Raw genomic sequence first — 72,089 nt, 5'->3', positions numbered from 1 at the left:
TTGTGTAAGAAGAGGAAGAGGAAGAGGAGGAGGGGAAGGGTTGTGGAAGAAAAGGAAGAGGAGGAAGAGGAAGAGGAAGAGGAGGAAGAGGAAGAGGAAGAGGAGGAAGGGCTGTGGAATAAGTGGAAGAGGAGGAGGAGGAAGAGGAAAGGGAAGAGGAGGAACAGGAAGAGGAGGAGGGGGAGGAGGAGGTGCTGTGGAAGGAGAGGAAGAGGAAGAGGAGGAAGTGGAGGAGAAGGAAGATGAGAAGGAGGAAGAGGAGGAGTAGGAAGGGAAGGAAGAGGAGGAGGAGGAAGAGGAGGAGGAAGGAAGCGGAAAGGACAGCAATTGCCTTAGGCAAGTTAAGGAAGTCAATCTTGGGAGAATGGAGAGACAATGGTCTGCTCCCCCCACCCCTAAGAGGGGAAAGAGAGGAGAGGGAAGAGAGGAAAGACAGGGAAGAGAGGACCACGGACTGGTCAGAAGACCTTGAAACGTGATTGTGTTCACCTTTCTCTCCACTATTGGGAACATCTCCATTATTGGGAATATATCCATTATTGGGAATCTCTCTATTATTGGGAATATCTTCATTATTGGGAATCTCTCTCCATTACTGGGGATCTCTCTCTATTATTGGGAATACCTTAATTAATGGTAAGTCCCTCCAATATTCGGAACGGAAAATCCCCGAAGATGAGAACGCGGCTTCTCGTTTACGGAATTTTCCGAATTTCAGAAATTCTCGTTCCGAATAATAATGACAATTTTCCGAGTTTGAGGACCTCCCAATAGAATAGATAAAGAGAAAGAAAGAGAGATAGATGAGTAGATAGAGAGAGAAAGAGAGAGAGAGAGTGAGAGACAAAGAGAGAGAGAGAGAGAGTTGTCTTTACATGTAGGTACTTCCTTGTCACTTCCTCCCTCCCAAACCGCCTTCCTAAAGGGCGCGACCGCCGCTCCTGGAGCATTGAAGGATTCGAACTGAGACGGAGCACTGCTGACCCACTCGGAGGATTCCTCCGGGGGGGGAGGGGGGGACCACACTACGACTGACTCCCCTGGGAAGGAGGGAGGGAGGGAAGGAGGGAAGGAGGGGAGGGGGAAGAAGGGAGTGGGAGGGAAGGAGGGAGTGGGAGGGAAGGAGGAAGTGGGAGGGAAGGAGGGAGGGGAGGGAAAGAGGGAGAGAAGGAGGGAGGGGAAGGGAAGGCAGGAAGGAGGGAAGGAGGGGAGGGGGAAGGGAAGGAAGGAAGGAAGGAAGGAAGGAGGGGGAAAGGAGGGAAGGAGGGAGGGGGAAGGAGAGAAGGAGAGGGGGAGGGAAGGAGTGAGGGAAGGAGTGAGGGAAGGAGGGAGGGAAGGAGGGAGGGGGTGGGAATGAAGGAAGGAAGGAAAGGAGGGAGGGGGAGGGAAGGAGGGAGGGGGTGGGGGTGGGAAGGAAGGAAGGGAGGGGAGGGGGGAAGGAGGGAAGGAGGAGAAGGAGACAGAAAGAAGAGGGAAGGAGGGAAGGGGGACAGAAGGGGGAGGGAAGGAGGTGAGGAAGGAAAGAAGGAAGGAGGGAGGAAGGAAGGGAAAAGGGGAAGGAGGCAGGAAGTGAGAAGGGAAGAAAGAAGGAAGGGAGGAAGGAGGAAGGGAAAGGAGGAAGGAGGGAAAGATGGTAGGAGGGGAGGAGGGGAGGGAAAAGGGGAGAATGAAGAGAAGAGCAGAGTGAGGAAAAGAAGTAGGAAGAGGAGGAGAAGGAGGAGGGGAAGAGGATGTGGAGTAAAAGGAAGTGCAAGGGAAAGAGGAGAACAAAGTGGAGAAAGAAAAAAAAAACAGAAATAGGGATAAAGAGGAAGAAGAGAAAAAAAGAGACGAGGAAGAACAAGAGAAGGAAGAGAGGAGGCGAATTAAGAGGAAGAAGAGAAGAATGAGGAAAGGGTAAAGGAAGTAGAACGAGGAGAGAGACGAGGGGAGGAGGAGGAAGAGGAGGAAGAGGAGGGGGAAACAGAGGAGGAGGCAGAGAAAAGAGCGAAAGAGGGTACTATAGTCAGCGCAACGAGAAGTGACCGCAAAGGCGGGGTTAGGAGATTTCCCGGTGTTGCCACATCTCCACAGATAACACGGCCCGCACGGCTCACACTGTATGCAGTGTGAGGGGGGCGGGGCCAGAGAATAGATGTAGTGGCAACGTCGCTCTCTCTTGCTCACATGCCATGTCTATGACTCGAGGAAACGAAACCTTTGTATAGAAAACATTGCTTTGATTTTTACCTCAGTGGTGGTGTGTGACAAAAAAATATAATATAATTATATGTGGCAACATTATAAAATTGTAAAATAAAATTATAAAATAAAATAGAATTATAAAATAATTATATGTGGCAACACAGGGGGACTCCCAGTGCTCCGCCTTAACGGCCATTTTTTGATGCAACGAGTATAAGAGGGAAATCAGGAAAAGAGAAGGAGAGGAAGGATGAGAACGAAGAGGGTAAGGAGAGGAAGGAAGAGAACGAGGAGGATATGGAGGAGGAGAAGAGGGAATATAAGGAGGAGTAGAGGGAGAAGAAAGAAGTTAAGGAGGAGGAGGAGGAGGAGGAGAAGAGGGAAGATTAGGAGGAGTAGAAGGAGAGGAAGGAGGAGAATGAGGAGGATAAGGAAGATAAAGAGGAGGAAGAGAAGGATAAGGAGGAGAACGACGAGGAGGAGGAACATAAGGAGGAGGATAAGGAGGAGAACGAGGAGGATGAGGAGCATAAGGGGGAGGATAAGAAGGAGGAGGAGGAGGAGGAGGATTGGGAGGAGGGGAGGAGGAAGAGGAGGGTGAGGAACATAAGGAGGAGGAAAAGGAGGATAAGGAGGAGAACGAGGAGGATGAGGAACACACGGGGGAGGATAAGAAGGAGGAGGATCGGGAGGAGGAGGAGGAGGAGGAAGAGGAGGATGAAAAGGAGGATAAGGAGGAGAACGAGGAGGATGAGGAACATAAGGGGGAGGATAAGAAGAAGGAGGAGGATTGGGAGGAGGAGGAGGAAGAGGAGGAGGAAGAGGAGGAGGAGGCTAATAGTCAGCAATGCAGTTGTTCGAGACAGATGGAGGCAGTGAGGATTGGGATGGGCGGAGGTGGGTGGACAGGAGAGGAGGGGGAGGGGAGTGAGGAACCCTTGGGAAGGAGAAGGGAGGAGGGGGAGGGCAGGGAGGGTAGAAACGCTGGGGGAGGGTAGGGGAGGGAGGAACCCTGGGGGAGGACAGGAGAGGAGGGGGAGGGCAGGGAGGGGAGGAACGCTGGGGGAGGATAGGGGAGGTAGGAACCCTGGGGGAGGACAGGAGAGGAGGGGGAGGGTAGAGCAGGGCAGGGAGGGAGGAACCCTGGGGGAGGGGAGGGGAGGGGAGGGGGGAACCCTGGGGGAGAGAAGGAAGGTGTGGACCTGAACCTTGTCTTGGTCTGGTAGGAACAGAAGCGCCCGTGCCGCCCATAGGCGTCAATCAGCAATTGTAGCGCTGCTGTCGACGACTTGGACATGGGGAGAGAGAGAAAGAGAAAGAGAGAGAGAGAGAGAGAGAGAGAGAGAGAGAGAGAGAGAGAGAGAGAGAGAGAGAGAGAGAGAGAGAGAGAGAGAGAGAGAGAGAGAGAGAGAGAGAGAGAGAGAGAGAGAGAGAGAGAGAGAGAGAGAGAGAGAGAGAGAGAGAGAGAGAGAGAGAGAGAGAGAGAGAGAGAGAGAGAGAGAGAGAGAGAGAGAGAGAGAGAGAGAGAGAGAGAGAGAGAGAGAGAGAGAGAGAGAGAGAGAGAGAAGAGCCCTGACCACGTGGAGCTGAGAACTCAGAAGCCAGACGTTGCCCAGAAGTTTCTTCCCACCCCCATCAGGAATGAGCCAAAATGGAGACATCTCCTCCTCCTCCAGGCCCGGAAATCCTTCCTCAGCCGATTAAAATCCTCTGGATCTCACCATAATAAAATCTCCAACTCCTTAGCGGTGACTTCAGAAGAAACAGAACCATCAGACGAGGAAGAAGATCTTTATTATTTTTGTGACGCCGGTCCGCTTGAGTTTTATCAAACGCACAGTTCTTGTCTCTGTTCGTCACTACCAAACGCTGTAGGCAAGAAACTATTTTTTAAATTACGAGGGTAAAGAAGGAATGCCAATGGCCGAAACGTCTTTCTATTTGAGTTTTGAGCAGGAGAGGGGACGGGTAGCCTCTCACAGAAGATTGTTAGCGACCTCGACGATAAAAGGTTATCACACTGGGCTTCCACGGGCTTCACCAGCGTCGACAGTTGAGAGTTCGTTTGAGTGAAAATGACTTCGGTTACAAAATATTATTTTCAAATCCCTAAATATCAAATTAATTGTCTCCCCGTCATCTATAGCGAAGCTGAATGATGATTTAAGAGATTGTAAGTCTATATGAATGTTAGACATACTGTTGAAATGTTTTTAGAGAAGTCTAGATTTCTGTAAACAAAGTTATATTCTAGTTATTCAAATGGAGGTTGTAGGTAGGTTGTGAGGAAGGGAGGGAAGAGAAGCCTAAGATGGAAAATATGTACTTGTACATTTTTGTCCACGTCTGCCCCTTCCTCCCCCTTTGTGGAGCCAACCTCAACTATTTCAACGACTTCGGGAAGACGAGGAGCTTAAGGTCACGTGACTGAGGAGTGTTGGAGGAAGGTGGTGGGGATGGGGAAGGCCACGAGAAAGATCTCCAACATTGGTAGTCCTGGAGATGACACGAATGTCAACAGACATCCTGCCTACCCTGTTTTTGTCTCCATTTATTGTTTTCAGTCTTGTAGGATCCACCGGATGCGAAAATGTATTTGACTTTTCTCACAAAAATATCTTATTCTTTACTGTTTTATTTCAAAATCCCGAAGTAATAAACAAACTGTATATATTTTCGAAAAATTACGGTTACATTCTAGTCTTGATTAATTGTCATTTCTTTCTTGATATACTGAACAGTTGATAACATTCAAAAAACTTGTGATGAATTGTACAACACTTTAGAAAGCTCTGTTCATTACTGTACTTCTTGACACTGTGACCAGAAAGTGCCACATACATACGTTAATTCTTCCATATAAGTTAAATAACGTAACATCTTGATTGTATATTATTTTTCTGATATTTTGGGTTTATTTACAAAACAATGTTCCTCAAATTCTATGTTTCACAAGCTCATCATCTTGATCAATTAAATTCCTCAACCATTTATTATTAATAAGAATACAGTTTACGATTTCATCACCGTCTTGTGTACATTACGTGATTTGATCTTATACACACAGGTCTCTATTTCTTAATTGTGCCTTCATCTTGTTATTAAAAATTCTCAATCTCTTTTTTTTTTCTTTTCCCCATTTTGTCTTTACCGTCAAAACTCACAGTCAAGTGACTGTAAGATTTCCACTTTGCTCATAGTGGGTTTTGCTATTTATGGCTTTCTTAGCTCCATTGGTCGGTTTTATTACTACTATGTTCTTTGCTTTTCTCCCTTCAGCTTGCTCGCATAGGTTTTAATTTGTCTATGTTATCTTTTTTTTAAATTTAGTTCATTATGTATCATTTGTTTAAGGGTTAAAATCTGATTGTCTAACTTACATTTTAGATCTTGTTGCCGTTCATGAAATACTTGAAAGATTAGCTCCATCGATTCCTGTATCTATCTATCGTCTCACCAAGTTGACTGAGATTCGTAATATGTGTCTGCCACATTTATGGCATAAGAATATAATGTTATCATTGTCAAGCATGACGTTATGTTTGTTTGGGATTCCTCCTTACAATGGTACCATTTATTCGAAGGATTTGAAGACACTGCATCTAGCTGGGCTGATTCTCCACGCATTTTGAATACCTCAGCACATTCTTTCGAATTACTGGCCTCTTTAATACAGCTATTTCTTCCTTGTTTAAGGTTTTAGATCATTTTTCTTTCGAGGAGTAAGTCTCGCTGCTGCATTTAAGATTTCTCCATATGTAAGTTTGAATGTTGACTTCTCAATGCTATCTTTGCTTAGCAGTTTACATATTTCATATTCTGTCGAAGGGCATGATTTTGCTATCTAAGCACTTTCAAGTACGTATTATTACCGACATCTTATCAGAATAATTAGATATTCTTAACAGTTTTCTTAACTGTTATCATCCACAATTCCCCAGTAATGTTTGAAAGTTGACAGTGAACATTCAATATTATATTTCGAAGACACTAAACGCCATAATTCTTTTAACACGAAGCATCTTAACGATGTCAACATATATTATGTATGTTGCTGTCACTTGCCGACAAATCTATGAATAGAAACGCTATATCAGAACGGAGCTTTCATTATTAGTGCGACGTTTCGTTTCTTACAGCTTTATCAAGTGCATGATGAAGCTCTTTCTAGTGAAACGACGTACAAAGGCTCCGTGCTCATATTGTGTTTGTTTTGATCAACTATCCTGGCCATCTTGATCAAACCCCATTTACACCACAGACAGCTTGCAAACAGTACCTAGTGATCTGGCTTATCAGCTCCCTATACAGAATCCCAATACCAGCCAACCGTCTATTTACCATAGTCAGCGCAACGAGAAGTGACCGCTAAGGCGGGGTTAGGAGATTTCCCGGTGTTGCCACATCTCCACAGATAACACGGCCCGCACGGCTCACACTGAATGCAGTATGAGGGGGGCGGGGCCAGAGAATAGATGTAGTGGCAACGTCGCTCTCTCTTGCTCACATGCCATGTCTATGACTCGAGGAAACGAAACCTTTGTATAGAAAACATTGCTTTGATTTTTACCTCAGTGGTGGTGTGTGACAAAAAATTATAATATAATTATATGTGGCAACATTATAAGATTGTAAAATAGAATCATAAAATAAAATAAAATTATAAAATAATTATATGTGGCAACACAGAGGGACTCCCAGTACTCCGCCTTATCGGCCATTTTTCGGTGCAACGAGTATAGTTAAGTGCATTTACCTTATCAGTTTATCTACAAAACCTACCCATATTTTCGTGACTGTAATTAACAAAGTTGATAGAATTCTTCTTTCTAATGGTCGAAGGTGATCGGCGGGGCTGGCCAAGGGGATTTCAGAGTTCGGCCCTCGTGAGTTCGACCTAATTCCAAGGCAAGTAAGAAGACCTCAGCCGACAACAGAGGCTCCCCACTTCGGAAGAACCTGAGACTTCGAGGACAAGCTTTAAGAGGTTCCCTCTTGAAGAACCCGATCTCAAAGGTCTTCCAGGCTCGCAGGGCGGCCTCAGTGTATCCACAATTATTCCGTGATTGGTCACTTCCAAAACTGAACACCCTACATGAGTCCACCTCATTTCTAGCAAGGCCATTCCTAGAATATCAGGACTAGCAATACAAATTCATGGCTCTAGAACCACGAACTAGCAGTCCTCTGTTTCCTAGACTCTAGAAAGTCTAGGAACCTTTGGTTATAAAAGTCCAGAGTTCTTTTAGAGTTCTGTGATCTCTTGGTACCTGTGAAGGGACTTCAAGTTACCCACGAGAACTCTACCTCACAACGAATTCCTTATTTCATTTGTTTATTTTTGTACTTATTTAATTATGTAGTTATTTAGTTATATAGTTATTTAGTTATGTAGTTATTAGTTATTTAGTCATTTAGTTAATTTGTTTATTTATTTAGTTTATTTTAGTTTTTACCCTCTTGTTTATTTATTATTTATTTCTCTATTCATTTTATTTATCTTTAATTGAAGTCTTGAATAGAAATAAATTGCTCATATTACAGATCACGACAAGAACAAAGAAGTACTAAGGTATTTGCAAACTACAGTAATTTTTTGTCTCGACTCTCGATACAGAATGATACATGTTGCCCTTCTAGGAAGGGTAACAAAACGGAGGGACAGAACAATTTAAAAGTGATCAGCATTTTTTCCATTAAAAATGAAACGCTGAGTAACTGTGGACCATAGAGATATCTCTAAATTTCCTAAAATAGTGACTTCATAAAGTTTATGCAGTCACTACTCCATCCGGGACATATATTCAGTCTTGTATCACAGAGTTGTGCTTCTTCATGTCACTGCCCTATCATATGCGTCTGAGAGTGCGCGCGCTCCAAGCGAATTCTACATCCGATGAAGGCAACGCTCTACGTGTACAGTATATGATTTCATTTTACTTCTTTTGAGTTGCATTTCACACCTATGGTCTATTGTTACTTTTTTCTAGATGTAATTGTTTCCAAACATAGTTTTCCCTTCATACTTAACATAAAACATAGAGGTAATTGGTAGGCTCCTTCGCTGCAGTGACGCTTTCTGGACTGAATGAAATCGCATGGGACTCTACCCACCGGATACAACCGGATGGAATAGAGTAGTAGACCATCGTAGCCTAAGGCGTTTGAGAGAGAGAGAGAGAGAGAGAGAGAGAGAGAGAGAGAGAGAGAGAGAGAGAGAGAGAGAGAGAGAGAGAGAGAGAGAGAGAGAGAGAGAGAGAGAGAGAGAGAGAGAGAGAGAGAGAGAGAGAGAGAGAGAGAGAGAGAGAGAGAGAGAGAGAGAGAGAGAGAGAGAGAGAGAGAGAGAGAGAGAGAGAGAGAGAGAGAGAAATGAGTGAGGGAGGGAGAAAGATAGGGGGAAAGAGAAGTGAGGGAGAAAGAGAAATGAGTGAGGTAGGGTGAAAGAGAGAGGGAAAGAGAAGTGAGGGAGAGAGCAAGAGAGTGGAATAAGAGTAGGGGTATACGAATATATATATATGTATATATATATATGTATATATGTATATATATATATACTGTATATATATATATATATATATATATATATATATATATATACACGTGTGTGTGTGTGTGTGTGTGTGTGTGTGTGTGTGTGTTTACCTAGTTGTATTTACCTAGTTGTATCTTACGGGAAGGGGAGCTATGCTCGTAGTGTCCCGTCTTTATATCTCGTAGTGTCTAGTTTGCTCTTAAATTCGTACATAGTTTTTACACACACTACTGTTTCGTTCAGTTTGTTCCAGATATCCACAACTTTGAGTGGAAAAGTTTTTTTCAGGTCTCTTCTATAACTATCCTTTTTGAGTTTTTTTTCGTGTCCTCTTGTGTTTCTCGTCCCAATTTAGCAAGTCCTATCAGCAGGTCGCCTCTCCCTCTTCTTTATTCCAAAGTCGGTAATTTCAATTTAGCCAGTCTCTCCTCATATGACAGGTCTGAAAGTGTTGGGGCCATTTTCGTGGCTGCTCTCTGGATTCATTAAATTTTCTTTATATTAATTTTGGTAGTGGGTGATCATAGAGAGAGAGAGAGAGAGAGAGAGAGAGTGTGTGTGTGTGTGTGTGTGTGTGTGTGTGTGTGTGTGTGTGTGTGTGATTCGCCATGCTCTTGGATCACGTGTTGGACTCGTGATCGACAGCTATTAACCTACCTGAAGAGAGCTCAGAGTTCATATTATATGACCGATCTATGGGTAATGCTGTGGCCTTACACGCACACACACACACACACCCAGCTCCCCCCCCACGAGAGTTGGAGTAACGACCCGCAGCGCGTGTATATATATATATATAATATATATATATATATATATATATATATAGAGAGAGAGAGAGAGAGAGAGAGAGACGCACACAAAAAAAAACACAAACACCCACACACACACACACACACACACACACACACACACACACACACACACACACACACACACACACACACACACACACACACACACACACACACACACACACACACGACTCGATAGCGCAGTTGGTAGAGTTTGCCCCGGTCACTACGGCGGTCCGGGTTCGAATCCCGCCCACGATTGAAATAATTTCAGTATGGCTGCACTGCTAGTCGTTACTCCAACTCTCGCGGGCGGGAAGTTGTGTGTGTGTGTGTGTGTGTGTGTGTGTGTGTGTGTGTGTGTGTGTGTGTGTGTGTGTGTGTCTGTGTGTGTGTGTGTGCGTGTAAGGTCACAACATTACCAATAGGTCGGTCATATATGAGCTCTGACCTCTCTTCCAAGAGGGAAATAGCTGTCGATCACGAGTCCAACACGTGATACAAGACCATGATGAATCACACACACATACACGCACTCGCACACACACACACACACACACACACACACACACACACACACACACACACACACACGCACGCACGCACGCACACACACGCACGCACACACGCACACACACACACACACACACACACACACACACACACACACACACACACACACACACACACACGCACACAGAAAATGAGAAGGACCTGGGAGTCATTATTATGAATAATATGTCCCCTGAGAAACATGTTAAAAAAATGAGAAACTTTTGATTTAATAAGAACAATCAAAGTAGCATTTACATACCTGGACGAAGAAATGGTGAAGAAAATGCTAGTCACTTTGATAAGGCCAAGATTGGAGTTTGCAGCGACGACGTGGTCACCAAGTACAAAAAAATGTATAACAAAACTTGAAAGAATACAAAGAGCAATTGCAAAATTGGCACCAACACTCTCAGAACTATCATATGAGGAGACATTGGCAAAATTTGAGCTACAGACATTGGAGTAAAGAAGAGAGAGAGGAGACTTGGTAACTATAGAATCATGAAAGGCATGGAAATTATTGATAGGGAGGATCTAATAAAATGTGATAGTAGAGATACAAGAGGACACGGAAAGAAAATAAAAAAGACAATTATAGAAGAGACCTGAAAAAGAACTGCTTTCCCCACAGGAAAATAGACGTTTGGAACAGGTTGGATGAAAATGTGGTGTGTGCAAAAACGATACATGAATTTTAAAACGGGGTAGATAAAACGAGATATGAAGACGGGACACTACGAGCATAGCTCCCCTTCCCGTAAAATACAACCAGGTAAATACTACGTAAACACACACACACACACATAAATTTGTGTGTTTGTGTGTGTGTATTTACAACTAGGTAAATACACACACACACACACACATTTATATATACAGTATATATATATATATATATATATATATATACATATATATATACATATATAGATATAGATATATATATATATATGTATACACTCGTATATATACATTGTGTGTGTAGATAGATACAGATACATAGAGTTTGTGTGTAGGTGTATGTTTATTTGACTTCACTGGTGTGCGTTATCATAAATGTCTTCCTAATCTCTCTAATGCGTCATATTGTAAATTAAGAAGTGATAGAATGAACTAAGAAAATTGATAATAAGTATCATAACGCGCCACGCCAAGCCTCAATAATAGCTTCGTTCAGTTTAGGGTTAAATATTTGGTCACTGGAATATCGAAAAAAGTTGTACAAATACGGGATTTTTTTTTTCTTTACAGAATCACAACTCAATTGGGTATTTCGAGTTTTCGAAAAGGCATACTGGTTTGATGGCAAAATAAACAATTATTCTATATGGACACTGTTCCACTAAACTTGCTGTTGAATGCTTTCAAGGACACACCTGTATCACATTTACTATTTTTCATGTCCGATGTTAATATTTGTGCGCAGTGTTAAATTAGATACATTCACTTTAAATTGCTCACATCTCAGCATACATACTCTGCTATAGGGATCAATATTTGTAAAGGAAATTTTCTAATTAGTTTTGTGCGCACAATTAGTAACTATTTCACATAATCAGAAAATATGGATGATAGTCAATCGCAAAAATAAACACTTATCGAAATTATCATAGAGTCGTCAAGTAAACATGTTTGCGTGATCATTCATTCATTGGCCGTCTAGACTCAGTGTCCGATTGTTTCTAATTTCCGTTAATTTGGTGAAAATAAACAAAAATATCTTATTGAGCGACTGGTTCTAGGTGATAGTATACCAATTTTACTCTGTAATATTACAACATACCTTCTTCATATAATTAACTGATAAAACAGTGCAGCTTTTCATAATCATACTGATACTTTCGAACAGGTTGGAGGTGTTCCAATACTTTATCGAATTTCTTATAAGATGTACACCACCTAGAATGCATTTATATATTATTTATTTGGATAAATAACGATAATTGAATGGTAGGAGGAAGGTCATCAACGTGCATTTAACTGTCTTGATTGTATTTATACATTTTACCCTATAAGTCTTAATTAGTTGCTCCCCATCCTGAACTCTTCAGAAAGTTATTCCAAACAGCTGAGTAAAAAGAAGTAGGTTCAGTCACAGAGTCTCGCATAGTCGTGCCAGAAAATTGAAATAATGTTGTCCTGGGTTCGAATAGCTTGAAGATGAAACTGCATCACTGATCCTACTCTTTACGTCATTTAGATCAACTGAGCAAACGTAAGTGACGGTTGTAAAATAAGACGATTAAAACAGGAACCTGTGGGGCAAGGAAGGAGTCAAGGAGTGATGCTTGCAAGGCCTACTCTGGCAGCAAAATTCTAGTGGTATTTTTGAGATGAAATTGACGAAATTATAATATCGTTTGTATGTGCCTCCTTAGGCCATAGGGAGCATGTTAAATGAAGCTTTTGGATGATTTTGGTAGAATAAAGCGGTGGAATTTGACGTCCAAGGTTGAGAATAGCCTTCAAGGCCAAGGATTATTGGGAGCTGTAGGATTCATTTAATCTTTAGGCATTGTCCTTTAAGCTCCTAGATTATTCATTTACCTTCATTTAGAGGTTACTACGAGTGAGACGAAGAATATTTAGCCCTATGCTGAATGTATGAAGTACTGCCAGTGAGTGTTTAGGGCATTGATTAAATGGTAAAGGTGAACTGGCAGTGCAGTGTAGGTATTTTATTTTTCAGTCTCTTGTGTGAAAGACATGATTTAAGGAGAGTATTTATTTGATTTTTGTTTCTTGGTATTTGTTCAGGAAATGTGAACTTAGAACCTTTAGACTGACGTGGTAGAGCAAGGATTAACTTCATACATGATATTGTGGTGATGTATTATGTAGAAGACTGTGATCTTTATATACCAGGAAGCTAGCAGGCTTATATATTTAGACGTATTAGTTTTAACTGTCAGTATGGATGAATCATCATAATCAAAATATAAATAATCTAGAATATTTCCTGCAACTGGTTATTGTTGTCTGCTGAAAATATTTTCACTTGCTCATGAATTTTTTATCATAAAATCTTATTGAACGAGTGGAGGTATGAACCCCATATTTATTCATGCTGTGGCTATTTCTTTTTTTTTTTTTTTATCCTGTGCTATAAAAAGTAGGCCTACTTGCTAATTTCACTTTAGATATAAAGTATCTATTTGTCAAATTCATGCTTGACTGTGAGGTTGACCTTATTAAGCTGACATGTGAATGAGTTGCCTACATTTTATGAAAAATACTATAGCTTGGTTTGATGGTTATTTGATATAAGCACATTTGTATGAATATTTCATCTTGGAAATGAAGATTTGCTTATTTCAAAAAATCATGACTTAACAGTTCATGTGTATACTCATTTAATTTTCAAGCAGGTTCCTCAGAAATCTGCTTCAGAATCAACATTTAGTTTGTAAATATGAAGTTCTCAGTATCACCAATATTGAAATGCCACAGTTCATTAATGTTCTTGTTCTGTTGAAGTTTTGTGGACATAAAGTTGTAACACATTGTATTTTTCCCAGTTACTTTCATTTCCGTAGTATTGGTGATATAGGGTCTTTCTTGAGGGTTATAGGGACCTTAGAGAGAAAGCTTCGGGACAAGTATAAAAGTAAGTGCTTCAGTGTCATGAATATCTTAGGATGTGTATTAATTATGTAACATGACCACATTAACTGATCATATAACTTGTACAAGGTGTCCATCTTGTGTTGCTATCTTCACTCGTTCAAGTCTAACCTGGAGCACAAAATACAGAAAAGAACATAAATCATAGCCTAAAGAGTGAGAGGAACTCAGGTAAATCATAAAGTGAATCTTGAGTGTCAAGAAAGTTGATAGGAAATTAGATAATTGATAAAAGGGAAGTAGGAGCAATAGGATAGATTCTAAGATTATGCTGAGGAACTCTACTTGATCATGGCTACTTTGATAAACTTACCACATGGAAGAGATAGCTTTCTTTAAATTGGAAACCGGTAGATGCAAATCCCATTTGCCAAGAGGAGAGATATTGGTGATCTGCAAAATTATGAATTGACACTCATGAGCTGCAGTGATTAAGAAGGATGCAGTAGAAGTCAAATTGTCAAGAAAGCAGTCTGTTGCCTTGTGTATCATGTAGGGAAAGTGTAGACTAGAACACATAAATGGCAAGCATTCAAGTGGCCTTTGATGAAGAAATGGTCAAAACACTGATAACTGTGTTATGCCAAATGTAGAATGTGCTGTGATAGTGTGGAACCCGTACACAAAAAAATACAATGAAACGTCAGAGACTACAGACATTATGCATCGAGGATACTAATCATACGTGGGGAGGGTAGGAGACTGGGCATACCATCATTGGAAGAAAGAAGGAAGAGAGGAGATATAATCACCCTGTGCAAATAGATTTCATAGGAAAAATTAGAGAAATATTACCCAATTTCAAACTAGAAGAAGGTGGAGAGGGAGTTGCTGTATAGCTTCCCAACCAGAACAGAATCTGTTGCTCCAGGTCCCTCTTGCACGAGACCATGGCTCCTCACAGAATATTCGAATTTTTTTTGTAAAAATTATATGTGACCTGACTATGAGGTGCTTCGAGAAAAGCTAAAGAACCTTAAAAAAGCATACACACAATTTACATAAATTACCCCACACCTGCACACACACTTTACATAAATACATACATACATATACCAAGGCTTTTTCCCCCTTACAAGGGAGGTAGCTAAAAAGGAAAAGGCATAAAATCATTCCCACCCATTCCAGCCCTGAATACACTCCACACCCCTCCACCCTCCCACTTATCTTAGCACCTCCTGGATGACGGGTCATCCCTGCACCTTGTCCACTGCCCTGGGTCAGAAGCAGTGTCGCAAGACGCAGCACATCCATAGCAAGGCCGCTTCATTAAATTGGCGACCCCCCCCTCTCCGTCCCCCCATGCATAAAAGGAAAAGACGGGGAGAAATCCTCTCGGGCTGCGTCAAATTTTGCTCACACATACTACCTCACCCCCTATCCCCCCACCCATCCCACCTCATGCATCACATCATCCATATACAACCATTCTCCATTCACCCCTATCTTCTGTCCTCTCTCGTCCTTCCTCAACAGACATTACCCTCTTCTCCAAAGCCCCCTTCACCCCATCCATTCACCTCATCCTAGGACGACCCCTCATGTTCACTCCCTCCACATCTGCCTTCCACACCTCTTTTACTAGTCTTTCTTCACTCATTCTTTCCATGTGTCCAAACCATCCTAATACTCTTTTATCAACCCTATCTCCCAACTCCTTTTCCACCCCTGTTCTCCTCCTCACCTCATTTCTCACTCTATCTAGCCTAGTAACCCCCATCATACTTCTCAGACACCTCATCTCAAACACATTCAAACTCCTTCTCTCTTCCTCTCTTATGTTCCATGTTTCTGCCCCATACAGTGCTGTTGGCACAATCACTCCTTCATACAGTCTCCTCTTAGCATCCATTCCCAAATGTCTATTCCTCATTACACTCTTCAATCCACCAAGGCATTTACTCGCTTCTCTCAATTTACATTCTACCTCCACTTTCACTCCACCTTCTCCCGCCACATTTGCACCCAAGTATCTAAAACTATCCACTTCCTCCAGTCGCTCTCCCTTAATGCTCACTTCCAGTCTACTGCCACTTTCACCCCTTGTACATCTCATCACCTTACTTTTACCCACATTTATCTTTAGCTTTCTTCTATCACATACTCTCCCAAACTCTGTCACCAACTTCCTCAATCCCTCCTCCGATCCTGCCACAAGCGCAGTGTCGTCAGCAAACAACAGCTGGCTCACCTCCCACTTTTCTCCATTTTCTTTAACCATCTCCAGTCCCTGACCCACTACCCTTGCATTTACCTCTCGCACTACCCCATCCATGTATAAGTTAAACAGCCAGGGCGACATAACGCATCCTTGACAAAGTCCCACCTTTACCTCGAACCACTCAGTCTCTCCATTTCTAATCCTGACACAAGCTCTACTACTCTCATAAAAACTCTTGACAGCTCCTAGAAGCTTTCCTCCTATCCCATATACAGTATCTGCATAACCTCCCACAGTGCCTTTCTGTCTACCCTATCATAAGCCTTTTCCAGATCCATAAAAGCCCAAAAAACATCCTTCCCCTTTCCTATAGCTTTCTCACATATTTGTCTTACCACAAAGATCTGATCTACACAACCTCTACCCGTCCTAAATCCACACTGTTCCTCACCAATTACTCCCTCTGTTCCTCTTCTATTCCTCTCAATCAAGATCCTCACATAAGCCTTCCCAACTACACTTAACAAGCTAATCCCTCTGAAACTACTACATTCACACTTGTCCCCTTTTCCCTTGTAAAGTGGAACTATACAGGCACTCCTCCAGTCCTCCGGCACTCTACCCTCTCTCCAGCAAACATTAAATAACCTCACCAGCCAGTCCACCATCACTGTACCTCCTTTTTTTAGACATTCTGCATGGCATCAATCCATCCTTTACATAAATAGTGATTCAAATGTGGCATGAGGTGTTCTTAAACATGAGTTACCTGGAGAGCTCAAGAGTTTAGCTGCCATTGTCATTCTTGATATGCACATACATATACCAAGGCTTTTTCCCCCTTACAAGGGAGGTAGCCAAAAAGGAAAAGGCATAAAATCATTCCCACCCATTCCATCCTTGAATACACTCCACACCCCTCCACCCTCCCTCTTATCTTAGCACCTCCTGGGATATTGGCTGCTTGTTATTGTGGCAAAGTAGCATGCAGTTGATACTTTAGGGTCTATATGGGACACCCCTATGGACCAGAGCCACACATCATTTTGTCTATGATAGAGGAAAACTCTTCATAGAGAAATGATGACACTTTTATACTATGACTGCCCCTCCGTTATGCTGTCCCCCAACCCCTTGCTGCTGTCCTGTACTATTTCTCTGAGTATTCATTTTCTGCTGCGGGGGAATTCCCTGTGGTGGGGGAAAAGAATACTGCCACCAAGTATTTCCACTTGGATCGTAAGAGGCGAGAAGAAAGGGACGGGTAGTGGGACTAAGCATCCTTCTCCTTGTAGCCCCACAGGGGACATTCCTAAACGAAAAAGTAAAAAAGTCATTTTTGATAAAAAAAATAAAATAAAATAAAAGAAATGGTGTTGTGTCATAGTGGTAAATACTATGATGAACTTTTCCTCCTGGTCTCCAGATCATATGGTCATAACAGTATGAGTACTGAATATGTTGCTTGCCACCCCTGTAATGATCCTTTTGTAGAAGCGGCAGTGCCAGAGTGTCAAAGGGATGGGGGTTTTGCTCGGAGGTAGGTACTGTCCACAGGAAAGAACAGTAATTGTGGCAGAAGACATAAACATAGTTTTTGGTACAGTTTCAATACATGTCTTGTCAAAAATGGTCATAGAGATTAACAACCACAACAGTGACAAGAAATGGCTAACTTCATAACTGCAAGAGCGGCAGATTGTTCTAGAAAAAATATATATATACCAAAAGATTGTATTATGGAGTCCCTCTAAGTGCAATACTATCACCCATTCTGATTTCTTCATGATTGACATCCCCACTCCAAATTCAAAGCATAATATCAAAGTTCACACCTGTGCAGATGACCTAGGAATCATAACTCAGCACAGCAACTACAAAACAGCTGCCCAAAACACTCAAACATACCAAGACAAGCTGGAGCAGTGATTGAGGCGAAACAGAATAGCAGTGTCCCCTCAGAAATCAATAATTACATCGCTGACCCTAGACAACCATGAATCAAGGAAACATCCAACAGTCAAATTGTATGGCCAACTTCTTTCATTGGGCAGAAGCTCAAAAATCTTAGGCCTTACTTTTAATTCACGCATCCTTCAGCCCACATATCAAGAACCTGAGGGTGAAAACTAGTAAGAAACTAAGAATACTAAGATTGATAGCAAGCATATGTTTTGGCCAGCAGGAAGAGGCACTAATCACAATATGCAAACAGCATGTGAAAACCAGACTACAATGTCTTTACAGCATGGTTCCATGTAATCAAGAAAACAAGGACATTCTAAAAACAACAAAGCTGTAAGAGTGATAACCAGATACACAAAAACTGCTCCAATAGGACATCTACAGTCAGAAATCAAAATTCTCCGTATTGATCACACATCCATACAAAACTGCATATATACACAGATCACAAAACAAGCACTCCAAGGCAGATCTTCCAACTTCATACTTCATTTTATCCCCCTGGACATCAGCCCAGCTGAGAAATCCCTTCTAAGACATAGAAGAACCACATTAGCATGACAGCATTCAGGCCACCACCCAGTACTGAAAAGGTACCAACACGGAATTGAATTGCCCCAGATGTATTCACTGCACAGAGGACACAGAACATCTCATTTTACACCGCCTTACTGTCACTTTACTCAGGCAACAAATATGTCTCTTCCTAGAGTAGATAGATAGATAGACTTTATTTGGCAATAAATCAATGTACATGAAGTGCAAATAATGACAAGAACACATAGTTCGAAATATTAAATGTAAATTGCCGAGGATAACACAAAAAGCATGAACGCTTATTTCCATTGTGGTCCTCATCAGGTAATTTTTCTACATTAAGTCACACGGACAAACATACATAGGGGGTTGAGGGGACCAGAGACACTCATGAGTAATACCAGTCAGTACACATATGACACGTAAACATTGTTATAGATTTGCTAATATTACTGAAATGTTTGTACACATAGGAACATTGAGTCCGAATATTTGAGCACCATCCAAAAGGAACCTTGCATTCAGCAAAGGGACAACAAAATAATGATGAACTGTAACAAAACAGTATGAGTGAGTACTATATCGGAGTAGTACCATTAATAATATATTGCATTTTTCTACATCTGTATCAACATGGATGAGTGAGTACTATATCAGAGTAGGACCATTACTGATATACTACAATATTCAACATCTGTAACAACATGTAGTTATAGTGAATCCTAATAGGGTTACCTATTATTTAAATCTAACATTTTACCTGAATCTCAGGACGGAGTGGGCAATTACTATGGGTAGTACATTATAACCTGAAGCACCAGAGGTAGGGTACAGGGGACCAGTACTCGAACGAGTAAAACAACAAGGAGAATGAGGAAAGAGGTCAGATCATAACTGTTCTCGGAACCTACCTGAGGCATATGCCATATTATGACTGGCAAAACAAGGGTGGAAACCAATTTGTAAACATCAATCAATGTTATGCTTAACTAAACTTCTGAAGAAAGGGAGTGACTTGTGGGCCAGTTCATTAGCCATTGCCAGTTACCTAGAAGCCATTGGTCTCCTTTAAGAGAGACCTGAGGCAATAGATTGATTGACTGATACTGACCATTCAGAGTGATTGCTAGGTGTTTTGTGGATTTGTGGATGTCAAAGGCAAGTAGTGCCCCTTGAAAGTTTAAGTATAAATGTCATCTCTGTTTTGTCTCAGCGACAGTTCCAGTTCACTGAGGTAGTTTTGTTTTCAAGTGTAATTTTTTACAACTTACTGTGAAGTTCCCTGACTAAGACTAGCAAAGCTTGTCCCACCTCTCAATCCATGTTTTCATCTGAGTACTTGCCTCCCAAGACTTTGAACAAAGTCCACCCACTGAAATAAAATCTGGAACTCCTCTTTTTCTTTAATGGTGTTCAGTATTCATTGCAATCTGGTGTTATCTTGAGTGGTGTAGGTAACTTTGTAAACCAATATTAGATACATCTAAGATATTGTAAATTGTAACAAATTTAAGGAGTATATGTAACTTCATTAAGGATGAACATGTTTTGTTTTTAACAAATTTGTATAGTACAATGGTGTCTTACTATTTTTCTGTTTGCAAATTTCAGATGGGTGAAACGGGCAGACCACAGAACATAGTCAAGGAGGGCTGGCTCTTCAAGAGAGGGGAACACATAAAGACATGGCGACAACGATATTTTTTACTCCTGGATGACGGAATGCTTTTGGGATTCAAGTCAAAACCAGAGCAGGCTCTCACTGATCCTCTTAATAAATTTACTGTCAAGGTAAGTCTCTTAATTTTCTTATTATAAGCAGTTATGTAAGAGTTTAAGCCCTTTGAAGGGAGGTTTTATAATTATTCAGCCCCTCCCACATATAAGGAGGAAAGGAATGGCCTTTAGAGAGAGTAGTGTGTGTGTGTGTATGTGCAGTATATATATATATATATATATATATATATATATATATATATATATATATATATATATATATATATATATATATATATATGTTCACTATAAACCCACTGTCGGAGAAATAATAACGGAAATAAACGGAAACTGTATATTTCAACTACTGTCTGTAGTCCTCTTCATTCTGCTGAAGAGGACTACAGACAGTAGTCGAAATATACAATTTCCCTTTATTTCCGTTATTATTTCTCCGATAGTGGGCTTATAGTGAACTTTTATAGATGTGTTATAACATACCAATTTCCATATATATATATATATATATATATATATATATATATATATGTATATATATATATATATATATATATATATATATATATATGTATATATATATATATATATATATATATATATATATATATATATATATATATATATATATATATATTCATATTCTCTGTAGCCCCAAAAGCAAAGGCATAAGACAGTCTGGGAGGAGTTTTCCAATCAGAGGCCTAAAGTTTGGGTCTTTTAATGTGGATGGATGTGGTATAGATGAGAGTATAAGGGAAGAGATAGGCAGTATGTTTGTGAGAAGAAAGATGGATGTGTTGGCATTGAGTGAAACTAAGTTGAAAGGGAGGGGTGAGTTTGAGTTTGGGAGTGTAGTTGGGAGGGTCTCAGGAGTGAAGAGAGGATGAGGGAGAGGAGGGGTGGCTACACTAGTAAGTGAAGAGATATGTAAACATGTAATGGAGTGGAAGGAGGTTTCTTGAAGGTTGATGTGGATGACGGTGAAACTGGGAAGGGAGATGTGGGTTTTTGTTAGTGTATATGGGCCTGTTAGTGAAAAGAATATAGAGGAAAGGGAGGCTTTTTGGATAGATTTAAATGAGCGCATTGAGGGTTTAGGGAGAAATGTTAATGTAGTGGTATTGGGAGACCTAAATGCTAGGGTAGGAAATGAACCAATAGATGGAGTGGTTGGGAAGTGTGGAATTCCAGGAAAAAAATTGTGGTGGAGAGTTGATGGTGGAAATGTGTCTAGAAAGAGATGAAAAGAAATACAGTGTTTAGGAAGAAAGTCAAGCATAAGTACACATGGGAGAGGGGGGTAGATAGGGTGTTAATGGACTATATGGTGGTAACCAGGAGTATAGTAGAAAGAGTTAAGGATGTACATGTTCTAAAGGGAGAGAGTTGGGGAATATCAGATAATTTTTTGGTGGAAGGTAAATTGAGAGTGGAGGATAGATGGAGAAGAAGAAAAGGACAGAAGGTAGTGAGGTGCCTAAAGTAAACTGCTTAAATGAGAAAGAAAAGGAGTACAAGAAGAAGCAGAGAGGAGTAAGAGGGAGTGAAGGATAGAGTAGAACTGGGAGTGGAGAAGAAATGGGGATGGTTCAAGGAGGGAGTCACAAGGTGTGTAAAGATGGTGTGTAGAACAAGGAGGATGGGAGGAAATAGATGGAAGGTTAGTGAGTGGTGGGATGAGGAAACAAAGAAGGTTGTAGAAGAGAAGAAGCGAGCATTTACAGATTGATTACAAAATAGGATGCGAGAATCATACGAGAGGTACAAAGAAAAGAGAAGATAAGTAAAGCATAAGATAAAGGAGGCAAAGAGGAGAGCAGATGTGAAATGAGGTAAGAGTAGTATAACAGAGAATTTTGAAAGTAATAAAAAGATATTTTGGAAGGAAATTAAGAAAGGAAAAGGAGGTGAGTCAAGTAGAGAAGAAAAGGTAAAAGGTGCAGATGGAGAGATGATAATGGAAGAGATGGCAGTAAGAGGAAGATGGGCAGATTATTTTAGGGAGTTGGTGAATGTGAAGGAGGGTAGGGAGGGAAAGGTAGTTGCAGTGGAAAACACTAAGAAAATGACCATGATGAGTGAGGAAAATGGAAGAGAAATAAGGAAAGATGAGGGAAAGGCAGTTGTTAAGATGATGAAAACAGTTAAGGTACCTGGGTTGGATGGGTGTCATATAGAATGTCTAAAAAAGGGAGGTACAGTGATGGTGGACTGCCTGGTGAAGTTATTTAACGTTTGTTTAAAAGAGGGTAGAGTGCTGGAAGACTGGAGGAGTGCCTGTATAGTTCCACTTTACAAGGGAAAAGGGGACAAGTGTGAGTGTAGTAGTTTCAGAGGGATCAATTTGTTAAGTGTAGTTGGGAAGGCTTATGGGAGGGTTTTGATAGAGAGGATTAGGAGAGAACAGAGGGAATAATTAGTGAGGAACAATGGGTTTAGAACAGATAGGGGTTGTGTAGATCAGATTTTTGTGGTAAGACATATGTGAGAAAGCTATAGGAAAAGATAAGGATGCTTTTTGGGCTTTTATGGATTATAAAAGGATTATGACAATGTAGACAGGAAGACACTGTGGGAGGTATTGCAGATATATGGGATAGAAGGAAAGCTGTTAAGAGAAGTCAAGAGTTTTTATGAGAGTAGTGGGCCCTGTATTAGAATCAGAAATAGAGTGAATAGTTTGAGTTAAAGGTGGGACTTTGCCAGGGATGCCTTGGTTGTTCAGTTTATACATGGATGGGGTGGTGTGAGAGGTAAACACAAGGGTAATGAGTCAGGTATTGGAGATAATTAAAGAAAATGGAGAAAAGTTGGAGATAAGCCAGTTGTTGTTTGTTGACAACACTGTACTTGTAGTAGGATCAGAGGAGGGATTGAGGGAGTTAGTGACAGAGTTTGGGGAGGTGTGTGAAAGAAGGAAATTGAAGATAAATGTGGGTAATAAAAGTAAGGTGATGAGATGTACAAGGGTAGAAAGTGGCAGGAGACTGGAAGTGAGTGTTAAGGGAGAGAGACTGGAGGAAGTGGATAGTTTTAGACACTTCGGTGCAAATGTGACGGGAAAGGGAGGAGTGGAGGTGAAGGTAAAATGTAGATTGAGAAAAGCAAGTAAATGCCCTGGGGAATTAAAAAAAGTAATGAGAAATAGACATTTGAGAATTGATGCTAAGAGGAGATTGTATGAAGGAGTGATTGTGCCAACAGCACTGTATGGGGCAGAAACATGGAACATGAGAGAGGAGGAGTTTGAATGTGTTTGAGATGAGGTGTCTGAGAAGTATGATGGGGGTTACTAGGCTGGATAGGTGAGAAATGAGGAGGTGAGGAGGAGAATGGGGGTGGAAAGGGAGTTGGGAGATAGAGTTGATGAAAGAGTATTGGGATGGTTTGGACATATGGAAAGAATGAATGAAGAAAGATTAGTGAAAAAGGTGTGGAAGGAGTGAACATGAGGGGGGCACAAAGGGTGAGATGGATGGATGGGGTAAAAGGGGTATTGGGAAAGAGGGGAATGTATATTGGGGAAGGAAGGGAGAAGACTGAAGATAAGGGTGACTTGAGAATGGTTGTGTATGAATGATGCTGTGGTGCATGAAAAGAAGTGGGTGGGGGATGGGGGGTGAGAGTGTATGTGTAAAAAATAATTTGATGCACCCCAAAAGGATTTCTCCCAATCTTCTCTATTTCTGCATGAGGGGACAGAGAGGGGGGGTCACAGATTAAATGAAGCAGCCTTGCTGTGGAAGTGCTGTGTCTTGCGACACTGCTTCTGACCCAGGGCAGTGGGTGAGATGCAGGGATGACCCATTATCCAGGAGGAGCCAAGATAAGAGGGAGGAGGGAGGGAGGGGGGTGAATGGGAGTGGAGTATGTAGGGATTAAATGGGTGGTAGTGGATTTTGTACCATTGTTTTTTGGCTACCTCCCTTGAGAGGGAGAAAAAACCTTTGGTATATGTATGTATTTACCTAGTTGTATTTACCTAGTTGTATTTTACGGGAAGGGGAGCTATGCTCGTGGGGTCCCGTCTTCATATCTCATTTTATCTAAACTATTTTTAAATTCATGTATTGTTTTTGCACACACCACTTTCTCATCTAACTTGTTCCAACTGTCTATTACTCTGTGAGGAAAGCTGTTCTTTTTCAAATCTCTTCTATAGCTGTCTTTTTTTATTTTCTTTCCGTGTCCTCTTGTATTTCTGTCATCCCATTTTATCAGATTCTCTCTATCAGTAATTTCTATGCCTTTCATGATTCTGTAAATAGCTATCAAATCTCCTCTCTCTCTTCTTTGCTCTAGTGTCTGTAGTTTAAGTTTTTGTAGTCTCTCTTCATATGATAGTTTTGAGAGTGTTGGTGCCAGTTTTGTGATTGCTCTTTGTATTCTTTCAAGTTTTTTTATACATTTTTTTGTACTTGGTGACCATATCGTTGCTGCATATTCCAATCTTGGTCTTATCAGGGTGATTAGGATTTTCCTCACCATTTCTTCATCCAGGTATGTAAATGCCACTTTGATTGTTCTTATTAAATTATAAGTTTCTCCAAAAATCTTATTTATATGTTTCTCAGGTGACATATTATTCATAACAATGACTCCCAGGTCCTTCTCATTTTCTACTTTTTTTATTCCTTCTTCTCCCAAATTATATGATCCTGTTATTCTGTTTTTGCTTTTTCCAAATTCCATTATACTACACTTTTTTGTATTGAACTCCATCTCCCACTTCCTACTCCATTCTTGTACTTTATTTAGATCTCTCTGTAGTGATTCACAATCTTCTTCAGTTTTCACTCTTTTCAGTAGTTTTGCATCATCTGCAAAGAAGCTCATATAGCTTTCAATTCCTTCATCCATATCATTAATATATATAGCAAACATTATTGGGGCCAGAACTGTTCCCTGCGGGACACCGCTTATTACTTCATTCCATTTTGAGTGCTGATCTCTTATCACTACTCTCATTTTTCTTTCTTGCAAAAAGTCTTCCATCCAATTTAGCAATTTACCTTGTATTCCTCCTTCATATTCTAATTTCTTAAGCAACTTCTTATGTGGTACTTTGTCAAAAGCTTTTTTTAGGTCTAGAAATGCACAATCAGCCCATCCATCTCTTTCTTGTATTATATCTATTAGCCTTGAATAGAAACATATTAAATTGGTGACGCATGATCGTCCTTGTCTGAATCCAAATTGCCTTGGATTTAGTACGTTGTTTTTTTCCAAGTATTTTACCCATCTACTTTTGATAATTCTTTCACAAATTTTTGCTATTGTACTTGTTAGAGAGACTGGTCTATAGTTGGTAGGTTCTTCTTTATTTCCTCCTTTATATATAGGTACTATATTTGCTTTTTTCCAATCTTCTGGAACTTTTCCTTCTTTTAAGGAACTGCTTATTATGCTATGTATTTTGTCTGCCAGTTCATTCCTGCATTCTTTCAGAATCCAGTTTGCTATTTCATCTGGCCCATGCGATTTTCTGACATCAAAATTACCCAAGTGTGTCAATATTTCATTCTTTGTTACTTCTATTTCTTCCATAGGGGGGACTTTTTCCTTCCACTCAATCTCTTCAGGTTGTATATTTTCCCTTGTAAACACTGATTTAAAATGTTTGTTCATAATTTCTGCCATTTCCATTTCCTCAGTGTATTCAACTCCTCCTTGTCTTAATTTCTCCAAGTCTTGTTTGTTTTTCAGTTTATTGTTTACAAATCTGTAGAATAGTTTTGGTTGATCTTTACACTTTTCTATAACATCTTTTTCATATTTTCTTTTTTCCTCTCTGCACTTTTGTACATATTCATTTCTATAACCAGTATATATTTTCCATTTTTCAGGTCTTCTGTCTTTTTTCCATCTGTTCCAGGCTTTGTCTCTTTTGTCTTTTAACTCCCTACAACTTTTGTTGTACCAGCATTTTACATATTCTTTTTCTTGTTTTTGTCTTGGGACATACTTTTCCACTCCTTTTTTGTAAATTTTTGTCAAAATATTCCATTTCTCTTCCACTGATGTTTCTTCTTTGTATATTTCTTCCCAGTTTTCTTGTTGGAAGAATTCTCTTATTTTATCAAAGTTTGTTTTTTCATACATCATTCTTCCTTTTCTATATTGTTCATTTCTTTTCATATATTTTTCTTCATTAAGTTCCAGTTCAATCAATATGTGGTCACTTTTACCTATTGGTGTTTTATATTCAATCGTGTCCACTATTCTAGGTTCAGATGTAATTATTAAATCTAGCCTCGATGGTTCTTCTTCATTTCTATACCTAGTGTTCTCTTGTATCCATTGTGTCATTGAATGGTCAGTAATCATCTCAAGTAGAGCATTTCCCCATGAGTCATCACCACTCTTTACTGTCATTTCTTCCCAGCAGATTTCTTTGCAATTAAAGTCGCCCATCATAACTATTCTTCCTCCGTCTTCCATTATTTTAGTTAATGCTATCTTTGTGTCCTCTAACATACTTTTATATTCACTCTCCTCCCATGAGGCTGTTTTCGGAGGCACATAATTGATCACAAATTTTCTGCTCTTCTTATCTCTGTCTTCCACTTCTATCATAATCATCTCTACTGTATTCTTTCCATATATGACACCTTTCACGTTTATATCCTTCTTAGTCAGGAACATAACTCCACCCCCTTGCTTTTTCTCTCTGTTTCTAATCCAATAATTGTATGCATCATGTCCTACACTGTTGGGTGGTAGTGGGCCTTTTAATTTTGTTTCTACAATTCCCATTATGTCCGGTTCTTTTTCTTTCAAATAATCATTCAGCTCATTCAATCCTGTTATTAATCCATCTATATTTGTGTAAGACACTCTTAGTTTTCTGCCACTTCCATTGTGTTCTCTGTTTCCCTTATGTTTTTCTTTTGTATGTCGAACTTCCTTAGTTTCATGTTCACTACTCTCCAATAGAATCTCTCTTTCTCTGACTCCGTTCTGTTCTCGTTTTTTGCCTTAGCTTCCAGTCTTTTCTGCTTTTCTTCCTCTCTTTCCTCTTTATTCATTTCTCTTTTTATCCATATCTTTTTGTATTGATCATTTGTTGCTAGTTTCCCTGTCTTGGATAGAATTTTCTCTGCTGTTGTTTGTGACTTGAATTTAATCTTAATTGGTCTGGTCTTGTCTGTGCTATACTTTCCGAGTCTAAATTTCTCTTCGATTTGTTTCATAATTTCTGGTTCATCTTCCTGAACTAATTCTAGTAAACTGCTTACTTTTTCATTTTCCTCATTGGTTCTTGAGGTTCTATCTGGGTTATGTTTCTCTTCCATTCCTAATATAATTATACATTTCTTTTTGTCTGCTAAATCCCTTACTATATTCTCCTTTTGTCTCATCACTTTAATAACTGAGTCTTCAGTATGTTCTTTCAATTGCTGTTTGACTATGTCAGTGAATGAAACCTTATTTCCTTCTTGGGTTTTCTTCCAATTTTTAATTTCTTAAGTATTTTCTCTATGTTTTCTTTACTATTCTTCTTCAATTCCTCATTCTCCACCTTTACCTCTCTTAACTGTCTTTTTAGGTCTTCTATTTCATCAGTTAAGTTTTTATTCGCCTTTTCCAGTTCTTCCAATCTTTCAATTCTTTTAAAAATGGAGTCTACGTTACCTAACTTACGCTCCAAGTCCTCGATCACCTTATCAACTCTCTCCTCCAGTCTTATCAGTTGGGGGGGGGGTTGTGTCCCCCCCACTCTCTTTAAATCCCTTGAAAATATTCTCATCACTTTCTACTGTATTGTTCCTATCTATACTTCTAATCTTTACATTTTTATTAGACATTCCGTCGTCCTCCAGCTCGTCTTGTGGTCGTTTGTTTACTTTACTGCGGTCTGGTTGGACCAAGTCTACTACTTCCTCATTACCTTCCATTTTCCCAGCAATCCCTCCCCTTTTCCTCTTTCCTTACTTTCCCACTACCCCACGAGCAATTTCCCCCCACCCTGTAAATACAAAAAGGCACTTCTCTTTGCGTTGGGATCCACAATCTGCACTTTTCTTCAGAGCGTTCTTCAAGCCGTCCGTTCGTTGAAAGTGTGTGTGTGTGTGTGTTTACCTAATTGTAGTTTACAGTAATGGAACAACACTTATTGGGTCCCATCTCCGATTCTCCAATATGTATTTTTCTTAGCCACAAATTTATGTACAGTTCCAACTTGATCTATATCCCTGATTTCCAGTTATTATATTTATATTTGAACTTGTGTATTGTTTGAGCTTGGGCTATATCACCACCTAACCTGTTCTACATGTTCACCTATATGGAAAACTATTTCTTCACATCCTTTAGACTTGTGGTCTTTCTTAATTCGTTTCCAGGACCTCTTAAATCTCTTCCATCTTTAATCAGATCTCTTCTGTCAATGCAATGTCTCCCATTTAGTGACCTGAATATTGTAATGTAATCATATCACCTCTTTCTCTTTGATCTTCCAAAGTTGGCAGACCCAGTGCTTTTAGTCTTTCCTCATATAGTTTATCTGCCAGGCTGGGGACCAGTTTGGTTGCTGCACTTTGTATTCTTTCAATCTTGCATATATCCTTCACTCTGTGTGGGGACCATACCACTGATACATATTCTAGTCTTGGACAGATCAGGTTTTTGATGATTTTTTTTCATCATCCGTTCATCCATATAGTGAAAAGACTAATCTTCTGTAGTAGTTTGTATGTCTCTCCCACAATCCTGATGATATGTCTGTCATGTGACAGGTTTTCATTTATCAACACTCCCAAATCATTTTCTTTTTTGCTTTTGTAATGTGTTCTCCTGCCAAGGAATAGTTCAAGGATGGTCTTTTGTCACTATTGCCCATTTCCAGCACTTTGCATTTTTTGGTACTGAACTTCATTTCCCATTCTTGGCCCTGTGCAAAAATAGTGTCTAGATCTTTTTGCAGTACTTTACAGTCCTTCGTTTTCACTCTTTTCAAGATTTTTGTGTCATATGCAAACATGTTGGTATAGTTTCTTGGTCCTTCCATCATGTCATTGACATAAACAAGAAACATTATTGGTGGAAGTATGTTACTGCTCTCCATCTTGACATCTTATCCTTTACTACTGTTCTCATGTATCTTTCCTTAAAAAAAGAAAATCTTTTGTCTATTCTAGCAGTTTGCCTCTCAGCCTTCCAACTTGCTCCAATTTGTAGATAAGTCGACTGAGGTATTCTACCAAATGCCTTCTTTAGGTCCAGGTACACACAGTCCACCCAACCCTCTCTCTCTTGGAGCACATCAGTCATTCTTGAGTAAAAGCTTAAAAGGTTCAACACACACAATCTTCCAGATCTGAAGCCAAACTGACTGTCAGAATGTTTGCATGTGTGAGCATGTGTGTGTGTGTATTTACCTAGTTGTATTTATCTAGTTGTATCTTATGGGAAGGGGGGCTGTGCTCTTTGTATCTTAAAGTGTCTAGTTTGCTCTTAAATTTGTGTATACTTTTTGCACACACTATTGTTTTATCCAGTTTATTCCGGATATTCACCACCCTGTGGAAAACAAACTTTTTTTTTCAGGTCTCTTCTATAATTACCCTTTTGTGAGTTTCTTATCATGTCCCCTTGTATTTCTCTTATCCCAATTTAGTAAGTCCTCTTTATCAAGGACTTCTGTGCCTTTCATGATTTTGTAAATGTGCAGCAGGTCACCTCTTTCTCTTTGTTCCAATTTCCTTTTAGCCAGTCTCTCCTCATATGAGACATTTGACAGTGTTGGGTCCATTTTCATGGCTGCTCTCTGGATTCATTAAATTTTCTTTATATTCTTTATATCCTTTTTGGTACTGGGTGATCATAGTGTCACAACATACTCTAGTCTAGGCCTTATTAGTGTGACTATTATTTTTTTTTTAACCATTTCTATGTCTAAATAGGTAAAAGCCACCTTTATTGATCTTAGCAAGTTGTAAGGTTTTCCAACAATTTTGTTTTCTTCCAGGTGTATTATCCATCTATTCTTGATCATTTTTTCACAAATTTTGGCTACAGTGCTTGTAAGGGAGACTGGTCTGTAATTTGTTGGTTCTTCTTTGTTTCCTCCTTTATATATTGGTACAATATTGGCATTTTTCCAGTCCTTTGGTATTTTTCCTTCTTTGAGTGAGCAACTTATTATGTTATATATTTTGTCCATTAATTCTTCTTTACATTCTTTTAGTATCCAATTTGCAATTCTGTCTGGGCTGTGTGATTTCCTGACATCAAGGTTCATTAGTTGATCCATTATTTCTTTTTGTGTTATTGTTATTTCCCTCATGGGGGCTGATTGCACTTCAATTCCTTTGTCCTGATGCTGTACTTTTTCTCTAGTGAAAACAGATTTGAAGTGATTGTTCATGACTTCAACCATTTCTAAATCTTTTGTTTATTCTATATTTCTGTGGTGTAGTTTCACCATTTCTTGTTTATTTTTAAGTTTACCATTCACATATCTATAGAATAGTTTGGGTTGATCTTTACATTTTTCTGTGATGTCCTTTTTGTAGTTTCTTTTTTCCTCTCTGTGCTATTTTACATAAAAATGTCTATGGTTGATATATATTTGCCACTTTACAGGTTTTTCATCTTTTTTCGGTACTTTCCAAGCTTTACCCCTTCTATCTTTTGCCTCACTGCATCTTTTGTTGAACCAGCACTTAATATACGCCTTGCCTTGTTTTTGTCTTGGTATGTATTTATCCATTCCTTCATTATAAATTTCCATCAGAATCATCCATTTCTCTTCCACTTGTGTCCCTTTGAAAAAGTTTTCCCAATTTGCATTTTGAAAGAATTTCTTAAGTTTCCCAATGTGTGTTTTGTTGTTCATCAGTCTTCATTTTCTGTATTTCTAGTTTCTCCCTATATATTTCCTCTTTTAGTTCAACCTCTATTAGTATGTGGTCAGTCTTTCCAAATGGTGTTTTGTATTCAATTTTATCCACAATTTTAGGTTCTGTTGTAAATATTAAATCTAGTCTCGAGAGTTCTTCATTACTTCTATATATGGTATTATTTTTTTACCCATCGTGTCATTGTATGGTCTATAGTCATGTCAAGTAATACATTTTCCCATAGATCCTCTCCATCTTTCACTGTCATCTCTTCTCAACAGATTTCCCTGCAGTTAAAATCTGTGTTTACCCAAAAGTATTTACCTAAAAGTAGTATACAAGATATGGAGTTATTCTTGTAGAGTCCTGTCTCTATTTTCAGTTATCAATCTTCTTAAATTCACTTGTACAGCTGGACTGCACTATATCCTTATCCAACTTATCCCACATATCCACAATCTGTACAAAAATCTGTATATTTATGTCCTTCAGACTTTTTTTTTTATTATCTTGTTTTGTCCTCTGGTTTCTCTAAAATCTTGGACTAGGAAGTCTTCTTTGTCTGTTTTGTACAATCCATCCATCATTCTGAAGATAGCAATCATTTCTCCTCTAGTTGTATTTTCAAATTTGGGCAGATTCATCTTCTGAAGTCTTTATATGATTTGTCTCTCAGGATGGGAACCATTTTTGTTGCTGCCCATTGGATTCTCACAATGTTCTTTATATCTTTCTTTTTATGTGGAGACCACACCTCTGCCACATACTCCAATTTGGGTCGTATTAGACCCTCAGTCAGTTTCTTCATCATAGCCCCATCCAAGCTATGAAAAGCCACTCATATTTTTCATTAACCTGAACATCTCTCCCATAATGTTGGTTATATGCTTTTCAGGTGATAAAGCTCATTATTTGAAGACCCAGATTCTTTTCTTGCTCCATCTTTGTGATAGGTTAATTTTCCATAGAATACAGTTTTGACAGCCTTCTTATACCTTTGCCATCTCCAAAACTTTACATTTTTATGCATTGAATTTCATATTCCATGTTTGGTTACATTCATAGATCTTATCCAGATCTTGCTGTAGAAGATCACAGTCTTCTTGTTTTATTCTCTTCATAATCTTTGCATCATCAGCGAAGAGGTTTGCATAACTCCTCTAATTGTCATATTGTTAATATGTACTAAAAACATTACTGGTGCCAGCACTGACCCCTGCAGAACTCTGCTGATCACCTTTCTCTATTCCAGTCTCTTTCCTTTAGCTAATGTTCTCATATGTCTATCGCTCAGAAAGTCTTCCACCCAGTCCAGGAGTTTGCTGTCAAGCCCTCCTATTATATGTTTCAGTTTCCACACTAGTCTCTTGTGTGGCACCTTATCATATGTCTTTTCCTAGTCTAAGTAGACACAATCTACCCATCCTTCCCTCTCCTGCACTTCATAAATCACACTAGAGTAAAAGCTTAACAAAATTTTTGTGTGTTTACTTTATTGCATCTACCAACTTAATCTATATCCTTGATTTCCATTTATCATATTTAGATTTGAACTCATGTATTGTTTGAGCTTGGGCTATATCACTTCCTAATCTATTCCATGTCAATGTAGTCTCTCCCTTTTAGTGACCTGAATACTGTAATCATGTCACCTCTTTCTCTTCAATCTTTCAAAGTTGGCAGACCCAGTGCTATTAGTCTTTCTTCATGTTTTATTTGCCAGGCTGGGGACCAGTTTGGTTGCTGCTCTTTGTATTCTCTCAATCTTGCCTATATCCTTCACTCTGTGTTGGGACCATACTACTGATGCATGTTTGTTTGTGTGTGCGAGTGTTTACCTAATTATATTAACTCAACTGTAATTTACAGGAAAGGAGGAACACTCATTCAATCCTGTCTCCTATTCCCCAATTTATCTGATCTAGCTTCAAATTCATATGTGGTTCCAACTTGGTTTATATCCTTATTTTCCAATTATCATTTTTAGATTTGAATCCATGTATTGTTCCAACTTGGGGTATATCTCCTAAACTGTTACAGGTATTCTTGAATTTATATGGAAAATGTGTGTGTGTGTGTTTATTTACCTAGTTGTATCTTATGGGAAGGGAAGTTATGCCTGAGGTGTCCCGTCTCTGTATCTCGTCATATCTAATTTGCTCTTAAATTCTTGTATTGTATTTGCACACACTATTGTTTCATCTAGTATATTCCATGCATCCACCACTCTCTGGGGGAAAGCTGTATTTTTTCAGGTCTCTTTTATAATTGTCCTTTTTGAGTTTCCTTTCATGTCCTCTTGTGTTTCTCTTATCCCAATTTAGTAAGTCATCTCCATCAAGGCTTTCCACACCTCTCATAATTTTGTAAATGGTCAACAAATCACCTCTTTTTCTTCTTTGTTCCAGAGTCAGTAGTTCTAGTTTTGACAATCTTTCTTCATATGACATTTTTGATAGTGTTGGGGCCATCTTTGTAGTTGGTCTCTGGGTTCTCTCAATATTCCTTATATTCTTTTTAGTACTGGATGACCATAGTATTGCTGCGAACTCTAATTTAGGCCTTATCAGTGTGACTAGTATTTTCTTTACCATTTCTTCATCCAAGTAAATAAAAGCCACTTTTATTGATCTTAGCAAGTTATAGGTTTTGCCAACAATTTGTTTATTGGTTTGTCAGGGGACATATCTTTTGTGATGATCACCCCCAGGTCTTTTTCAGATCCCACTTTCTTTACTTCCTTTCCACCAATTTTATATTGTCCTGATATTTATTTATTTTTCTTCAAATTCCATCATGCTACATTTCTTAATGTTGAATTCCACTTCCCACTTCTGACTCTATTCCCAGACCTTGTTCAGATCTCTCTGTAGTGAGTCACAGTCTGTTTCAGTACTCACTTTCTTGAACAATTTTGCATCATCTGCAAAGAAGCTCATGTAACATTCCACACCCTTGTTCATGTCATTCACAAAGCAAACATTATTGGCACCAATACTGATCCTTGTGGAACTCCACTAATTACCTCTTCCAAAGTAAAACTTAGTAATATCCTCTTAATAGTGATCATAGAAACACTTGTAAGGATGCTGACAGTAACCATGACAAGTTGTAATAGAATTTCAAGTTCTTTTGATAAGGGTACTGTACTGGTATTTGGAATGACTGTAAAGATATAAAGATATTTCCTTTAACTATCACTTGTATTACTGTACTCAAAGGATTCCATGTTAATCTTTGAGATAACTATATATAAATTACTGTTAGTTTAGTTGTGAAATGTTTGATTTTAATTTGTTTTGTATCTTTGTTCAGGGTTGCAAGATTCATTTTACGGACAGACCCAGGCCCAACACTTTCATCATCAGAGGTTTACACTGGACAACAGTCATAGAGCGAACGTTCAATGCACATTCTACGCAAGAAAGGTAATAATTTGAAGTACTTTGGGTGCATTTGTTGCTCGCTGGCTGAATGGGTTAGGGTGTTGTTACTTGCGGTGAAAGTCAAGGGTATGGAGGCTTGAACCCTGCCACTGGTGAGTTGAATTAAAGGGATGGTTCATTAAATTCCATGTTACAAAGTCCTCTGTAAGGGGCACCATCCTAGCCTCCTGATAGTGGCATTAAACCAAATTGTCATCATTATTACTTTGGGTGCATACCTAATGAAAAATAAAACTGTTCAGGTGTGGACTTAGGAACCAGGTATAGGTGTAATAGATTAAATTACTTAGTTTCCTGATTTGCATATGTACCACAAAGCACAACATAAACAAATGGGGGACTACTTTGTGACTGCTTCTTGTGTTCCCAGCCATACTGTAAATTGGATGTTACTTTATGGGTAAGATAATAATAAATTTTATTTATTTATTTATTTACTTATTTATTTATTTTTACTTGTAGAGAGGATTGGTCAAATGCAATTCAAGATGTAGATGCCAAATTGATGAAGATGTCAGACTCGGAGAGAGATTCTGAAAATGATAGTGGTAGCTTTCAAATGGATGACATGCCTGAACCCAATGTAGCTTTCTCCATCAACAAGAAGAAAAGGAAAATGACCTTAGATAATTTTGAGTTTTTGAAACTACTTGGAAAAGGAACATTTGGAAAAGTAATTCTCTGTCGTGAAAAGGTGAGACTACTTAGTGATGAGTTTTCTTCCTAACAGTATGATGTTTTATGTATAAATGCTCATAAGGTAAGCATTTTTTTTACCTGTAATGATGATACCAGAAACCATCTTACCATGACCTGTGTTATTGTATGCATAAAAATGATTTAACAAGTAATTGCAAAATGACTTTTGGGTTGTTCTTTATTAAGGGGATTAATTTGAAAATCTGACCATATTTGTAAAGAAATTACTATGCCATGTTTCAACAAAGCATTTGAAGAATGGGGAGTGATATATTGTATTTTTCCAAACTAATGTAATATGAGCTGTGTTGAAAAATAGCTTCTACAACTGTATTTAGATATATATATATATATATATGTACATGTATATTTTTTTTTAACAGGATACTAGCACTTTTTATGCCATAAAGATTCTACGTAAGGATGTCATAATCAAGCGTGATGAAGTTGAGCACACGCTTACCGAAAACAGAGTCTTGCAAACTGTCGACCATCCCTTCCTGACTGTAAGTCACTTGCATATGAAGTAAATTATTTTTAGTAAGACACATCCATCGACATTTTTTGATATTTATTTTTATTTATTTTTTATTTGGTATTGAATCAATATACATGAAATGCAGATAAAGAAAAGGACACATAGTTTGAAATAACAATTACAAATGCCGAGGATAACACAAAAAACATGTAAGTGGTCCATTGTGTAATAAGTGGTGAGTATTGTGTTCTGTTCTGTCATAAAGTTGCTTGAAGAATGATAGATAAAATATTTTTTATATATATATATTTTTTTATGTTGCAGAGCCTCAAGTATTCCTTCCAGACTCCTGATCGCCTATGTTTCGTCATGGAGTATGTCAATGGGGGGGAGCTCTTCTTTCATTTAAATCTTGAGAGGGTGTTTCCGGAAGAGCGAGCCAAATTCTATGGTGCTGAAATTTGTTCTGCATTAGGGTATCTTCATGAAAGAAATATAATCTATAGAGATCTCAAGGTGAGTTATAGATTTACTTTGGGAGCTGATGTAGGATAAAGTGTATTCCATGCCAAGTGAATTTCTTCCTTCTTCAAATTTGGCCAGTATTTCTTAAAAGTTGGGGTCACTGATGGGTAACTCCACCAGGCCCTGTACGATGAACACTCATTTTGTCCTCAAAGCCCATCAACATGTACAACTGTAAACCTTCAGGCACTGTTTTGGAATCACAACTAATCTTCATCTTTCTCACATTCTGCCAATTTTCCCTGATTATTATTATTATTATTATTATTATTATTTTTTTTTTTATCAGACCTGAAAAGTGCTGACTTTTCCACTCCTCATCTCTGTACCTGATGACATAGAAACGGTCTTGCACATTCACAGAGCAAAAGTCTGCGCAGGGATTTCTTTTTGGACTACCAAGCGAGATCAATGGGATATTGTAAGAACTGTTGCTAGCTGCAGTCTGGACACAGGTGTCTGGTCACAGAAACTTGAGGCATCAGTTGAATGAACCTTATTGTAATTTGAACCTAAAGTGTGGTTTCAGATTTTTTTCATTCTCTCCACATGCTGGACAGTGTCAGTCACCCGCATTTCAATCGAAGAGTCATCTTCATCAGTCTCAGTTGTTGCATGATGGTAACGTTCTTGACAAAATTGCTCCTATGTGGTACTTATTTATTATTTAAAAGAGGAGTAAGGAGGAACACACAAATTATAAATTCTTCTTCTTCCTCTTCCTTTTCTTTGTCATCTTCCTCAATACTCCTATGATAAAATATTTTGCACTAGAAATACCAATTCAGTTTGTTACACTAAGTGGACTTGTTACATGCTTTAAGTAATACTTAATTTCTTGTCATTATTTTTATCCTCTTCTAAGAGAAAAAATGGCCTGTATTTATTTATTTACTTCTGTATTTACATATTTATTTTGTTTATTTTTTTTTTTTTTTATTCAGTTTTGAAATGTGGAAGTTTCTTTTTGTTATTGGTATGTGAATGTAATTTGCAATTGTTTGTTTTGAAAGGCTACTTTATAGTGGAACAATTATCATACGTAGTTTACGTGAATATTAAACTTAAGTCTTTTGCAGATAACTCATTTGCTCTGACTAATTCTGCAACTTCCACTGTAGCTTGAGAATCTGCTCTTGGATGCCGATGGTCACATAAAAATTGCCGATTTTGGGCTCTGCAAAGAAGACATCATGTATGGAACGACAACAAGAACTTTTTGCGGAACTCCTGAGTACTTGGCCCCAGAGGTATGGATGAGAGACCCATTATTTTGCTCATGATCTTGATGTGAACTAAATAAAAGCTGCTATGAGTAAAGGATGATGTGGTCTGAAGGAACGTTCTTCTCATGTGTTCTGTAAAATTCGTAAGTGAACGAGAAGTTGCATGGAGGAGTCACCATATAATGAAGCAGTGCCGGCTAACGAATTTCAACTGACAAACCTTGCTGTGGAAGTGCTCTATCACACAGTAGTGCCTTAACCCCCAGCAGTGTGGAAGAGAACACCCACTGTGCTTCCAACTCAACCGTTCAAAAACCCGTTCAATGTTCCTCCCATCGTGGCTCCTCATGGTTAAATGGAGAGTCATCCCTGGCTTCCACCACACTGCTCGGGTCAGAAGTATACATACATATACATATACCAAAGGCTTTTTTTCCCCCTTACACGGGAGGTAGCCAAAAAGGAAAAGGCATAGAAACCATTCCCACCCTTTCCATCCCCTACATACTCCACTACCCTCCACCCTCTTCCCTCCCTCACATCTTGGCACCTCCTGGATGACGGGTCATCCGTGCATCCTGTCCACTGCCCTGGGTCAGAAGCAGTGTTGCAGGACACAGCACATCCACAGCAAGGCCACTTCATTAATTTGGCATCCCCCCCCCTCTCCGTCAGAAGTAATACAGCAAAATATGGCGCTTTGAGAACAGGGCCAGACAACTGAAGATGGTGTACTTCCCATCACTTCATAAAATGGTGACGCTCCATCCTCATCCACTGAGAACAGAAATGTATGATCAATAAATGTAAAATTCTCTTTATGTACAGGTACTCGTTGAGAACGACTATGGTCAAGCTGTAGACTGGTGGGGCTATGGTGTTTGCTTGTATGAAATGATGGTGGGAAGACTTCCATTTTATGACAGAGACCATGACAAGCTGTTTAAACTAATTGTTTCAGAAGATGTAAGTCTTACTGTGTATGTTGGAATATTTTTGTCTCATTATATGAGCTTAATGATTAGTAGTCATGAATGGATTTGAAAAGTAGACATTTAAAAAAGATATTTCCATATCTTTAACTGTTCCATCCTTGTAACTGCCCTCTTAAAATAATTTCTATATCTTTAACAGTTTCATCCTTGTAACTGCCCTCTTAACACAATAAATGGGTTTGGCAGTAACAATAAGATGTCTTGGGAATATCATGTCAGAGTGAGGGCATCTTGGTGAAGCAGCAAGATGTGGGTGTTAGGCAGAACAGATTCTGCGAATTATGTGACGTCCAATTTGAAAGGGTTTAAAGTTTATCAGGTCTTGTATAAAACTTAATTTCTCTCGGAACATGATAATTTTTTTTACTTTTAGAGTGGTTGTTGTTCATTCCATCTAGGTAAGATTTCCAAGAACAATATCTCAAGAAGCACGTGACATGCTAAAGGGACTCTTAGTGAAGGACCCTCTTCGACGGCTTGGGGGCGGACCAGGAGATGCTTGTGAGATTCAGTGTCATCCTTTCTATCTTACCATCAACTGGGACCATCTCGTGCAAAAAAAGGTGCTCTATGATAATAAGAGGTGCTCCATGAAATAAATTAAACACAAGAATGAAATTATTAAGTACACTGATATTTGGTTGTGATGTGTTTCCCCCTTTCCAAAACATGGGTGAAATTGTTAAGTTATTTTTGTGTTTATTTACCTTTCAGCTAACGCCACCTTTCAAGCCACAAGTGGTAGGTAAAACGGACACTCGATATTTCGACTCGGAGTTCACGGGCAAAAATGTCGAGCTAACGCCCCCGGAGCACATGGGCCCCTTAAATTCAATCGACGAAGTTGTGGAGGAACAGGTGAGGGAGGTGAGCAACTGAAACACTTTAATTCCGAACACGTTTATGCTTTTTCTCGCCTCCTTCAGCCGCAGCTAGACACATATTTACCTAAATAGACCTGCTTAAACATCAGGCAAGTCCTGTGTGGGGCAAGCTATAATTAGCAAACCCAAAGTAGAGTTTCACTACCCAATTAGAAATTGAGTACAAGGCTTTTGCTATAATTAGCAAGTTCAGAACAAAAGAATCTGTTTAATTCATTTTAATTTTCTGAAACAGTTTTGCTGCTGAATTATCAACTAGTCCAGAGTAGAACTAGTTCTTTTAATTAAAAGACCAGACTAAGAAGTAATAGTTTCCGTTGAGTTGATTTAATTAATCTTGATTTTTTTCAATATGGAATGATGTGCTTTAGTGAAAATAGCAATCTGGCTTTATCAAGATCTCTTGCATGGTTTAATTCATTTTGCTCCTTTTATAGTAAACAACATAATAGTTGGAGAAGTCTCTTAATAATGATGATTACATTTGTCATTTCCTGGAGGTCAACATTTCAGTTATAAACATTTCATATAATTTGAGTTGCAGTTAAAATTGAAGGGCAGGAAAAGTTATTAAAAGTTGGGAACTAAAGTGAAGTTGCTTATTCTTGTTTTGTTTTAGGTTAAGTTTTGTATTCCAGCATGTATCACTTTCCATTGCCCTTTACTACAATTTTGAGTTAAAAATATATAACATTGTTATTGTACTTATGTACTCGGACCCTTGGACTAACGGTGGGTACCCGCAATTTGTGATTCTGTGAAATGTACAACTATGAGAATCCTCTCCTTCTGCCTGTCTTCAAAACCTGTCAACAGCCTCATCTGTTTCAGGAAATACACTATGTCTTCAGACTGGGCCTAAGATCTCTCTTATCAATTTTAACCATACTTCCTCCACCTTCTTACATATGGGGACCTAACAGCTAGTGACTGCTCACCTCCTATTCCTATAACTTTTTGGTATAGAAACGGTCCCACATTATTACAATACATACAATAGTCCATCTCTTCCTAGAGGGATCTGCAGAAGGGTCAAGACAATTGCCATCCACTTTGGCCAACGAAACTTTAGGTATATATACATCATATAGGAACACATATACCAGAAGGCCTTTTTCCACTGGAAATGGAGATGACCAAGCCAAGATATACACCCACCCACCCTTCACCCATCTCACACCTATCCAATTCCAATATGTCATCTCTTTAATCCCTTCCTGTTTTCTGGAGTTGTGGAAAGATTAAATACGGAAAGAATGAGTGAAAAAAGACTAGAAAAAAAGGTATGGAAGGCAGAGGTGGATGGATTGTACTTGAAGGGAAGACTGAGAAGGGGATGGATGGGATGATGGGGGCCTTGGGTGCAAGGGGAATGTCTGTTGAGCAGGAAAGGGAGAGGGTAAGAGATAGGTGTGAGTGGAGAGTAGTTGTAAATGAATGATGAATTGACATAGCCTCAAGGGATTTCTTCTTGCCTGTTCTGTATTTTTGTGAATAGATGAGGGTGGAGGTTGCCATGTAATGAAGCAGTGGGGTAAACCCATTTTGGCTCTTGGGCCTTGCTGTGGAGATGCTGTGTCTAGCTACATTGCATCTGACCTGAGCAGTGAGTGAGGGACAGGAGTGGCCCTTCATCCAAGAGAAGCTAAGATGAAAGGGAAAACAAATGGTTGTGGGGATGGGTGGAGGGTGTGTATGCATTGGTTGGTCACCTTCCTTACAAAAGGGATAAAGACATTTTTGTGTATGTACATGTGGAATAAATGGGCTATATGATATTTATTCCCTCTGATTATTTATAACCTTGTTTTTGCTGTAAGCAGGGTCAGGGAATGTGCTGAAAAGGGCAAGGGTGTAAATTGGGTCGTGTATGTAGGGTTGTGTGCTGTGATTCAGCTACCCCAAAATATAGGGAGAGGACCTTTGGTATATAATTATATATTTTCAGTTTAACAGTCTATCTAAATATATATATATATATATATAAAAGTAATGTGGGTAAAAGTAAGGTGATGAGATGTACAAGGGGTGAAAGTGGCAGTAATCTGGAAGTGAGCATTAAGGGAGAGCAACTGGAGGAAGTGGATAGTTTTAGATACTTGGGTGCAAATGTGGCAGGAAAAGGTGGAGTAAAGGTGGAGGTAGAATGTAGATTGAGAGAAGCGAGTAAATGCCTTGGTGGATTAAAAAGTGTAATGAGGAATAGAAATTTGGGAATGGATGCTAAGAGGAGACTGTATGAAGGAGTGATTGTGCCAACAGCACTGTATGGAGCAGAAACATGGAACATAAGAGAAGAAGAGAGAAGGAGTTTGAATGTGTTTGAGATGAGGTGTCTGAGAAGTATGATGGGGGTTACTATGCTAGATAGAGTGAGAAATGAGGAGGTGAGGAGGAGAACAGGAGTGGAAAGGGAGTTGGGAGATAGGGTTGATGAAAGAGTATTAGGATGGTTTGGAAAGAATAAGTGAAGAAAGACTAGTAAAGGAGGTATGGAAGGCAGATGTGGAGGGAGTGAACATGAGGGGACATCCTAGGATGAGATGGATGGATGGGGTGAAGGGGGCTTTGGGGAAGAGGGGAATGTCTGTTGAGGAAGGACGGGAGAGGACAGAAGACGGGTGAATGGAGAATGGTTGTATATGGAAGATGTTGTGATGCATGAGGTGGAATGGACAGGGGGATGGGGGGTGAGGTAGTGTGTGTGAGCAAAATTTTGACGCAGCCCGAAGGGATTTCTCCCCGTCCTCTCATTTATATGGGGGGACGGAGAGTGGGGGTCGCCAATTTAATGAAGCGGCCTTGCTGTGGATGTGCTGTGTCTTGCGACACTGCTTATGACCCAGGGCAGTGGACAGGGTGCAGGGATGACCTGTCATCTAGGAGGTGCTAAGATGGGAGCGAGGGTGGAGGGGTGTGGAGTGTTTTCAGGGCTGGAATGGGTGGGAATGATTTTATGCCTTTTCCTTTTTGGCTACCTCCCCAGGAAGGGGGAAAAAGCCTTGGTATATGTATGTATATGTGTGTGTGTATATATATATATATATATATATATATATATATATATATACATACATACATACATACATATACCAAGGCTTTTTCCCCCTTTCAAGGGAGGTAGCCAAAAAGGGAAAGGCACAAAAACACCCCCACCCATTTCATCCCCAAATATACTCCACACCCCTCCCACCCTCCCTCTCATCTGATATATATATATATACATATATATATATATATATATGTATATATATGTACATATATGTGTATATATATATATATATATATGTACATACACATACATACATATACATATACCAAGGGCTTTTACCCCCCCTTACAAGAGAGGTAGCCAAAGTCAAAAAGCATAAATCCACTCCCACCCATTTCAGCCCCACATACTCAACTCCCATTCACCACCTCTCCTTCCCTCTTTTCTTGGCTCCTCCTGGGTGACGGGTCATCCCTGCATCTTGTCCACTCCTTTGGGTCAGAAGCAATGTAGCAAGACAGCACATCCACAGCAAGGCCACTTCATTTAATCAGCAACCCCCCTTCCCCCTCTCTGTCCCCTCAAGCAGAAAAAGAGATGGGGAGAAATCCCTTTGGGCTGCATCAAAATATTCACACATACTCCCTAACCCTCCATCCTATACCCTCGCCCTTCCATGCATCACAACATCATCCATATACAACCATTCTCCACTCACCTCTATCTTGTCTTCTCCCTTCCTTCCTCAACAGACATCTCTCTCTTTCACAGTACTCCATATATCCCATCCATCCCTCTCATTCTTGATCGCCACCTCACGTTCACTCCTTCCACCTCTGCCTTTCACACTTCTTTTACTAATATATCTTGACTCATTCTTTCCTTGTGTCCAAACCATCCCAACACTCATTAACCCTATCTCCCAACTCCCTTTCTACCCCTGCTCTCCTCCTCACCTCCTTGTTTCTCACTCTATCCAGCCTATTAACCCCTACCATAATTAGATATTTCATCTGAAACACATTTAAACTCTTCCTCTCTCATGTTCCATGTGTCTGCCCCACACAATGCTGTCAACACAATCAGTCCTTCATACAATCTCCTCTCAGCATCCATTCCCAAATGTCTATTTCTCATTACACTTTTCAATCCCCCAAGGCACCCACCCACTTCTCTCAATCTACATTCTACCTCCACCTCCACTCCTCCTACTCCTACCACATTTGCCCTTAAGTATTGAAAGCTACCCACCTCTCCCTTAATACTCACTTCCAATTTGCTGCCATCCTCTATATACCAAGGGCATTTTCACCCTTAGAAGGGAGGTAGTCAAAGTCATACACCCTCCCCCACTCATTCCACTCCCATCTACCACCCTTGTTTCCCTCTTATCATAGTTCTTCATGGATAAAGGGTCATTCTTGTCCCCTGCTCACTACTCAAATACAAAGCAAACCAGTAAGACACAAACACATCTTTTGGTATGTGCTGTGTATATGTATGTATATATATATATATATATATATATATATATATATATATATATATATATATTATATATATATATATATATATATATATATACATACATACATCCATACATACATATACACACACATACATATACCAATGGCTTTTTCCCCCCATACAAGGGAGGTAGCCATAATCAAAGGCATAAATCCATTCCCACCCACTGTATGTATACACAGTGTGTATTTTCAGGGGTGTGGAGTGTATTCAGGGATGGAATGGGTGGGAATGATTTTATGCCTTTTCCTTTTTGGCTGCCTCCCTTGTAAGGGGGAAAAAAACCTTGGTATATGTATGTATGTATGTATTCTCAGGTAAACACTAATGCCATGAAAAACATGTACCACTTACATTTCAGTGATCTTGAGTTGCATGAAAGGTTTCTTTGTTATGTACCTTAACATGAATAGACAAACAATCCATATATATCAGTACAATATTTCTACAAAGTGACCTATGGGCCTGCTAGCCATTGCTCTTACCTGGGGGTTGTGGATCTCCTGCTAGAGAGACCAGGGGAAACAAGACCTTTTTAGAATTTTGATAATACTGATTTGTTTTTATTTATTTGTGTATTTTTCATGCTGGTGAGTATAATAAATTTTATTGTTACATAACTGAACACAACCAAAATAGACTTGCAGGAATATGCTAAGCTGTTTTACTAGCTTACATGCTTCCTTTTTTGAAACCCTTTTAATGTTATCGCAATGCTTTCTTATTATAAGTTATGATGATATTACATTAATAACAGGTTGATTTCAGGTGAGTGGAAATATTTCCTTGTGGTTTGACATTAAGCAGGTGAATTACTGGTATTAGAGTGTCCCCTCCAGTGGAACTGCCTTGTTTGCATCAGCATACAATTTTTATTTACATAGATTTTTTACGAGGATAGTAGAGCCTGTGTTAGAATTAGAAATGGAGTGAGTGAGTGGTTTTAGGTAAAGGTGGGAATTTGCCAGGGATGTGTTATGTCGCCTTGGCTGTTCAATTTATACATGGATGGGTGGTGCGAGAGCAACATTCCCTCTAAGCTGTGAGCATGTGCAGAAGCACATATGTTTTACAACTAGCGCACATAAAGAAAAAATGTGCGCACACAAGGTTTTCAAATTATATTAAAATCATTCAATAAAGAAGTTCCGTCCAAACATTAGCTTATAAATTCACTAAAAATATGGTAACTTACCAACTGTCAAACCAATAATTGAAGGTAGTATGTAATACAAACTTACAAATTCGTGCTTGATGATCAGATTGTGACTTGCATGGGTGTGCACATACTTTTCAGAGTAGGCAAAATTTGCACTCGAGCAAATTTGTACATACACTCACAGCAAAAAACTAGAGGGAACATTGTGTGAGAGGTAAATGCAAAGGTATTGGGCCAGGGCTTGGAGATACATACATACATACATATACCAAGGATTTTTCCCCCTTTCAAGGGAGGAAGCCAAGAAGGGAAAGGCAAAACGTGGGCTTGGAGATAGTTAAAGAAAATGGAGAAAAATGGGAGATGAGCCAGTTGTTGTTTGCTGATGACACTGTACTTGTAGCAGGATCAGAGGAGGGATTAAGGAAGTAAATGACAGAGTTTAGGAAGGTGTGTGAAAGAAGGAAGTTGAAGATAAATGTGGGTAAAAGTAAGGTGATGAAATGTACAAGAGGAGAAAGTGACAGTAAATTGGGAGTATTAAGGGAGAGTGGAGGAAGTGGATAACTTTAGATACTTGGGTGTGAATGTGGCAGGAAAGGGAGGAGTGAAGGTGGAGGTAGAATGTAGATTGAGAGTAAATTCCTTGGGGGGAATAAAAAGTGTAATGAGAAATAGACATTTGAGAATTGATGCCAAGAGGAGATTGTATGAAGGAGTGATTGTACCAACAGCACTGTATGGGGCAGAAACATGGAACATAAGAGAGGAAGAGTTTAAATGTGTTTGAGATGAAATGCCTGAGAAGTATGATGGGGTTATTAGGCTGGATAGAATGAGAAACAAGGAGGTGAGGAGGAGAGTGGGGATGGAAAGGGAGTTGGGAGATTGGGTTGAAAAAGTATTGGGGTAGTTTGGACACATGGAAAGAATGAATGAAGAAAGATTAGTAAAAGAGGTGTGGAAGGCAGAGGTGGAAGGAGTGAACATGAGGTGGTGACCAAGGATGAGATGGATGGATGGGGTGAAAGGGGCATTGAGGAAGGATGGGAGAAGACAGAAGATGGGGGTGAGGGAAGAATGGTTGTGTATGGATGATGCTGTGATGCAGGGAAGGGAGTGGGTGGGGACGGAGAGGGGGTTGCCAATTAAATGAAGTCTTGCTATGTCTTGCTACATTGCTTCTGACCTAGGGCAGTGGGTGAGTTGTAGGGATGACCCGTCATCCAAGAAGATTCAAGATAAGAGGGAGGGAGAGGGTGAATGGGAGTGGAGTATATGGGGATGGAATGGGTGGGAGTGGATTTTATGCCTTTGTTTTTGGCTGTCTTCCTTGTAAAGAGGAAATAGCTATATATATATATATATATATATATGTATACATATATATGTATACTTTTTTCATTATTGTATACAAAATAAATTTGATTCTTATTAAATTTTATTTTATATCTAATGGAACCACAATCCTAGGAATATTTGTGTTGTAACTGATTTATGAAAGGCCATTCACATGAATAAAATGTGGCATAATTTTGTGAATGAAAAAAGTTATTTCTTTATAGCTTATGCAAATGCATGTATAAACTATTTTGTTAAGCAGATAGTTGCAGCATAGGAATTGTGTAAACTGGGTAAGTGTCTCTCTGTATGTGTTAAATTAAAAGATGCAGTCCATGAAACCAAATTCTGTTATGACTGATTGCTTTGCAGGTGTTTGACCACTTCTCATATCAGGATTCCTCCGCGTCCACCATTGGCAGCTCTTTGGCGACTAGCTTCAATGCTATGGAGATAAGGCCATGAAGATCCTTAGCAGGAGTGGTGAAAGGTTACTCCTGTGTCATCCCTGTGTTTGTTGTCTAGAGCACTCTTGTGGTGAAAGTGTCTAGAATCTAAAAAAGAGTACAGAAAATTGTTTCCTAACTAGTGAGTGAGGTGGGAATCTTGTAAAGTTATGAAAGTGTAGAATGTGATGGATAAAGAAGAAATGACATCTGTGGGAAATGTGTCTATAGTCACTTTGTGCTGACTCCTGAAACAGATTTATCACCAGCTTACTGATGAAAGTGAAGTTGGTCATTCTGTCTGATAACCACAGTGTTATGAAGAGCTTATTGGAAAATAGACGTGTGTGATGTGCCAGTTAACGTTTGTACGTTGGACTTGCCCAGCTGGAAATTCTAAAGGCAGTCTCACTTGTCTTCGTGTCAAACCTATTCGGAATTGAATGACAATGTGTACAAGAATTAACTGAAATTTGTAATTGCCTGTGTAGAGTAGCTAAGTTCGTCTGTATGCATCTGCTCAACTAAAGTATGGAGGGTACTGTGTATACAGATGTACGGATTGTATAGTATAAGAAAATGAGTTTGACTGAGATTGGAAGTAATGGATTGGAATGATGCTATATGTTTTTGAATGGGTGAAAAAGCTTAAACATGGTAAATCTGTGCTTGAATATTGTGAAGTGTTATATGTAGTGAAGTAGAGTGCAGTGGAATGTTGTGTGGAGCAGTGTGTTTGTTTGGCTGGAATGAATTCCTTCAATGCCTTACCTAGAAATGCAACCATGGCAGAATATTTGCCTTTGGTTGCATAATGTTCTTGTCATTGGTGTCCATTATCCTCACACAGACTGAAGTCTGCTTTTTCCAGGAGATAGAATATATGTGTTGTTGATCATTTTAATTATTAATGTTTAGAGATCAACACAAGCCTGGGCATTATGTGTTGTGTGCAAGGCCGATGGTAAGACTTGAGTTGCAAGACCCAAGTTGTCGTTGCAGGTCAGGCAACTCTTCCCACCTGTGCCCATTCTATGGCTTTACTGCTGCAATAGCTCAACACCATTTCCTCTTTTGTCATTATTTGTTATGCATAGTATGTTTAAAGCTTACTTATTTCCAATCAGTGCTTGTTTGAAATCTATGTTTCTTATGTTAAAGCCAATCATTGTTGTAGATGGAGTGGTTGGGAAGTGTGGAGTTTCAGGAAAAAATCGGAGTGGTGAGTTGATGGTGGAGATGTATTTAGAAAGATAGTTGATGATAACAAATACAGTGTTTAGGAAGAAAGTCAAGCATAAGTATACATGGGAGAGGGTGGTGGATGGAAGGGTGGTAGATGGGGCTTTAATGGACTATATAGTGTTAACTAGTAGAAGAGGAAGAATTTTGGATATACATGTTCTAAAGGGAGAGAATTGGGGAATATCAGATAATTTTTTGGTGGAATGTAAGTTGAGAGTGGAGGATAGATGGAGAAAGAGGAAAAGGACAGAAGGTAGGTAGGTGCTTAGAGTAAACTGTGTAAATGGTGAAGAAAAGGAGGAGTACTAGAAGCTGAGAGAGGAGTGGGAGGAAGTGAAGGATAAAATAGAACTAGGAGAGGAGGAGGAGGAATGGGGATGTTTCAAGGAGAGAGTTACAAGGTGTGCAAAGTTGGTGTATGGAACAAGGAGGATGGGAGGAATTAGAAGGAAGGGTAGTGAATGATGGGATGAGGAAGCAAAGAAGATTGTGGAAGAGAAGAAAGCATTGGTTACAAAATAGGATAAGAGAATCTTATAAGAGATACAAAAAAAAAAAAAAAAAGAGAAGTAAAGCATAAGATAAAGGAGGCAAGGAGGAGAGCAGATGTGAAATGGGGTATGAGTTTGACAGAAATTTTTGAAAGTAATAAAAAGATGTTTTGGAAGGAAATTAAGAGAGGAAAAGGAGGTGAATCAAGTAGAGAAGAAAAGGTAAAAGGTGCTGATGGAGAGATGATAATGGAAGAGACAGCAGTAAGAAGAAGATGGCAGATTAGAGTTGCTAAATGTGAAGGAGGATAGGGAGGTAAAGGTAGTTGTAGTGGGAAGTGGTAAGGAAATAACGGGTTGGATGGGTGTCATGTGGAGTGTCTAAAAAAAGGAGGTACAGTAATGGTGGACTGGCTGGCAAGGTTGTTTAATGTTCGTCTAAAAGAGGATAGAGTACTGGAGGAGTGCCTGTATAGTTCCACTTTACAAGTGAAAAGTGGACAAGTGTGTGTAGTAGTTTCAGAGGGATCAGTTTGTTTAGTGTAGTTGGGAAGTCTTATAGGAGGGTTTTGATTGAGAGGATTAGGAGAGGAATAGAGGGAATTGGTGGGGACAGGTAGAGGTTGTGTGGATCAGATTTTTTTTATAAGGCAGATATGTGAGAAAGCTTTAGGAAAAAATAAGGATGTTTTGGGGCCCTTATGGATTTGGAAAAGGCTTATGTTGCAGATATATGGGATAGGAGGAAAGCTGTTAAGAGCAGTCAAGAGTTTTTATGAGAATAGTGGGGCCTGTGTTAGAATTAGAAATGGAGAGAGTGAGTGGTTTGAGGTAAAGGTGGGACTTCACCAGGGATGTATTATGTCACCATGGCTGTTCAATTTATACATGGATGGGGTGGTGTGAGAGGTAAATGCAAGGGTAATGGGTCTGGGATTGGAGATGGTTAAAGAAAATGGAGAACAGTGGGTGATAAGCCAGTTGTTGTTTGCTGATGACACTGTGCTTGTAGCAGGATCAGAGAAAGGATTGAGGAAGTTAGTGACAGAGTTTAGGAAGGTGTGTGAGAGAAGGAAGTTGAAGATAAATGTGAGTAAAAATAAGGTGATGATATGTACAAGGGGAGAAAGTGGCAGCAAATTGGAAGTATTAAGGGAGAGAGATTGGAGGAAGTGGATAGGTTTAGATACTTGGGTGCGAATGTGGTGGGAAAGGGAAGAGTGATGGTGGAGGTAGAATGTAGATTGAGAGAAGCAAATGCCTTGGGAGATTAAAAAGTGTAAAGAAAAATAGACATTTAGGAATGGATGGTAAGAGGAGGTTGTATGAAGGAGTGATTGTGCCAACAGCATTGTATGGGGCAGAAACATGGAACAAAAGAGAGGAAGAATTTAAATGTGTTTGAGATGAAATGCCTGAGAAGTATGATAGGGGTTACTAGGGTGGATAGAGTGAGAAACGAGATGAGGACGAGAACGGGGGTGGAAAGAGAGTTGGGAGATTGGGTTGATGAAAGAGTATTGGGAAGGTTTGGATACATGGAAAAAATGAGTGAAGAAAGATTAGTAAAAGAGGTGTGGAAGACAGAATTGGAAGGAGTGAACATGAGGGCGTGACCAAGGATGAGATGGGTGGATGGGGGTAAAAGAGGGATTGGGAAAGAGAGGAGTGTCTATTGAGGAAAGATGAGAGTAGAAGATTGGGTGAGTGGAGAAGGGTTGTGTATGGATGATGCTGTGATGCATGGAAGGGACTGGATGGGGGATGGTGAGGGTGAGGGGGTATGTGTGATTGATATTTTGATGCAGCCTGAAGGGATTTCTCCCCATTTCTTTTTCTGCACGAGGGGGATGGAGAGGGGGGTCACCGATTAAATGAAGCAGCCTTGCTGTGGATGTCCTGTGTCTTGTTACATTGCTTCTGATCCAGGGCAGTGGACAAGATGCAGGGATGACCTGTCATCCAAGAGGAGCCAAGATAAGAGGGAGGGAGGGAGAGAGGGTGGTGAATGGGAGTGGAGTATGTGGGGATGGTATGGGTGGGAGTGGATTTTATGCCTTTGTTTTTGGCTCCCTTGTAAGGGGGAAATACGCATTGGTATATGTATGTATTGTTGTAATGGTTAGTCTCCTCCTTTGAACTTATGCTCTCTGTATTTTGTCTTCACTATCTTCCATGGGCTTTGTACATTAGTATAATGAATTGCTTATGTATGTGTACAGTTTCACATGAAGGGATTATACACAGCTGAAGTTTTAGATCTTTGTAGTGCAAGGTGATTTTTGTTTTCTGTCACCACCTCCAAACTCATGGAACCTTGAAATGAGCACAAGAATGAATTAACTTAGGGAATGATGATGTGTATCCTTTTGAGGTTATTTTTCCGGCAGAATCCAAAGCCAGAAGGCCAAGTGCGAGTGTTAGCTGACAAGTGAATGAAGGAATTGAATGGTTGTTCTTTGGTTGCCAAAAATAATATTGTCAAGGAATTTGTGATATTTTTTTTATTACCTATGATGGGAACCAAACACCAAATGACAAAATTTAACTTCATTACAGAAATTAAGATTGACATAAAACCAGATTTGATTTTAAAGCAGTATTTTCCAAATAGAATGAAAAATTAATAGTTGCTGTTTTAGAAATATATCAAAATTTTAAATGTAATGTAACATATAAAAGTTGACAGAACTTGTATATGAAATGTGACAAACTAGAAAATATGTACATGTGTACACCTAGGTCTTTTAATCCAACACCCGCCAACTACCACTTGTGTGGACATTTGGCCCCAGGACATGAACCCACTTGAGGAATTGGCCGAGGACACAAAACACTACCAATTCCTGAAGTGGGTTTATGTCTGGGCGGTTGGCAAGTGTCAGATTAAGAGACCAAAGTGTATATTTGATACATGGCTTGGTGTGGTGTGGGAAGAGGGGAGGCGAGTCCATTCCATCAAAGATTTACTAGAGAAAACACAGCTGGAGGTGTAAGACAATATTTTCTTTTTTTGTTTACATATATGGAAATGTAGAACCCTTTTTCCATAACAGGCATCAGAAGTAATGGGAGCTATTGCTGATTCCACTGCATATGCCTGACAATAAAAAGTAATATCATTCTGTGTTGACATGTGCACTCTCAGTGGGTTCTAGTGCATATTATTTTGGACACTTACTGTTATGCTCTTTTTAGGGGTAATGGTTACTCATGAAACATATTTTCTATGAAGCATTAGCTTCTTTGAAAATTGTAAAAAAAAAGTTGGATTATGTGTGCTGCGAAACATATTTAAGTTATGTAAATACTGCTGGACAGACGTGCTTTGACAATCTTGAATAAGCAAGTTTGAAAATGTATTTTAGTGAAACTTGTTTACAAAACCATTAGAACTATCAAAAAGTCTATATACCAAAAGATTTCTTTCCCCTTATAAGGGAGCTAGCCAGCCAAGGCATGCAATCACTCAAAAAGTAAAGAGGTATAATTGTTACACATATTTAATCAATAGTAAGCTGAAATTTTTTGAAGAGAAAGCCTGGTTGTCAAAGTATGGAAGACAGATGATCGGTAAAACAGAAATTAGTTGGAGTTTTGATTCCCTTCCCCAGAGGAAGTCCTGATAAGGATGAAATATAAGGGAATAAAAACTTCAACTGATCTCTGTGTTTACTTGACTATCCCTGCCACTCAGTAGTCTGGTATTGCTGTGTAGCAAGGTCTGTTAGCCACTCACTATAGCTGTTGTGCTGGTGATCATTGGCAACTATTGAATTAACAATGGCTCCCATTATAAATCATATATATATATCTAGAATTCTCATTACTTTCCAATGGCTCACTGAGAGACTGCTGAAAATTAAGATATTATTTCCCACAAAATTTCTAGTTCTACCTCTGTATATATAGAATAGTATGAATAATAAGTATGTGGGAGAGTGGGGATGGGTTATAGTATTCATGAACCTAGAAAGAGCACAAGATGGACTGGATTACTGTGGGGAACATTCATGTATGAGATGAAAGTAAAGATACTTTGGATAGCAAAGAGCAAGGATGAAGAAAGGCATGTATAAAGGCCTATTGGAAAGAAGCTGATTTTTTTTTTTTTTTTTTTTTTTAATCAAATTAACAGGAGGACCCTGAAGTGGAGCACAATTGTGGAAATAAACAGGAGAACTAAATAAAATTCTTTGTGTAGATGGGGAGATACCGGGAGTTATGTAAAAGGGTGTTTTCAACAGGGTAGATATAAATGGATAGAGGAATAATACTGAGTGTGGAACATTGATCAATGGACATAAATTAGGCAGCTAGAGCATTCAAGAATGTGGCAAGGAATGAAAATTTTATTAAATCACTGGTAGAGAACATAGTGGTTATAATAGTTGAGGTATCAAGAAGACGGGACTAATCCACCTTGGTCTTGTTTCTATTTTTTCTGTGTAAAGGTCAGAGGAAGCTGGGTGAGGTAGAAAGAAAAATAACTGTTCTGTAGGCTAATTGAATGCTCAAAGTTGCATCAAAATTTCTCGTATATTGCAAGCAGATGAGTGAACCTATGGATATAGCTCACCATTGCATCAGCTGATTTCTCTTCATTTTCTGGGTGTTCTATTTGTTAGCGGGAAGGAATTGTGGTTACTGGGATACCATATTAAAATAATGTGTTTTCAACCACAGGGCGCTCCTAAAACGTGTACTTGCTATGAAATGTTTAGTAATGTTGCTGAATCCATTGGTCCTCATTATCAGCTATGTCTAGAAAATGGTGGTCATCAGTTTAAAAATTTGTGAACATACAAGGGAGGTGGAAAAGACTTATTTTTTTTTTTTTTATATATTTTTTTTTTTTCAAACTGATGACGACCATTCGCTAGGCACAGCTGATAATGGACCAGTGGGTTTGACAAAAGGATGAAACATTTCAAAGAGTGAGTATATTTTATTGGAAAACCCGTAGAGCTAAAGAAGAAATTAGGATGAATATAGAAGAGATTAACTAAAATGAAATTATTGGAATATGGGGGAATGATTGGGGACAGGATGGCTAAGAGAATATAGGAATCAGGAATTTGAAGGATTGTCAGGTATAACTAACCTCAATTTGCAGCAGATATTTCACCATTGATAACTTTACAATTGAAAAATAAGGTAAAGATGATTTTGGTTTTGGTTTGATTTATTTATTTATTTAATTTTTGTTTTTATTTATTTATTTATTATTATTATTTTTTTTTAATTTTCAACCAAAAATGACTTTCACATTTTTTTGGTGATTGAACTTAATCTAGTTACTTCTAGAATTTAATGGAGTCATAGAGGGACCATTGTCCACCTTTTCTGAAAAAGTTTTATGTCATTTGATCCAATCATTTTGTCATAATGATGCTGACAAAGAAAGAAATAAAACTATCAAGGTGATACCTATTTGGTGAGGTAGAAATAGAATACTGTATAAGGGCTTGGATAAAAGAAATAAACAGACAGTCTGCAGAGAGGATTAAAGGACAGAAAGTACAGAAGAGAAAGAAAAATGCATTGGAATCAGGAAGAGGAGAATGGAAGGGTGGTTCTAAGGACGTGTGCCATAAAGGGAGGGATGAACTCCGTGGGTATGGAAAGCACAAGAGTAATTTGGTATGAACCATTTAAATAGATTATTTTATAAACTCTGCTCTCTAGTTTTGCATACATTTTTCTAATTTAAAGGTAACAAAAATAGCATCATCCTTTTCATTGTGTTGGAAGCCAGAATAGATGATTTACGCCGTCAGCAATGGTAGAAGCTTTCCTGCATTGGCTGGACAAAAATTACCTTGAATCGTTGCAGGTCTCCAGGAGAAAGACTAAGATCTAGGTATTTGAGGGCTTACTGGATCATGGTGTTCAATCTCATCATGCATATGGTGATGACCTTAAGTTTCTTATAACTTGATAGTATAGTGCAGAACAGTGGTGGATCAATTTGTTACTCCTGGTCTCTCTTGCAGAAGACCCATGGTGGTGGTGTCAGGAAGTCTTTCAAAAGATTAGCATGGCTCACGGTGGAATGAAGCAGAGTTATTGTGTTCTCAGTACGTATGTGGGAGGACTAAGATCTGAATATTGAAGCTGTTTGTGCTCATTGTCTTGCTGTATGGTTGTGAGACATGACGATGAATACTGACGTGAAGAGGCATCATGACATCTTTGGTACTAAGTGCCTTCCAGAGAAATATTGGATATTGCTGGTTATGATATTGTAACAAACCAGTGAGGCTTAATCAAAGCCTGCTATCAGAATAATTTACAAATATTAACTCTGCCTCTATGGGCATGCAACTCACATTCCTGTGGATCCTACTCACAGGTTTACCTCCAATGAAGAGAAAGAGGTGATTTGCTGACCATCTACAGAATTATGAAAAGGATTGAAATTCTTGATAGAGATAACCTACTAAAATGGGACAGAAGAAATACAAGAGGACACGAAAAGAGACTTAAGAAGGACAGTCTCAGAAGAGATCTGAAAAAGAATAGCTTCCCACACAGGGTGATAGATATCTGGAACAAACTGAACGAGAAAACAGTGAGTGCTAAAACTATACATGACTAAGAAAAAACTGGATGCAGAAAAGTACAAAAGCGGGTCACTACAAGCATAGCTCTCTTCCCGCAAAATACAACTAGGTAAATACAAGAGAGAATCCTTGGTGGAGGAAATGAAGAAGATACCCACATGACCTATGGTTGGGATGATTTGACTTATTGTGCAGAGATTTGTTTAGAATGGGAAGGGTGGCTCTATGGGGACATGATGATGACGAACTATTAGAGGGCTCTAGAGGTAATGTCAGCCATTGGAGGGCCACGGGTTTCTAGTCATTGAAACTTGTCAACGTGTGTGTATGTATATATATTGCTAAAAACACTGGGAAATAAAGATAAATACTCCAGATATTTTCATTTATTGAGACATATTCCAAGTACATAGAGAAAATTGAGATTAGCACACAGTAGAAGATCAGAAAAAGGGGGAAATAAATTAACTGGAAGAGTTCAATAACTGACTTCACTCGACCCAAACATGGTATGACTTAAGGTTAACCAAAGCTCTCATTGGCTTGCTGCATTATATATAATCTTAATGATAAAATTGTTCAACTTATAAATCATGCTTAAATTTATATTGTGGTCATAGGAGTGTTTAATGACACTGCATGATGAATTTAAGCATGTTATCATATAAGACATGATTTTGTAAAAAAAAAAAATATATATATATATATAATGGAGTAAATTGAGGAGAACTGAGATAATCTTTGGTCATAACATGTGCTTAGGATGAGTGAGGTCAATGTGTGACCTCTCCTAGTTCCTCTATACCTCCCTTTGTCTAACCTTAGTGTTGTTTATCTCAACTGTTTATATGTACCCTAAAGATGTGTCAATAGATTAGATATCTGGATCATTTATCATTATTTCCCAGTGTTTTAGCAATATATATATATATGTTGAAGTATAGGAGACAAATGAGTGGAAGAGCAGTGAGCTAAACACATAGAACAGTTGGAGTTTTATTTACTGACGTTTCGTCCTTACCAGGACGAAACGTCAGTAAATAAAACTCCAACTGTTCTATGTTTTTAGCTCACCGCCCTTCCACTCATATATATATATATATATATATATATATATATATACATTTGCGATCAAAGTTCATTCCGAGCAGACGTGTTCGTTCTTATTTACGTAAATCTGACTTTTTTTCATCTTTGCATCGTGTATTAGCCCCTAATCATGGGTCCAAAGAAAGCAAGTTCAAGTGGTGAAGAAAAGAGGAAAGTAGTGCGCAAAACTATTGAATTTAAAAAAGAATTAATAGTAAGGAGTTTGGGATGGCGAAATCGACGATAAGCACCATCCTAAAAAATAAAGACCAGGCTGATTTAAACGGTTAGCAGGTGATACTCTTAGTGAAGATGCAATTTGTGCCAAAGCAAGACAATTGTATGAAGATTTGATAAAAAAAGATCCTAGCATTATTCCGGAAGGGTTTGATAAGCAAGCAGAGGGTGGTTTGAAAAGTTTAAGAAAAGAAGTGGGATACACTTATTTATGGTAAACAGTATACAGTGCAGTTTATGGTGTAAAATAGTAAAAAAAAAAATTAGAAAAAGTTGTTTTTTAGACTTGGAACGGATTAAAATTATTTACATTGATTATAATGAGAAAAATTGTTTCGGTTTTCGAACAAATCGCTTTTCGAACAGCCTTCTAGAACGGATTATGTTCGAAAACCGAGGTTTGACTGTATATACATACATACATACACATTTGGTGGCTTAAGTTTCAGTTGCTGGCAATACCTCTAGTGCCCTCTCATAGTTCATCATCATCAGTGAGGAGCATATGGGACTATTAATCTTTTACTTCCCAGTTTATGTGCATACATATACCAAAGGCCCTTCCCCCTGTATAAAAGGAATGGCTGGGTCCAAGCATACTTGTACTCTTAACCCATCCAAGAACCCATTTGTTGTGCATTCCATCTTAGCTTCTAGTGGATGAGGAGTCATCCCTATCCTCTGCGCACTGCTTGGGTCAGAGGCAGTGTAGCAAGATACAACACCTCCATGGTAGAGCCTGACAGTAGAAGCTGTTTTCCCTACTTTGCTTTATTACATGGTGCCCCACCTCATTCAATCAAGAAATTACAGAGCAGACAAGAAGAAAACCCTTTGGATTGTGTCACTTCCTTATCCATTCACAGTCACTCTTTATGCATACCTATCTCTTGTCCTCTCCCTTCCTTGTTCAACAGACATTCTTCTTGCACCCTATGCCCCTTTTTTCCCATCCACCCACCTCATTCTTGGTCTTGCCCTCAAGTTTACTCCATCCATCTCTATCATCTAATGAAGAATGAATTGCAAAAGGAATGGAAAACAAAAATGGATGGAGTGATTTTGGAAGACCAATAATAAAGTGGATGGGGCTTGGGAAGCTTTGGAAGTATCTATTGAAGAGAGAGGGGGTACATGGGATGGGAGTGAATGGAGGTAATTTGTGAATGGATAAAAGAATGACACTACCTTAAGGGATGTTCTTCTCATCTGCTTCTCATATTACAATGAAGCAGTTTGGAAAAACCAACTCCAGCTCTTGGGCCCTACCACGGAACTGTTGTGTTTTGCTGCATTGCACTTGACCTGAGTAGTGTCGTGGGGGAAGTGGTGAGACTGGAGGGGCAATAGATATATTTTATTTATCTATGAATTGGGTGTGTGCTTTGGCTTGGCTACCCACTTGTAAGGAGGAAAGGGACTTTGTGTGTGTGTGTTTCATTGACTGGAAACCCACAATTGCATAGCAGCTGGCAACCCCATACCCTCACATGGATATCTGAGAAGAAATGTTGGACTGTTGTGTTGCATTAGTGTGGGATGTCCGTGGTAGGAGTATAACAGTTGCCAATTGATAGAGGTTTTGGACCAGGTGAGGATGAAAGTAAGGGTATTGATACATACATATACCAAAGGCTTTTTTCCCCCTTACACAGGAGGTAGCCAAAAGACAAGGCATAGAAACCATTCCCACCTATTCCATTCCCTACATACTCCACTCCCCTCCACCCTCTTTCCTCCCTCCTATCTTGGCACCTCCTGGATGATGGGTTATCCCTGCATCTTGTCCACTGTCCTGGGTCAGAAGCAGTGTCACAAGACAGGACATCCACAAAAAGGCTGCTTCATTAATTCGGCAACCCCCCCTCTCTGTCCCCTCATGCAGAAAAGTAGAAGACGGGGAGAAATCCCTTCGGGCTGCGTCAACTTATTTCAAAACCTGATAGGTTTTGAAAACAAATGACAGGATGATGATTCACTATTGACTTTGGTGTCTGGAAGTTGTAGTTTCTGCCCCCCTATTAAGGGAAAAAAGCTAGTTATTAAAGAATGTTTTAACATGAATATTAAAGTTACGTTTAAAATGGAGTAGATTATGAAAATGACTGAAGAAATGTTGCTACAGATTGTGTATCTTGTTTTGAGGTGTGAGGTCTCATCAAAATTATTATTGGATTGAATTATTTGCAATATATGTTTATATGAAACTGAAATTTTTAAACTACAAAGGAATTTTAATATATTTTATCCTGTATTGATTCAGATGTGTGTGTAACTCTGATGACAGTATTTTTCCACTGGAGGTTGATGAATTGAAAGGGTTGCATTTTTAAAGGATCTTCAAGAATGAGTGTGATGAATGATTGTGTCTTTTTTATAAACTGCCTCATATAGGTACTTAAGGGATTCACAGTGGTACTAGGAAACCTTCATTGCATTGATGATGTGTATGTTCCCCTTGACAGCAAGGTGCACATGTCCACAGCTTTGGCTGTAAGTTCCAGAAAGAAATTTTGTGTAGGCATAAAGTTGGTTTAGGTTGTAAAAATTGTTTTGGTTGCACAAGCAGTTAAATTACTTTGGGGAGAACAGGAAGGATTTACACTCAAATCTCAAACCTTTTAGGGAATAGAACTCATTGGTACTTTAGGCTAAGTTTAGCCATTTGGCAGCTTTGAACATTCTGAAATTGTGACATGCAGTAATGTTATGTAAGAAGTTGTACAATACTGAATAATAGTAGAACAGTAATTAAGAGTGTTTATTGACTTGTATGTGTGTATTGGGACCTATGACAGGTACCTGCAAGTGGTAATCCAGTGAGATGGATGTCAGAATTGTTTCCTTGACACTCATCACCAGAACCTGTCAGCACCCTTACCTCCTTATGGACGTGCAGCCCAGAGGGGCTGACACTCAGTTTATGGATTGGGCTGATCACTCACACAACTTCAACTGTATTTCCTCCAAATTTTTGCACATGGAGAGCTGACAGCTGGTAACAGCTCCCCTCCTACTACTGCAAGCGAGTAAACATAAAAACATCCTACACGGCCATGCAATGTTCCTTCCCTGAGAGGTCTGTGAGAACTCTCAAGGACCGTTACCAGCCACTGTGGGGCTAGGGATTTTCAGGAAATGAAATTTTAGGTAAATATTATGATTTTTATGATTATGTATGCATTAATGAGGTAGAAAATACTAGAATGAAGCTATATACATCATCTGCATACATACTTTGGAAGGACATACTTTGTTTTAAGATTATATGTATACTTTACGTGTATGACTGTTGATATCGCTGATGCATCCGTATTTTGGTTGTAAGGGCTCAACCTTGTAGTAGTGCCATAATTGAAATTTGAAGTGCTGGATGCTTGTTTGGGGAACAAGCTTTCATATCAAGATCGTCGTATGTCTGGGAACAATATGAAAGCCATTTGTTTCTCAGTGAATGGATATGAATCGTGCATACATTCTGATATATGTGTTCAGAGATGATTTTGATATTCATGCCATTTCATTCATCTAGAATGTACAATTACATTACCTAGACACATTATGAATTATAAGTACACTCCTTCAATGCATAACCTTTGCACACCTTTACAATGCACACAAACTGTTGAGTATTTGAACATAGTTTTTATTGGTTTATATGTTTATATAGGTATAGATGCACATTGATTCTCTTGTACCTACAGTATTATTGCAAGATGCTCATTGAACATACATGAGACATCCCTAGTGATACAAGTATAGCAGTGTATTTTCACATAAGATGTATAATACCCAGAGATTCATGCAACTGCTTATGTACATGAATATTGAAGTATTTTATGCATTTGCATATTGAGGCAAGTGCTCATATGCACATGCATACACAATTTTTTTTACTCAGAAGATCTTATGTATTAAACCTGTTAAGCTTGTACTCAAGAACTGTTGATGTGCACTAAGATGGGTGGAGTGCACTGACGTAGATTTAGAGGTGTTCAACAGGATATCTCACAATCGACTATGAAAACTGGAGCATAGCAAAAGACTTGGAGGTAAGCTTTTAGATTGTATGAAGTTTCCTGAAAGACGACATGTGAACAGTAGTGAAGGATAAGATGTTAGGATAGATGCCAGTGACTAGTGGAGTTCCACAAGGGTCAGTTTGGCACCAGTAATGTTTTTATTCTGTGTAACAGGATGGATGACATATTAAGTCACATTAACATGCTTGCAGGTGATGCAAAAACCTTGAAAGTTAAAAAGATGAGTTAGACCACAAATTTTTACAAATTCTAAGTAATATAAATGCCAGGAACCAAAAAATGCAAAATGTTGTATTGAAAATGAGTAAAAGCTGACAAAGATCATCAATGAGTTACTCTATAGAAGGTTCTAGAAGCATTGGTCATAGATACCCTGTCACCTGACAAATCATGAGTGAAACAAAAACTAGATATAAGAATTGGAGGAAAAGAGCCAGAACCCTGTGAACTTAACTTCTTTCTTGTAAATTACAATTAGATAAGTACAATCAATCAATTGCCCCTGGTCTCTTGCCTTTAGATAACCAACAACAGCTTCTGAGTAGGCCCACAATTTACTCGGGAAAGATGTCTTTATGTTGTTGTTGAGGGATTTTTTTTTTCGCCCTCCCAAGTGATGGCAGGTACAAACCTATTGGATAAGTACATAAACACATTAATAAGTTTGGACCTTTCATCACAAAAAAGAAAAAAGAAAAAAAGTGACATGCTCATTGTATTTAGGTTGTTAAAGTGAATGGACAAAACTGACTGAAGATCTGTTGCTTTGGGATGGGAGGGCATCATGAGGTCACGGGAACAAATTGAAGACCACATGTCAGAAGGATGTCAAGAAACAGTTTTCCTTACAGATATATCAACTCTTAGAATAGCCTAAAGGATGATATAACCCAGTCTAAAAAACGTAAACTAGTTTACAGCTAAGTATGATAACAGGAGAGATGGGAACAGGATCTCATGAGAAGAGTCCCTTTTCTGTGTACCATAATTATGTAAATACAGTTAGGAACAAACACATGAGAGCATATAAAGATACTGTATTATCACTTTTTCAAGTCACTAGAAAATGTAGATGCCATATTCATGAGAGCATAATGATGGTTTAGAGTATTTATTAACATCCCACATAATTTTTAAGTCACATTACGAGACTGTCAAGGTGAAGTAAGAAATAATTATCTGCCAAATGAAAGGGCATCAATTTAGAAATGTATTGTCTCTGAACATAACACTGCTGCATATAGATATTGAATTTGTAAGAGTTTTAAGCAAAATTTTCGTATAATACTAGTTGTTATGTTTAGAGTGTTGGATGTGTACCATATATGAATTTTGAAATAGGATGGTGTATTTATTATGCTGGTTATCAGCTGAATATATTGCCTCCAGACTTTTTTTTAATCTTGCTAATCTTTTGTGTTAGTATTAGTTTCATAAGCTTTCAGTGTAAATACTGAGCCTGGAAATGGTTAAGGACAAATGCTATGGGTCTTGAAAATGGCTTTGAAGTGGCTAACTTAAGTTCAGACAAATGATGATTAATGATAGATGCAGACATTTAAGGTCAGCAAAGATTGGTAACGGGTCATAGTTTTAATAGAATATCTCTTATGTCACAACAGGTCTTGATCATTACCACCTGGTCAACACTTTCCCTTTGTACGTAGAATTTGTTATTTGGTTGTCTCTGTTGCTATGGTCTAGAGAATACTTAGTGACATTGCTTTGTTTTGCTATATATAAGGTAAAATTAAAGGGATGCAGCGTGGTGCATAGGATAAATGTACTGGTATATAATATAACTGCAAGTGACTGACCTATGATGTAATTATTCTTTTGAAATGCCTACGGAAAATTGAAAGCTAGATGAGATTGATAGTTTCTGGACTAAAGTCAGAGTCATTTGAGGATGAACTACTAACAATTGTGACCTTGAATGAAAGCATAACAATTATTAGTGGTTTATTATCTTTCAGAGCTTATAGCCAACATATTCGAGATTTGAGTGTATTTCATTTTAATGCCAGTTTCTGAAAGTGAAAATGTTGAAACTCTCAAATGTAGATTGTATGAAATGTTTTCTTCTTACTTTTGTCATATTGGCCGTAGTAAAGATGAAATATTTCAAAATTGCCTTGAATTTTGCATTTGATAAATGCTGAAAGGTTGTTGTGATCCCGTAGCCTTTAAAATTTCTAAAGAATTAGCTATTTAGCTATTGGTGGTTTCGTCTTTGTTAGCAGTATTACTCATCCATTGCCAGCCACTGATGAGCTGTGGATTTCCAAGCAGTGGAACTCAAGGCAACAATCCTTATATTATTATCTTGCCCTTATCTGTTAGGCTTTTTGTGAAATTTTTGTGATGCATTAAGCAGGTTAGACTAGGAGACCCTCCTTGCCATACTCTTGTGGCGAAACAACGGACAGGAATGTGCCAATACCCCTAAAATTGTAATGATAATGGCTTGACCCTTGAGTGTACTATATTACCACGTTTTTTCTACTCTTTCACGTGACCTTGGTGTGAATGGTATACAAGTGAAAGGGATAACCATAAACGATATTGGCAATCATCTATCCTCCTTTCATGAACAGGGTGGCAATTTTCTTCCAGTGACATTCCTGTGAAGCTATGGAAGAAGTAATTATATTGATGTTTTTATTCTTCTTTTCTTGGTCAAGCTAAACATATACATTTTATTGTCATGATGTGTAGGTTGACTGAATGTAGAAAGGCAACTGTGTTATCAGTGCACATGATTCCCATAACCAAGTGTTCAATATTATGGTTAAGATGAATTGGTGAAAACACATGCAGGCATGTCAAGTCAAGTGTCCTCACAAATATATATTGTGTGTATACGGGTCTTCGGGGGGAAAGAAGACCCAACAAACATCGTGGAGCAACTTTGATTCTAGTCCATGGTAAGATTCCAAGTGGAGAATATGTGATTCCATTAATAATATAGTATGAAAAGTGTATGGCTTAAACGAGCAAAGTGAGGGGTCATAAGTTTTGCAAAGGAGTGCTGTAACTTATGTGGCTGTGGTTAGAGCACTGATTTGGCTGTGCTGTTGTGATGTGATGAGATGACCAGACAAATGTATTTCTGGTTTCACATAGAACATGGAATGATAATCATCGAAACCATATTTTATACTTACATATTAAGAATTAAATTGTCATTGAAGAGAAAAAAAAGAAAATTAAAAGGAATGGAAAACATGTTATTGATTGATCACAACCGTTGTTATTGGTCTTTGAAAAGTGCAATGAGAGTGGTCCTGACTTGAGTTTTTTATTTTATTTTATTTGTTTTGTTTTTGCCCAGTGATTCTTGTAAGAGTAATAGTTTATATTTTATGTATAGTGAAAATCCTTCTTTATATGTGTGAACTGGCTCCAGCATGTTGTTAGGTCAGCATTGATATGTTGATGTATATTCTTTAGTGCCACAATCTTCACTCCAAGGGCCGATGTGCTGACCAGTCCTTCCTTTTTGGATTTATTTTCTCCATATCTTTGTCACACGCCATGCTCATGATTAGTGATCTTGCAAGTCCACATGTTTATTTATGCCAGGGGGAGGTTAATGCTTAAGGGTGTGGTAGCTGTACTCTTGCGATCTCCTTTAGCATCAAGGATACATTTCCAAGCTCACTAATGTACAGCGAAGTAGAAGTGGGGCTTAGTGGCTCTGTAGTATGTGTCAAGATGCTCAAGATTGTTTGAAGAACTGTGGATTTTTTTTTTCTTCCTTTCCTTTAATTGCTAAACCTGTCCAGCACTCCATCTTGCTCAGATTCTCCTGCCATAAAGAAGTCAAAGGTGCTTCATGTTAAAATTTTATACCTCATTAAAAAAAATTAAGTTAATTGAGATTGTGCTCTATTGCATTGGGAATTATGATAAGGTTTTGTTTAGTTGGAAATTGAAGAGATAAGGAGGTTGGCAGGAGCACTGGTGGAGTACTTTGAGCAGCAATGCTTTTGGAGGAAGCATAGGAGCATTGCTTTGGTTCCTGGCCTTGATATTCTGCCCTCCCCTGTTTGCCATTCCAAATGTGGGCCGAGTCCTTTGATTTAGATCCTCTTTCTGCTTCATAGGTGGCCAATTTAGGCAGGTTTCCTTACCTTTTCCCATTGTTCACAAGTTTGTTACCTTCAACTCGCTCCTAGGTCAGCTTTCCTATAATTGAAAAGGCATAATGAAAGGAGAACAGGACTTCCTGTTATGGATCCTATTAAAATGGATGACATTTATAGTGTTTTATTTACCTCAAAATGCTGAAAATATCTATCTATATACCAAAGTGTTCTTCCACATAAAGGAGGTAGCCAGCCAAGCTGTGAATCCTATTCCCATTTGTTTCCCTTTTATTTTAGTTTCTTGTGGATGAAGGGCCTTCACCCCTTTCTTCTGCCCACTGTCCAGGTCAGGAGTAATACAGCATGACATAGCAGGGCCCCACCATATCATTTACTTGCCAATCCTCCCTGATCCTCTCATGCAAAAAAAGATAAAGTGAAGAGAAGTCCCTTCTGTGTCAATTTATTGCCCATCCACACCTATCTCTTGCCCTCTCCCCTCCCTGCTCAACAGACATTCCCCATTTACTCAAGGTTCCCTTCACCCTATCCATCCCTCTGAAAACAAGCTGTTAACTTATAGAAGTGTTTTTAGTCATTTCAAACTAAAAACCTGTAACTGCTTTCACATTTTGTCATTTCTAGGATGAAAGGTCCATCACACATCAATAACATAAAACACATCATTTATGAAGCAGGTAAGAAAACATCCCCTCATTCATTCACACTTATCCTTTCTCTTCCCTGCTCCCCTAAATGTGGGAAGCTGCGATGAGAGTTTGGGGTTAAGAGCATGCCAGCCTGGGTCTGATGCAAATCTGTGCTGGTGTTTTAACAAATTCCCACATTGATGAAGCATCTCCCCAAAAATAACTGATTTGTGTCGGAACCCTCCCAGCTCATTCTATAATAATATGCTATCAATACAACTAGGAGATACCATCTCAGTGGTAGAACAGACCCAATTTCTGGGCTTTATTTTCAACAACAGACTTGCCATCTTAAACTTACCCCAACCTAATCCCAACAACTTTATGGAAAGTGGTCAAAGCCCTTGGATATGACCACATTCCAATCATCACCACCACCAAAACATGATACACCCCAGTTGGCCACATATACACCAATTACAAGAGAGCAAAATGGTAAGCTTTCACTAAAGAGACAGAACAACAACTTGAGACACAAAACAGTACACCAATCACAGATAGATGCTGCTGCACACACCTTCAACACAATCATACAATAATGCAGACAAGAATACATCCCTAGAGGCAACAAAAAATCATGCAACTCAAACTTCACACTAGAAATCCAAGGCCTCATCAGACAATGGAACACAAACACAGTCCCCACACCTATCCCTCAGAACATAGTAGACCAAAAACAAGCTCTAAACACTGAGATAATAAACAAAATGCATGAACAAAAAACAGCAGGCATTTTTCAACACAATCACAAAACAAACACCAAAAAACTGTACAAGACACTTAACAGCGTTACGTTATCCAACAGTAACACAAAATGGTCTCTCACAACAATAACCACAACAACAGTCAACTTTTTCTCAAACAGACAACAAACACTAATAAATCATTTTGCACCCTTCACCCTGATGACCGACCCATCATTTGATGTGAGAAAGACTTCCCTACAGACCCAGACTACACACCCTTCATAGACAGCCAGACGAAACATATAATCCATAACCTCAAGCACTCATCTGCCTGTGTCCCTGACAACATAAGTAATATCCACCTAAACAGCTTGGACCTCATGGTATACATACATTCCCCTTGCTGAATAACAACATTGTTTTAGACCACCGCACTCCACAAACACTCTTCTGATTAACCTCACACAAAGAGTTATAGATGACCTCAATTCAGATGAGCCTCCACACATAACACTCTGCGAAAAAATTACACGGGAGCGACGTGCGATTTCACTCGGGAAAGTTCCAATGTCGCCCTTGCAAATTCAATAGCGGGAGCGATCCCCCCCACAAAAAAATCGCTCCCGCGGCAAGATCCAACGTTTTTCATGCATTATCCATCATTTGGCAATCCCTGAATCCCATCACCATTGATGAAAGGATCAGAGCAAACACAACTTACCCGTGATCAATCATTGTATTATCAATCGATATCATAAACGCAACGCATCAATCAACTTTAATTTGTTGATGTACGTACGTATGTGTACGTGGTATTGCTGCTAGAGTTCAATGGCTTACCTAGCCTAACTTCGTATCAGCTGCATGCGCGCGTATACTAGTGCATGTTGACTAGACTCTACACGACTATCGTGCTACATAATGTCGCTAGTTGCGAATTGCATGGTACCTGTATGCAGGGAAGTTCATTGGTTGCATGCAGCTAGCTGCCCAATCAACGCGCTGACTACATGTACAATGCACCATACCCAATACCACATCACCGCATGCATACGTACACTGTACATATGCAAACTCGCTCGAGGCCTAGGAGGGAAACTGGGAAATCCCATTTATAACCCCGTTCGCATATTTATGAGAAAACAAAATAGAATGAAATGTTTGGTTAATAATTGAAAGTAAATGAATTTAAGTATAAATATGAACATTTGATAATTATATATTTAGCTCATAAATATGGATCTTTGGAGGGAGAATAAAAAAGAAATATTCGTTAGCTAGCTTAGGTTTACGGTAGCTAGGTCTACGTTCGTACGTCACGTCCATGCCAAACTTTCGATGATCGTACATCATGAAGCGATTTTTAGTGAAACGAGTGAAGATGGTTTGCCCTCAGATTCAGTCTTTTCAGAATCGAGGGAGAGTGTTTTGACGGCAGGAACCGCTTCTGGGCCAGCAAAGCCTAATTCAAACTCTACGGGCAAGGGCCAAGGAAAACGAAAACCAGTAAAGCATGAATCTACTATACGCTCGTGGAACCTAGATTGGCTTGAAGTGGATCGGGGCAGTGATGGTACTCTAACGGTGTATTGCAAGGCTTGTGCATTTCTACCCCCAACCACTGCCTGTGGAAACAGAGGCGCTGTGTCTGCCGATCAGTTTCAACTGGGAAGCCAACATGTTATGAAATCGAACCTGCAAAAACATGGCTCTGGTAATTAAAAAAAATGGCTCTGGTGGAAACAAAAATGGCTCTGAAAAAAAAGTATTTTTTCCCTGATAACACTTCTCATAACACTAGAGAGTAAAGCTTTTGGTGCCATCCCCTGTCACAATCTCACTGTAAGGCGTGCCCTGGCTCCATCCCACGACCTTTAAACGAGGCCCCCCCAAGGGAATCGCTCCTGGAGCCCAGCCGTGTGACTCATGTGCCGGCCAGTCGCATGAGTCAGAGCTGATCACGTGACCCTCACAAAAGCCTCTTTGAAGAAGCGCACGCGTAGCTCACCAGCCTAAGACTGACCCTGTCAGGCCCCAAAGATGACTAACTAGTGCCGCGGTGTGCCGCGTGAGACACTACAAAACCCTTTTGAAGAAACAAACGTATAGTACCAGCAACGATGATTCAACCCACGCCTCGCCTAGCCACAAAAGCTTCTTTGATGAACGCACGTGCTATACCAGCCCACACACCCTCTGTCTCCAATTAGGAGCACGGGACATGACCTACCCGTGTATATAAAGACGGATGAACAAAGAACCAGATCGTTTTGGTATATGACTTGGAACACATGAATTGTCACTCCCCTCGCCGTCTCGCCCTCTCCCTTTAAAATCCTCGTCCTTAGAAGCGAGCCACGTAACATTGGCACCCAAATTCATTGCTAAATAAAACACACACTCCATCAGAGTTTGCCTTCAACCAGACCAGAGGTGGGGAACCTGCGGCCTTCCGGGCCATCAAGTGCGGCCTTTGATATACATATTACTTTTTTTTTTAAAAGACCTTGAATATTTTTTAAATCTGAAATTATTATACACCTGAAACTTATAATATACACCACACACATAGACGAAAGAAAAGTTAACCGTGTTCAGTGATGTAGTAGTTTTAGTTCGGAACAACGGCAGGACAAATGAAAATCAACACAAAATATCTAATCTCTTTCTTTTGGTAATTAGCCACAAGGTGCGACACTAGAAGTGTCACATGAGAAATATAGGTGAAGCTCGGACTAAGGCCACAGCTTAGTGGAGCCTATGGTTGTAGCTGGACGTGGAGCCTAACGTCAGCGAGGCGGTAGCAGATGATGACGGCGAGGCTCGATGGGACGGCTAGAAGATTGGACGAGGAGATGTTGTGTGTGCGGGTCGGTACTGTTCTGCCCATCTCGGCGAAACGCCGACCTTTAGGGAGGCTGGCGGGAACGTGAGGAGCTTTCCAAGTTACTGATTGGCTGACCGCTGGCTGGCAGGGACACCCTTGCGAACTACGCTTGCCAACTACAGGAACTTGGAAAGGCTAGTTCCGAAGATTTCTTTGATCAGTGTGTGACGGGTCGTAGGATGCATCACGTCACTACACCACTCCCCCCGCTCTTCGAAAGCGGGCGTCGAGGAGGATAGGGAGCGACGCGCGCGACGTACTTGAACCGGCCTGGCCTTCGGATCAATCGCCCCGAACGAGTGGTCATGCCGTCAAGGGGCATGTCTGGCGAGGAGGGCCTTGATGGAGGGGGGCTCGAGTGCAGGGTGGTGTTGGCGAGGTCGGAGGCCTGGTGATGGGAGGTCGGTTGAGTATGGAGCTGGGGAGACATAAGGTTGGGTGAGAATTGTTGCATTGCATGGTCGAGCGGGGGCGTGGGGTGGGGAGGATCTTGGGGGGTGCCGGGAACAGTTGTAGAAGGGTGTGATTGTGGGATAGGAGAAGGATAAGGGTTCGCCGTCGCGTACGCGTGATCTGTGTGAGTTTGGGGGGGTTGCTGCAGGTGCTGTGGTGGTGGGGAGTTAGGGGCAGGAGGGGAGTATTGGTTTGGAGGGGAGAGTTTTTCGGGGGGTGGGGAATGACTTGGTTCGGTGGTGAGGATGGGGTTAGGACCATGTTGTAAGAGGTATTGTTCTGGCCCTGGAGGTTTGGTAGGGAGAATGGTGGGGAGGTGGGCCGGCTTGAGCCTGTCGATGGAGACGCGATCCGGTTTGGCATCTCGGTTGATCACGAAATGTTTTGTTGATCTGGTGAGGACTCGGAAGGGGCCATCGTATGGGCGTTGAAGAGGAGTTCGTTTGGAGTCTCGCCTGAGGAAGACGTAGTCACTTGTAGACAGGGCCGGGGGAAGGTGCTCCGGTTGAGGTTGTGGTGGGCGAGGGGGGGTTGGACGGGTGTTGGCGAATGTCTCCTTGATAAGTTGGAGGAGGGCGTGACGGTCAGGATCGCCGACGGCAGGCGTGGCAATTTCCCCAGGGAGGCGAAGGTTCTCAGCGTAAAGTAGCTGAGATGGGGAAATGTTGTCGACCTTTGGTGTGACGCGGATCGTGAGAAGCACCAGGGGAAGGGCGTCGACCCAGTCGCATGAAGGTTGTGCCTTAAGCGACTCCTTCAGTCTCGGCGGATATATCCGGAGGGGGGATCGCTTCTGGCCACCTGGTGTACCTGTCGATACACGTAAGGAGGTAACGCATGCCACGAGAAGGCGGAAGGGGGCCCACAATGTCCACATGGACTGACTGGAAACGTGCCGTGGGTGTAGGAAAACGCTGGAGTGGTGCGTGGACGTGGCGAGTAACCTTGGCCGTCTGGCAGGGGAGGCAGGTCCGGGTCCATTGTCTGACATCCTTGTTGATGCCTGGCCAGACGACTCGATCCGTGATGAGGCGTTGTGTCGCGCGGATGCCCGGATGACCGTGGTCATGGAAGGAGGAGAAGACGTCCTTACGGTGGCAGGCGGGGATGTACGGGGGGGGTTGCCTGTGGAGACGTCACACCACAATGGTACGGGGTTGATAGGAAGCTGTCTTAGCTGTAAGGATGAGGTGTCGTGCATACGTAGGAGGCGGAGTTCACTGTCGTTATTCTGAGATGCGGCGATGCGTGAGTAGTCTATGTTGTGGTCAGGGATGATGCTGGAGGTGATTCTAGATAAGGCGTCGGCCACCTGGTTATCCTCTCCCTTGATATACTCAATTCGAGTATCAAATTGGGAGAGGAATGACAGCTGCCGGGAGACTCTTGGGGAGTGATGGTCAGAGACCCTGTCTAGGGCATGGGCGAGTGGCTTGTGGTCTGTAAGGATGACGAAAGGCCGGCCTTCAAGGAAGTAAAGGAAGTGCTTGACGGCCGAGACTATGGCTAGCAGTTCCCTGTCAAAGGTGCTGTAGCGAATTTGAGGAGGGTCCAGACGTTTGGAGAAAAAGGTGATAGGCTGGAGCTGACCGTTGATCTTCTGTTGGAAGACGGCGCCAATTGCTGAGGAGGAGGCATCGGTGGTAAGGAATGTGGGGGCGTGAGCTACCGGGTAGGACAAGCGAGCGGCCTCAGCAATTGCCGCCTTGACTTGCCCGAATGCTTGGGTCGCTTCGGAAGACCACTTCACAGGTTTGACCGACCGCTTGGAATGGTTCTTGGTGAGGTCGTTCAAGGGAGCGAGTTTTGCAGCTGCGTCGGGGACGAATCTATGGTAATAATTGACGATTCCTAGTAATCGTCGGAGCATTTTGATGGATGTTGGCTGTGGGAAGTCTTTTATGGTGTCGACTTTTTGAGGGAGAGGATACAGGCCTGCCGTTGAGATACGGTGTCCGAGGAAGTCGGGAGATGAAACTCCGAGGAGACACTTGGACGGGTGTACCCGGAGGCCATAATCTTGGAGGCGGCGGAAGAGGAGGCGGAGGTGTTGGCGGTGCTGGTCGTGAGTATCGGAGGCTACGAGGATGTCGTCGATGTAAACGGTGATGAAGTCTAAATCTCTCAGGGCATGGTCTATGAACCTCTGGAACGTCTGGGCGGCATTCCGGAGGCCAAAGACCATCATCTTCCATTCAAAGAGGCCGAACGGAGTGGCTATGGCTGTCTTCTGGACGTCTTCCGGCGCTACAGGGATTTGATGAAACGCCCTGACCAGGTCGATCTTAGAGAAGACCTGTTTCCCGTGAAGCTTGAAGTGGAAGTCCTGAGCGTGAGGGATGGGGTAGCGGTCGGGCTTCGTGATGCGGTTAAGTTGACGGTAGTCACCGCAAGCCCGCCATTGGTTGGGCGGTGGGGGTGGCTTGGGAACCATGTGGAATGGTGATGCCCAAGCACTCTCCGATGGTTGGATGATGTCCTGGTCTAGGAGTTCTTGGAACTCCTGTTTGGCAGCGGCCAACTTTTCTGGGAAAAATCGTCGAGGCTTGCTGTATACTGGCGGTCCAGATGTCTAGATGTGGTGCATGATGTTGTGAGGGATGGTGGCGGTTTTGGTCTTGTCTGGCGATGTTAGCTGGGGAAACTCCTGCAGGATGCGTGCATAATCGCCATCGGGCTGGAGTGACGATATCTGGTGGGAAGTTGCGTTAGTGGTGGTTCCTGGTATGCTTGTTGTGCCGTGGTACAAGCAGTTGTCCTTGACGCTAACTACCATATTGTAGTGCTGGAGGAAGTCGTAGCCAAGGATGGGTTGCTGTACCGCTGCTATGACGAATGTCCAAGGGAACTTGACATCGTGGAGTTCCGGGACGCTGTGGTGGCTGCCGTACGTTGCGATGGGCGTACCGTTGGCTGCAAGCAGGTCGTAGGATGGCTAAC

The 72,089-nt window shown here is 40.0% G+C and overlaps 1 protein-coding gene across 2 annotated transcripts; it reads left to right on the top strand.

Annotated features, from left to right (window-relative positions):
- Positions 1–12,114: 12,114 nt before the first annotated feature.
- Akt (AKT serine/threonine protein kinase) lies at positions 12,115–50,876 on the top strand. 2 transcript variants are annotated; one of them, XM_076185007.1, is made up of 12 exons: positions 12,117–12,280; positions 13,584–13,672; positions 19,964–20,143; positions 34,249–34,361; positions 34,842–35,073; positions 35,462–35,584; positions 35,881–36,072; positions 37,203–37,331; positions 38,136–38,273; positions 38,701–38,865; positions 39,017–39,160; positions 46,578–50,876. In XM_076185007.1, exons 3-12 carry the CDS (start codon positions 19,964–19,966, stop codon positions 46,668–46,670), a joined length of 1,509 nt encoding a protein of 502 aa, XP_076041122.1. In that variant the 5' UTR covers positions 12,117–12,280; positions 13,584–13,672; the 3' UTR covers positions 46,671–50,876. The 2 variants fall into 2 exon arrangements, with proteins under 2 accessions (XP_076041112.1, XP_076041122.1); XM_076184997.1 differs by lacking the exon at positions 13,584–13,672 and having other exon boundaries at positions 12,115–12,280.
- The last annotated feature ends 21,213 nt before the right edge of the window (positions 50,877–72,089 follow it).

This window comes from Oratosquilla oratoria, chromosome 1 (assembly GCF_046742065.1).
Source record: "Oratosquilla oratoria isolate Oo_2021 chromosome 1, ASM4674206v1, whole genome shotgun sequence".
Classification (NCBI taxonomy): domain Eukaryota; kingdom Metazoa; phylum Arthropoda; class Malacostraca; order Stomatopoda; family Squillidae; genus Oratosquilla; species Oratosquilla oratoria.
The sequence above is the reverse complement of the archived record's forward strand: the minus strand, read 5'-3'. Positions and strand labels throughout refer to the sequence as shown.

Bases quoted from the DNA above. Each gene is read 5' to 3' on its own strand.
- Akt (XM_076184997.1), top strand. From the start codon at position 19,964: ATGGGTGAAACGGGCAGACCACAGAACATAGTCAAGGAGGGCTGGCTC. The intron at 37,332-38,135 runs GTATGGATGAGA...CTTTATGTACAG, and splicing joins CTGAGTACTTGGCCCCAGAG to GTACTCGTTGAGAACGACTA. The intron at 38,274-38,700 runs GTAAGTCTTACT...CATTCCATCTAG, and splicing joins AACTAATTGTTTCAGAAGAT to GTAAGATTTCCAAGAACAAT.